General features: G+C 44.0%; 1 protein-coding gene and 1 non-coding gene across 3 annotated transcripts; both read left to right on the forward strand.

The window, feature by feature from the left end:
• The first annotated feature begins 13,587 nt into the window (after window positions 1–13,587).
• Window positions 13,588–13,694, forward strand: LOC133250172 (U6 spliceosomal RNA). The gene has a single exon (XR_009737276.1). It is a non-coding gene; the product is annotated as a U6 spliceosomal RNA (small nuclear RNA).
• Window positions 13,695–16,663: 2,969 nt separating this feature from the next.
• SLC34A2 (solute carrier family 34 member 2) lies at window positions 16,664–43,841 on the forward strand. 2 transcript variants are annotated; one of them, XM_061419835.1, is made up of 14 exons: window positions 16,664–16,876; window positions 16,965–17,026; window positions 27,928–28,042; window positions 28,146–28,280; window positions 29,216–29,344; window positions 30,777–30,920; window positions 32,071–32,182; window positions 34,378–34,573; window positions 35,685–35,780; window positions 36,192–36,312; window positions 37,494–37,661; window positions 39,226–39,342; window positions 39,439–39,563; window positions 41,389–43,841. In XM_061419835.1, the coding sequence occupies exons 3-14, from the start codon at window positions 27,931–27,933 to the stop codon at window positions 42,013–42,015; spliced, it is 2,082 nt and encodes a 693-aa protein (XP_061275819.1). In that variant the 5' UTR covers window positions 16,664–16,876; window positions 16,965–17,026; window positions 27,928–27,930; the 3' UTR covers window positions 42,016–43,841. The 2 variants fall into 2 exon arrangements, with proteins under 2 accessions (XP_061275819.1, XP_061275820.1); XM_061419836.1 differs by lacking the exon at window positions 16,965–17,026.
• The last annotated feature ends 28,248 nt before the right edge of the window (window positions 43,842–72,089 follow it).

Consider the following 72,089-nt stretch of genomic DNA (forward strand, 5'->3'; position numbering starts at 1 on the left):
CTGAAATTTTATTCTTTTAACTTAGTATTATTTTTTTTTCTTTGAAATCTTATTTATTTATTTGGCTGCGCTGGGTCTTAGTTGTGGCATGTGGGATCTAGTTCCCTGACCAGGGACTAGGCCCCCTGCATTGGGTGCATGGAGTCTTAGCCACTGGACCCTCAGGGAAGTCCCCAAATTCTGAAATTTTCACTAAAGGCCTTAATTTTTTGAGCTGTGAGAGACGTAGCAACACAGGTCCTTGTGCTAAATAGCAACAATCAACTGAAGGTGAGTATTGGCCGCTGCTGCTTTTTCTTTTTTGGTTACTCAGCTGGCGGGATCTTAGCTTCCTCACCAGGAGTGGAACCTGTGCCCCCTGCAGTAGAAGCACAGAGTCCTAACCACCGGACAGTCAAGGAGTTCTGGGACCTTCTATTACACTGGCCTTTTTCACTGAAGACTCGCCTGACTGTGGCACTGGCCATTGGCCAGAGTTCCAGCTCAGGAAGGTGTTGCACTTCTGTGGGAACTACCCTGAGCCCCACTTTCTCATGTCTGCTTTGATTTTATTACTATTCAACAAATATTCACTGAGAACCAGATTCTGTGCTGGGCTCCAAGGACACAAAGATTAAGAAGGTACAGTGTCGGCTTTTCCTTGGGAGAGCTTCCTGGGGGAGGTGACACAGGGGAAGAAAAGAGAAGAGGTTGGATATATAGGCAGAGCCATGGATAGACTGCCAGAGCAGACTTTGGATTCTGTCTTAGCAGCTAGTAGTTCTTAAAAATGTGACTGCTGGGCCACATCTCCAGGCTTCCCCATCAGAAAATCTGGGGTGGAGACAAGAAACTGCATTGCCGAAAAGGTCCCAGTACTGCTGGTCTGGGAACCACACTTGAAGAACTAGTGTTTAGAGGATGAGGAGCTGTTGTGAGTTCTCTGGTCTCTCCTGCCAGTTGGCTGACTCTTGTTTAATGCCTTGAAGACTATAAAACATCCTTGGCCTTTGGAGTTGCGTCTGTTCCTGCTGTTAGGCCGCCACCCTGTAATTCAGATTTAAGTGAGCCCAGTGCATGGAGCAGCCTTTCTCCTTAGAAACCACTGGTCCTGAGATTTGTGCTTCTGGCAAACCAAGGATGGAGAGGCCTGCTTGTTTTGGTTTTAGAGCAGAACACAGGCCAACTCTGAGTTGGGTCAGACAAAAGAAAAGGGTGGAGGGATGGAGGGAATAAAGAAGGAGGAAAGGAAGAAAGGAAAGAATGAAGGAAAGAGAAGGGAAAAGGAGGGGAGGAAGAGAAAGGGAGGGAAGAAGTCTATATGCAGAGAAAGAACATGTTAATTTCACTGTGATTCAAATCACAGAGATTTGAATCTCACCAAGTGTGAGGTGACGCAAACATTAGTAAACTTTTGGGGTCTTGGAGGGAATGGAAATGTCTGCAATTGAACCTGAGCGTGAGTCCGTCCTTGAGTTCTGTGCTTTAAGTGCCTCTTGCCTCTCGTGTGCCAGGCCCTGGACGGACGTATAAACTTTGGAGTTAGGCAGACGTGAGTGAATCTCAACAGGTGGGAAAGTAATGAACGTCTTGGTCTGGATTTCTCATCTCTAGCATGTAAATAATTAATAATTCAGTCACTCAATGGGCTTCCCTGGTGGCTCAGTGACAAAGAATCTGCCTCCAGTGTGAGAGACCTGGGTTTGATCCCTAGGTCAGGAAGATCTCCTGGAGAAGGGCATGGCAACCCACTCCAGTATTCTTGCCTGGAGAATCCCGTGGACAGAGGAGCCTGGTGGGCTATAGTCCATGGGGTCGCAAAGAGTTGGACACGACTGAGCGACTAACACACAACAACTGAGGATGAAATGAGATAATGCATGAGGAGCTAGATTTGGGGTTTGGAACATAGAGGCTCCCCACACAGAATTAAGACAAAAACAACAGTGGAGTCCTACTGTGTGCCAAGCTGTAGATTTGGTATCGTACATGCCTCTGTTAAACTAGTCTGGATGACAACCTGCTGCTGTAGGCACTGTAAGCGCAGGGACCAGGCCTCCACATAGAGCCTGACACATAGTAGGTGTCCATAAAGGCTTCCTGACCAACTGCTGTGGAAGGGTCCCAGTCTCTCAGCTGGCCAGAGGGAAGGGACGGGGGAGACCTCAGATTCCAGAGGAAAATAAATGTAAGAATGATTTATCCCCATAGGAGAGATGGGAGAAGAAACTGGTTATGATAAATTAAGTAGCAGTGAAACAAAAGAGGGTATCAGGGGACTTTAAGGAACTATTTATAAATAATAATAATAAGATTCAAGGTAAAAAAAGCTCAAGGTACTGAAGCCTTCTCATTAAATTGATAATTATACATCATACCTTCTGCATGTTCAAAATGTGTGATAAGAAGGATTTGAGAACCAGAGAGGCCAACTTTGCTAACTTTGCTTCTAGTTGTTACAGACCTTTAGCAAGAAATAAATGGAATAATAGCTTTTTTCCTGAGTCCCTGTTGTGTACTAGGCATTATAATAATACTTGATATTCATTAATTTACTAAACAACTTATGAAATATGCAAAGTTCTATAAACTTTTAGGACCTATTAGTTATGACTCAAACAGAACATTCATATCTCTTAGAAGTACCAACAGTCATTACTGTGGTTGGATCTCCTGTGTGTCAGACATCATGCAAGGCACTTTACTGATAAACATTTACATTCATCAGTTCCATAGGTGTGAGTCTCTTACATCTGTGACTATAACTCTGTAGGACTTATTTGTTACTAGATACCAGCACAGTACCTGACTATAGCAAGCACTTAATAAATGGTGCCGTTACTATTCTCTGCAAGGCTTCTAGATGAATTTTACACCTTATTGAACATCATCTTATTTGAATACTCAAAACCACCTTTGGAGTGAGTTGAGTAGATACTATCTTATTGAGAAATGGAGTGACACTACTTCAAATCTGAAAACTCAGGGATGGAGGGCTCAGGTCCAGCATCAATTTCTTTAAAAAGCATTTACCTTAAGAATTTCTGGTTAAGAAAGGGAAATATAGTCTTGAAAAATATTTTAGTAGAAGGAAAGTCTCAAGCATCTAGTTTTTTTTTTTTTTTTAATCTAATGGACACCATAGATTTTTAGCTAGCGTTATTTCCCCCTTCCAGTTGGTGACTAGAAAACTGAGAGCCAAAGTTGCCTGAGCTCCAGCGAGTCTAGATCTGCATTTTATATTAAGTTGGGCCACATGAGATTGGGGAAAATTTTTGATCTACAAAAAATGGCAATTTCATTTGGTTCCACTTAATATATAGCACCTGCCTCTTTCCTACCTCAATCTTACTTCCCCATCTTTCTCTTTGCCTCTTGTTTCTCACTTATTTTTGAATCAATTTCTTTTGTGTCTTTGAAGATTTCCTAAAATCTTCTTTGGTGGTTTAGTTGCTAAGTCATGTCTGACTCTTGTGACCATGTGGACTGTAGGCTTCCAGGTTCCTCTGTCCATGGGATTCTCTAGGCAAGAATACTGGAGTGGGTTTCCATTTCCTTCTCCAAGGTATCTTCCCGACCCAGGAATCAAACCCAAGTATGCTGCACTGCAGGCAGATTTTTTACCAACTGAGCTACAAGGGAAGTTCAGCTCAGTTCAGTCACTCAGTCGTGTCCAACTCTTTGGGACCCCATGAATCGCAGCATGCCAGGCCTCCCTGTCCATCACCAACTCCTGGAGTTCACTCAGACTCATCCATCGAATCGGTGATGCCATCCTGCCATCTCATCCTCTGTCGTCCCCTTCTCCTCCTGCCCCCAATCCCTCCCAGCATCAGAGTCTTTTCCAATGAGTCAACTCTTCGCATGAGGTGGCCAAAGTACTGGAGTTTCAGCTTTAGCATCATTCCTTCCAAAGAACACCCAGGGCTGATCTCCTTTAGAATGGACTGGTTGGATCTCCTTGCAGTCCAAGGGACTCTCAAGAGTCTTCTCCAACACCACAGTTCAAAAGCATCAATTCTTCTGCGCTCAGCTTTCTTCACAGTTCAACACTCACATCCATACATGACCACTAGAAAAACCATAGTCTTGACTAGATGGACCTTTGTTGGCAAAGTAATGTCTCTGCTTTTCAATATGCTATCTAGGTTGGTCATAACTTTCCTTCCAAGGAGTAAGTGTCTTTTAATTTCATGGCTGCAATCACCATCTGCAGTGATTTTGGAGCCCCAAAAAATAAAGTCTGACACTATTTTCACTGTTTCTCCATCTATTTCCCATGAAGTGGTGGGACCGGATGCCATGATCTTAGTTTTCTGAATGTTGAGCTTTAAGCCAACTTTTTCACTCTCCTCTTTCACTTTCATTAAGAGGCTTTTTAGTTCCTCTTCAGAGAAGGCAATGACACCCCACTCCAGTCCTCTTGCCTGGAAAATCCCATGGACGGAGGAGCCTGGTGGGCTGCAGTCCATGGGGTCATGAAGAGTCGGACACGACTGAGCGACTTCCCTTTCCCTTTCCCTTAGTTCCTCTTCACTTTCTGCTATAAGGGTGGTGTCCTCTGCATATCTGAGGTTATTGATATTTCCCCCAGCAATCTTGATTCCAGCTTGTGCTTCTTCCAGCCCAGCATTTCTCATGATGTACTCTGCATATAAGTTAAATTAGCAGGGTGACAATATACAGCCTTGACATACTCCTTTTCCTATTTGGAACCAGTCTGTTGTGGCAGTATGGAAATAGGAAAAAAAAAAACAAACTCACACATTTCCAGATATAGCCACTGTGAACCTTTCTGTGCATTGCTTTCCAGAATTTTTCTCTGCATATTTATACACATATTTAAGCAAAGTTGAAAACAGCCTATAGTTATGTCAGTCTGTCTTCCATTTCTTTAACCTTTTCCCATTTAAACCTGATCCTTTGAAGTCTAGTGCTGTCTCACAACTATGCAGCATATTCTTTGACATTTCCTGAATTCTGGCTGCATTGAAGAGTGGGCCTGGCTGAACAGTCTAAAATTATCAACGCTGCCACAGGCCCTGAAGAAGTTCCTAATGGATGCAAAAGGTTCTAAGCGGTTTTGTTCAGGTGATATTTTTGGAGCCACTTTTTCGGGCTTTTATGGTACAATCTACGTTATGCCTTTGTATTGCAGGGGCTGTGGGCAGGACAGCACCAAGCTGCTTGCCCACTGCCCTCCAGACCTGAGTAGACAAGTTCTCTGGGCCCAGTTCTCACAGATGAGACCCAAACAGGAATATGTGCCATTCCCTTCTTTTCTTGTTTCAGTCACTGGCAGTTTCCCACTGCTGAGGAATTGGGGATGAACTGGGCAAGGCCAGGGGTTGGTTCTCCTGTCTGTCTGAGTGCCTTGGTTTTCTCAGGCCTGGTGACTTGGAGGGCAGGGCATTGAGCTGAGGATGAGAAATGAAAGAGTCTGGCTCCCGGGTGCCCATCTCTCAGGACACAGCCATCTCCCAGGCAAGAGAGCCATTGTCTCCTCTTGAGAGCTTCTCTCTACCACCTTAAAGAATGCCAGCCCCACCAAGTGGATTAGGAGACCAGCAGGAAGAAGCACTCAGCCCTAGAGGACAAGCCATATATTAATACACAGCTGGTGGAAAGGGTCAGGGTCTGAACATCTGAGGATAGATTCTGGCATCGCATGAACACTGAATTGGCGGTCCGCAGAACTGCTTTGGGGCTTTCTCCGTGTTCCAGTGGTAAAGAATCCACCTGCAATGCAGGAGACATACCTGCAATGCAGGGATCAGACACGGGTTTGATCCCTGGATTGGGAAGATCCCCTGGAGGAGGAAATGGCCACCCAATCCAGTATTCTTGCCTGGAGAATCCCATGGACAATAGGAGCCTGGTGGGCTACGGGGGTCTCAAAGAGTCAGACACCAGTGAGCACGCATACAGACCTGCTTTGTTTGGCCTGCCTTTTTTTTTTTTTTCCCTAGTGGTAAATTTCACATGAAAAACTGACTTCTTCAGAAAAGTCCAAATATCTGGCAGCATCCCGTCCCTGTCTGTCCTGCAACATCTGGAGCTAAGCCCTGGCCTGGGCATTGCCTGTTCAGATTAGCACAGAACACACCTGTCTTCTCTTGCCTGGGGCCTGCCCCTGAGGGAGTAATTCCTGCCTCAATCTGTGCTCAGGCACTTTATCTGTGTCCTTAACGGCTAAGGCTGATGAATTTAAAGATAAGATATCTAACTCCTGCCTTCTCCAAAGGCAGGAACATTGGGGTGGGAGGGGTTTGCTGGAAAGCAGGGACATTTGGGGAGTCAGCCTGCTGGATTTCCCCAGGTGGCACTAGTGATAAAGATCCCGCCTGCCAATTCAGGAGACAAAAGAGACATGGGTTCAATCCCTGGGTTAGGAAGAGCCTCTGGAGGAGGAAATGGCAGCCCATTCCAGTATTCTTGCCCATGGACAGAGAAGCCTGATGGCCTTTGGACCATAGGGTTGCAAAGAGACGGAAGCAACTTAGCGGCAGTAGCAGCAAAGCTTTCAAGAAGGAACAGTGGGAGAGGATGCTATGTATGGACAGAAGTCTGAAAGCCTTCCTCTGTTGACTGGTAAAGTGTAAAACAGATAACAGGGTGGGTGAAAGCAGGATGCGTTTCAGGAGGAAGAGATAGGACAGGAGTGTCCTGACACAGGCCAGGCCTCCCCTTCACCTAATCCTGGGCTGGGTTGTTACATGCATGAGAGTAGGTGTCCCCAAAGAGCTAGAGTTTGTGTTATAATTTATTATGCATTTCAGCAGCTTTTCAGGTAAAACCAAGGACAAATAAGTGATATAAATATTCTAAATGGAATTCCCATCCTTGTCAATGCACAAGTACACATTTGGTAGAGGTTACTGGGGATGCGGAAGGACTACCCTGTTTCTCCCTACTGAACACAACAATACTTGTGTATGTGTATATAGATTGTTGAAACAATCCAACTATCAGACATTTGTGTAAGTCTTTAGAGTTACAAAGCTCTTTTCTTGTGCTGTCTTACTAAATTTTCATCATCTGTGAGATTGTTGTTTTTCAGTCACTAAGTCATTTCTGAGCGTTTGTGATCCCAGGGACTGCAGTGCATCAGGCTTCCCTGTCCTTTACCATCTCCCAGAGTTTCCTCAAACTCATGTCCATGGAGTTAGTCGGTGATGCCATCCAACCATTTCATCCTCCCAGTTGCCCTCTTCTTCTCCTGCTCTCAATCTTTCCCAGCATCAAGGTCTTTTATAATGAATTGGCTCTTCCTGCTTGACCACCTCCAATTTGCCTTGATTCATGGACCTAATATTCCAGGTTCCTATGCAATATTGTTCTTTACAGGACTTTACTTTCTCCACCAGATACATCCACAACTGAGTGTCATTTCTGCTCTGGCCCAGACTCTTCATTCTCTTTGGAGCTATTTCTCTACACTTCTCCAATAGCATATTGGACACCTTCTGACCTAGGGGATTCATCTTCCATATATTTTTGCATTTTCATACTGTTTATGGGGTTCTCAAGGAAAGAATACTGGAGTCGTTTGCCATTCCTTGCTCCAGGGAACCATGTTTTGCCAGAACTCTTCACTATGACCTGTCCATCTTGGGTGGTCTTGCACAGCACGGCTCACAGCTTCACTGAGTTATGCAAACCCCTTCCTCACACCAAGGCTGTGATCCACGAAGGGGATGAGTTAGGTAAAGCAGATCAAAACATTGCCCCCATATAACAAGTAAGAAAACCATGTCAGTCAGTGACAGAATAAATCATTATTCTTTTCAGATCCACTGTCCACCCTTCTTTCCAAGCTCTCTGCTCCATGAGACCTGTATGAACTCTATCAAAGGGCTCGCATTTTGCTGGCCTCTAGGTTGGGAATTCAGAAATGCTTGGTCAGTCGTGTCTGACTCTTAGTGACCCCATGGACCATAACCAACATGGACTGTAGCCCAACAGGTTCCTCTGTCCGTGAAATTGTCCAGGCAAGAATACCGGAATGGGTTGCCATTGCCTCCTCCAGAGGACCCTCCCAACCCAGGATGGAAACCGTGCCTCTTGCATCCCTTGCATTGGCAGGCAGAGTCTTTACCTCTATGCCACCTGGGCTTTTAGCAATAAATGGATGGATAATGGATAAAATTTAAATTTTTATTTCTTGGGAATTTCCTGGCAGTCCAGTAGTTAGGACAGGGTGCTTTCACTGCCGAGGATCTGGGTTTGATCCCTGGTCAGGGAACTAAGATCCCACAGCTGTGTGACATGACCAATAAATAAATAAATAAATTTCTCTTTCTAATTTCAAAATAAGTATGTATAGATACACACACATATATATAAGAATAAATTGTTAAATCCTTAGATTATCCCTGTTAAGACTAGTATATACCTTCTAATCTTTTTCTCTCTGTATCTATTTTTCAGTGGTACCCCATTGGCTCAATGGTTGTCTGGATATAAGGATTTTGTTATGTATATATGAAACAGTAAACATTGTGTCTAGCCTATACTATAGCATTACGTATAATAGATGTCAATGTGGGAAAGATTGTGAGGTTTGAAGTTGTTATACACTCGTTTAAGTGATTTCCAATTGTTTGGCACCATAAGTATTACCTTTAGGAACATCTAAATACATAATGCTTTGGAGGGGAGAGTAGAAGCTGAAGCTGAAGCAGAGTAGGTGCTAAAGCAAAGTAGAAGACTTTTTATTTGGGGATGGGGGGTGGCGGGTTGTGGGATTTTAGTTTCCTTACCAGGGATTGAACCTAGACCCTTGGCAGTGAGAGCCCTGAGTCCTAACCACTAGACTGCCAGGGAGGTCCCAAGAAGATCATGGTTAAGCACTGCTCTCACACTGTCAGCAATGCCTCCTGAGAGAATACACACACCCTCTTCCCCCCCCCCCCGCCCCGTCCCCCCCTCCCCCCCGCCGTAACTCCACCCACATTGGGTTCTAAACCTTCCATTTGGGGGGGAGGTGTGATTGCACATGATGAGATGCCTAAAGGGCTGTTAGGAGATCTTTCTGTGTGGGTGTGGTGCTTGGGAATCACTCATATCTCTTTCTCTGATGTCCTCAACCAGGCCTGTTGGACCCAGAGGCACCAGAGAGTAGAAGGGCGATGCAGCTCTCCCGGATGGCCTTCACACTGAAGTTCAGAGCTGTGAGTGCCTCTTGAACTTCCAATTATTATTAAAATCTTTTGATTTTAATTAATTAAGAATTAATTTAAAATAATGTGATAAAAAATTGTATGTTCTAAACTCTAAATCCCCTTGGTTAAGAAATGCTAAAGTCAATTAGAAAACAAACTTCTGGGTGCCAGGGGTAAGTTTGGGATGGTCATGTACACACTGCTATATTTTAAATGGATAATCAACAAGGACCCACTGTATAGCACAGGAAACTATGCTCCACGTTATATGGCAACCTGGATGAGGTGGGTGTTGTAGGGGAGAATGGATACATGTATATATGGCTCAGTCCCTTCACTGTTCACCTGAAACTGTCATAACATTGTTAATTAGCTAGAGTAGTAGTAGTAGAAGTAAAGTCACTGAGTTGTGTCTGACTCTTTGCAAGCCCATGAATTGTAGCCTACCAGGCTCCTCCTCTGTCTATGGGATTTTCCAGGCAAGAGCACTGGAGCGGGTTGCCATTTCCTTATCCAAGGGATCTTCCTGACCCAGGGATTGAACCTGGGTCTCCAGCACTGCAGACAGACACTTTACCGTTGGAGCCAGCAGGGAAGCCCCCATGGGGGCTATACCCTAATACAAAAAATTAGCTATACCCTAATACAAAATTAAAAGTTCAAAAAAAAAGTCTTGAGTTGAAAGTGAAATATTTATGGCGCAATCGGGGCCTCAAACCCCAATCCCTCAGCCCAGGAAGAAGTCATCTCTTTGGAGGTCTATTATTGAAAAATACAAAACAAAAAAAGCCATACAACAATCTGTGAAGGAGATAAAAATAGGGTGACAATGGTGGGCCAGGAAAATGCAGAGCGAAGGTCTCTGAGACCTGAATGATAAGGAGGCGTAGCCTTGTGAACGCCCAAGCGAATGTTTCCCTCAGAGAACGGCAAGAGCAAAGGCCCTGGCGTGGGAATGAGTGACAGAAGGAGAAAGCAGACCAGACGGCAGGGAAGCCACCTTTTCTCCACGCTGGACCCCTGGCTACCACCCAGACTGTGTATCTGAGGCTCAGATACACACATATACACATATATACATATACACACATACATACTGGTCCACATTGAAGCCAGCTTGTTAGGCTTATTCCTATTATGGTATGTCCTTTTAAAATAGGAGTTTAGTGGCAATGGCCTCAAATATTTAGAATCTAGCCCAGTAAGTAAGGAAACATTTTCTGATTATCCTGAGTAAATGTTTTTAAGTCTAGGTAGCACAAGATGCATATAAACAGATTCAGGCTTACTTACTCTTGCTTGACGCACAGTTTCAATGACTGTTAATTGAACAGATAAATGAATGAGATGGGCAATTTTCTTAATCCACAACTGGTTAGAAATAACAATATAATAATAATAATGAATGATGATGATAAAGCATATACAAATAGGGAAAATTTAAAGGTATGTTAGTAATCTGGACCTATTTAGGTTATTAAAAACAGCTCTGCAGTGCTTAAGGAACTTTGGGATTGTCTTTGGATTTTGTAAAATGATCATAAGTAATAAGCCATCAGGAGGTGGTTATATTCAGTTTACTCCCACTAAGAAAGTCTGTGTGTTCTATTTTAAAAATTTATCACATAATTGGTGTTGGAGGGGGTAATAGAGAGGATGTGACCACTGGCTGACCCTGGAGCTAGACCTAGGCAATTGTAGGCTCCTCACTCCCTCCCCTGTTCTTGGAATGCACAGTCTCCCAGCTGTTTCAAGGACATAGCCTTGGGAGAGTACGGTGTAGTTAAGACCATCTGGGTGATATGTGTGACTGAGCCCAGTTAAGGCTTCCATAGAAGCTTTTAAAATTCTGGCAGGCAGGTGCACAAATCTACTTGTTTTGCAGCTGCCCAAGACAAGCCTCAGACAAGTTTCCCGGCTTGCTAACCCTGCCACCTTCCAATCTAAAGTGGTTGCCTCTTTCTAGGGTTCTGCCTGCCTTCTATGTGTGGGGCCAATTAATGAACCAACAATTGATTAAGCATCCTAGACAGAGCAAGACATATAGAAGGACTAGCTCTGCTACTGATGGAACATTCATGTGACAAGGCTAGTAAGTGGCTCAAACTTACTGGCTTTAAAAGAATTCCAACTCAGTGAAATAAACCCAGAACCTATCTTCTTCCTTGAATTCCTACCTAATACTAATGAAGTTTAAAAAAATTTTTTTAATTGTGAGACATTCATAGGAAAAAAAAATACATAGGATTAGTGTAACTCAAAGATTTATCACAAATCAATCACAACCAAGAAGGAGACTGCCACCACCTCAGAAATCTCCTCGTGTTCCCTCAGTCTTACTCCCTCCTTCCCACCAAAGTGACCTGCACAGACTTTTCCTTTTTTTTGGCCACAATGCATGGCTTGTGGGACCAGGAATGGAACCCAGGCCCTCTGAGTGGAAGCACGGAGTCCTAACACCGAACCGCCAGGAAGTCAGACTTCACTTTTCTTCAGTTACCACTTAAGCATACATTCCTGATCACTAAAATTTCATTTTGTCTGGCTTGGGACTTTTCTACAAGTATTAGAATCAAACAGTATGAAAGTTTGGTCTGGCTTCTTTAACTTAAATTATGTTTGTGAGATGAGACTTATCCATTTTGTTCCATGAGATAATAAATAAATTGTTCATTATCATTGATGCATACTATTTGACAAATTTTTACTACAAAAATGGCAATTGTATAGTAGTATTTCATTGTAGGAGTGTTTCACAGTTAATGTTCCATTCTATGAATCCAAATGGACATACAAGCCATCTTGTGGGCATTTTTGTGTATGCTTTTTGGTGAACATATGGGTGCATTTCTCTTGGGCGGTGGCGTGGGAGTGGACATGCATACACTGGGTTTAAATCTCACTGTGGTTTAAACTGCATTCCCCTCAACTGTGATAAATAAACCTTTTACTGTGTTTATTAACTACTTCCATTTGTGAAGCCCCTATTCTAGTCTCAACCATCTTTGTTTTTTTTTGACTGTGCCCCATGACAGGTGGGATCCTAGTTCTCCAACCAGGGATTGAACCGGGCCACCTGCAGTGGAAGCGTAGAGTCCTAACCATTGGCCTGCAAGGGAATAACCAAACATTTTTCAATTGGATTCTTTTTCCTTTATGTACAGACATTCTTTACAAATTCTGGAATAAGCTCCTAGTCAATTATACGTGCTCCAGATCTTTCCCTTGATTCTGGTTGTCCTTTTCTCCCTGTCAAAAGCATCTTTTTCTTTATGGTTAATGTATCTTGTATCCTATTGAAGAAGTCTTTCCTACCTTGAGTTCATGAATATTTGTCTATTTTGTCTTCTAGAAGTCCTATTGTTTTGCCCTTTGCCTCTAGATAAATTCTCAGGGCGGGGAGGGAATAGGTAGAGAGTAAAGTTTCATTTGTTTCCATCTGGATACCGTTTATCGCAGATTTTCTGTACCTACTGTCTGCAGTGATATTGTTGTAAAGTGAGTATCCATATGTGTTTCTGGGTTGTCCATTTCATTTCATCCTCCTCATCATACAAGTCCTCTGGGCAACAATTATCCCCATAAGGAAAAGAAGGTAAGAAAGTAGCAGAAAACTTTGCTGATTGTGTGGTTGAAATTGGTAACTGGGTTAAGATCTTAATTCTGCCACCTACTAGTCTTGTAACATTGGGGGACATTGTTTGACTTCTCTGGGGCCCCATTTCCCAATCTTTATATTTAGCTCATTTTGTTACAAGGATTAATAAATGTTTACAACAGTACTTGTACACAGTAAGCACTCAATAAAGGACCTTAAAAGTCTTCATTACAAGAAAAACATTTTTGTAACTATGTATGGGGACAGGTGTTAACTAGACATACTGTAGTGATCCTTTTAACTGTATATGCAAATAGTGAACAGTTATGTTGTACACCTGAAACATATAGTATTATATGTCAACGATACCTCAATTAAAAAAGTAAAAATGCTACTGATACAAAACAATTGTGTAAAAGTCATGCCTTTGAGGGAAGGTGAGTTTAGAATTATTGGGAAGAGGTATAAAGGAATTTCATAGGGTGATAGAAATATTCTGTATCATGATAAACAGTTTGAGTTTCACAAGCTTACATATTTGTCAAAATGTGTCAAAAGATACATTTACAATTTGCATTCACTTTTGTAAATATTACTTAGAAAATAAACCAGAAGGAAATATTGAACTCTGGTTACTAATATGCATGCTGAAGAATTTATAGCTGAAGTGAACTGACTTTTAAAAATTAAGCAAAATAGTGGATTAACAAGAAAACTGGTAGGATAGATACATAATAAAAGCAAGTAGTATAGTAAAATGTTTATTACAAAATCTAGGTAGAATGTATACACATATGTAGTGTAAAAATATTTCCACTTTTCTGCATGTTTAAAAATGTTTATAGGGTGCTTGTTTCGGCAGCACACATACTAAAACTGGAACGATACAGAGAAGATTAACATGGTCCCTGTGCAAGGATGACATGCAAATTCATGAAGCATTTAAAAAATGTTTATAGGGAATTCTCTGGTGGTCCAAGGACTCCAAGCTGAAGGGGGCATGGGTTTGACCCCTGGTTTACTGAGTGTGCACACGCGCACACACACAAAGAACTAAGAGCCTGCACAGCCAAAAACAAACAAAAAAATAATAAAAACAAAAATGTTTATAGTAAAAGTATAGACAAATGGAAAACATGTATATATAATGTAAAATACCCTACACACGTAAAATATTATAAATAAATATAAAATACTTGGCCATGGCCAAAAAAAAAAAAGCAGTCATGATCTCTAATCTGCCATTTAAAAACTCATTCCATGCCCTAGCCTGATGTATAAAATAAAATTTATTCCACTTAATACCAATATGTATACATTTTTACAGTAAAAATATCAATGAGTTTGATCACAGGGTACTGCCCAAGTCCCATTGGAGTATCTGCATCTTACTTTCTAAAAATATAAATTTTTATATTCTGAACTACATCTGGCCCCAGGGACTCAATAAGGAATGTGGACATGTATTAGCACAGAGATTGTAACTTTGGACAAGATACTGTGTGGCCTCTAGGTGGGCCCATCTAAATCAGTCAGTTCTACCTTGTAGGACAACAGTATGCCGATCAAGTTTGCTGAAGGAAAGCAGTTTAGAAGTTTATGGGTAAGCACAGGCTGTGCTTTATAGTGCTGAGTTATGATAGCCTTCTGTATTAGGATTGGAATGAAGATAGGAAAGTATGCTCCCCTAAAGGGACAAATTATAGACTTTATATGCCCACACCCTATCCACCCTTTTGCTAGTGGTGAAGAACTCACCTGCCAATGCAGGGGACATAAGAGATTCAGGTTCGATCCCTGGATCAGGAAGATACCCTGGAGGAGGGCATGGTGCCTGGAGAATCCCCAAGGACAGAAGAGCCTGGCGGGCTACAGTTCACAGGGTTCCAAAGAGTTGGATACGACTAAAGTGACTTAGCACACACAAAGTAATATAAAACCCTACAATCCAAAACCAGAATCAAACAGATATCATCTCTGACCTGTAAATGGAATCCATTAAAAAAAAAAAACCTCCTGACTGAACCGGTATTTTGCCTTTTTCATTGGACCATAAAAGGGAGACCTGAGACCTTCTCCAGGTTTTCTGAAATTTCCATTTGTCAGATCCTTGTTGGGAGTGATAGGAAGGCATTGTGGATAGAGTTAGATCCATATCCCATACAGAGTCCATACCTACTGGGGGAGACTCAGCAGGACCAATGAGCAACTAAGGCCTGCCCTGGGAGTCCCTGAGATGACTCTGCCTCCTGCCCAGGGCCAGAGATAGAGCTGAGCTCAGTGAACGCATGCCAGCAGATCCCTATCACTGGTGGACTCTGCTGTAGAAGTCGCTCCCAGGAGAGGTGCTGCTTGCTCACTGTCTCCAAGGGCTGGATTTTAAGACCAGCACCCACTGGCAAAATCGTTCTCTCTCCAATAATAAGAACAGGCCCACTAGATTTGATTTCTAGTGCCCACTCTCAAGCAATATGTGTCAGCCCTTGGACTAAAATGACCAGCATTTGAGACTGTGGAGTAATGACCTCAGACTTCCAAGGTTCCAGATGAGTCCAATCAAAGCTTCCCACTCATCTCCCAACACCAGAGGCTTCCAGTGAAGCTCTCATGGTTAACATGCACTCCTCATGTGCCAGGTACTGTTCTATGTGTTATATATATTTTAGCTCACTTTAACAGAGACCATTATTCCCATTTTACACACAGCAGACAAAGGCAGGGAAAAAGCAAGGGGCAAAACAAGACACTGGTCTCAGGCAGTTGGACGCAGGAGTTAGTATAAGTGACCAACTAACTTTTCAGCCCCAGAGAGCCTGGCTCTGGTTTCCTGGAAGCAGTACTCCTGAGTTTTTCCCCCTTATGGCCAGAAAAGGAAACCACCCTAGTTTCAGTGGGGCACTTCCACTATTTGCTGGCAGCTGAGCAACAAATTAACTTGTTAAGCCTTTTCCTCGGCTGTAAAACCAGGGCCATTTGACAGAGGGAAAGGGCCTGGGTATTGGAATAAAACCCAAGTTTGATCCCAGCTCAGCAACTCTAAGGAATCCTATGTCCGCTAACCTCTCTAATCTCCACTGGAAAGGGAGCCTGCTCTTTCCCCAAGGAAGTGAAAGTGTTAGTCGCTCAGTTGTGACCAACTTTTTGCAGCCCCAATGCACTGTAGCCTGCCAGGCTCCTCTGGCCATGGCATTCTCCAGGGAAGAATACTGGAATGGGTTGCCATTTCCTCCTCCAGGGGATCTTCCCCACCAAGATGGAACCCAGGTCCCCTGCATTGCGGTCAGATTCTCTATGGTCTGAGCCACCAGGGATGCCCTTCTGGGGGAAACGTTTGCTCCACACATAATTGGGCTGTTACTTCCATCAGCTTCATGATGGGGTCTCCCTGGGACAGGTCTTCTCAAAGCCAGGATGGAAAAACATGTGGCCACACCTGGAATACAGGGCAGAGCAAAAGAAATAAGGGTCAAGTTTTGCTCAAGCCCGGACAGGCAGCCCTGCGTTTTTCTCGGCCTGTCGCAGATCCAAGGCTCCAGCTGGCCAAGTGTCTGTCCAAGCTACCAGGACAGAAGGCATCTCCGAGCCTGATAAGACCAAACAATCCTGGCTTTGTTTTGGAAGGATTTGTCCCTGAGTTTCCAGTTGGCTTCTACTTAAGTCTCAACGTCACTGACCTTTTCGGTCTCAGAGTAGCTAAACTAGACGATTCAGGTTCTTGGGTAGGAGAAACCTGGGGAAAACGAGGAGCCCCGCTAGGCCGCCCTGGCTGGGATCCTGGGGCCGGTGATAAGGCGGGGCGGGCGCGCGGCAGCACAGCCGGGGCTCAGGGCGCAAGGGCCGCCTGCCTACCGGGCGCGGGGGCATTCGCCGCGGATCCGGCGCGGGGGGGCGCTGTCTGAGATCTCGCCCCCAAGCCCGGCCGCCTCTTTCCTCGGCATAGCCGGCTAGGTCACGATGGGCTCATTAAGCCGGCAGGTAGGCAGTGCCCCGGCGGCGGCAGCAGGCGGTCCTGGAATGTGCGAGGGGCGTGATGACCGCCGCCGGCCTTTTTGCGCAACACCTTCCCTATATATACCAGAGCGCCGGGCTCCACCTGGGTGCCTGCTCCGGTTCATTACCTGCGTAGAGAGCTCCAGTGAGTACCGCCGCTGGGGTCTGGGCGCTTCTTCCTCTCTCCTGCCTCTTGAAAGAAACTTAATTCATTTTTAATTTACTTCTTTTAGATCTCCCTCGATCCTGATTTCAAGGAACTTGGCTGTCTTTGGGCTACAGAAGAAGGGGAAAAGTAACTTTCTCCACATTTTCAGATTTTTCTTTTTCTTTTTAATGTCATAACTGTTGCTGTTATTTCAACTCCAGTGACTACACTATTAGTAGTGGCATACTTGGGGATTCTAAAATTAAAGATGGGGGGGGATTCCTACCACATAGGAATCAGGACAGCTAGGCTATCTTTTTGGTTACTAACTAGCTGTGTGATCTGAGGCAGGTCCCTGTGAGCCCCAAGGCCTCAGTTCCCACCCCCCCACCCCCTTCCCAAGAAGGGAAACAAAACGGTCTGTCTTTTCTGCTGTCTTTACTGCGAAAATTCCAGGTCTGGGTGGCTGTCCAGTGATGCAGTGCCTCCTGCAGTGTGACTTCCACATGCTGCTGTTTAGTCTGCAGTGTTATTTATCCAAAGTGACTGCAAGACACAGCCCTGGTCTGCTAGTCCCATCAGCGCAGGCAGCATCAGCAAAGGGCCCAGCCTTCCACTCGTCTTGGGAGAATGGAGCCCCCAGTTTTCCAGTGTTTTTGGAGATAGAGGTACTGGGGTGGGGGGCTAGGGAGATGTGGGCAAGGTGCAGTTGTGTTGGGGAGATCAAACATCTCCAGATCAGGAAGAGGGAGGCATGTGGAGTGGAGTGAATTCAGTCTTCAGATTCTCTGGGTAGCTGGTACTGAGGTTGAGTGTCTCTCCTATTCCCTTAGTGAAGAGGCAGCTTTCTCAAACTTGATTTCATGGAGGCAGCTTGTGGATTTCATCACTTAGAATCCTCTCTTCCTCCCTATTTGGGTTCATCATGAGATCTGGGTTAACTCTGCTTGCTCCAGCCCTGTTGGACTTTTTCTTCTCCACACCACTCTCCTCCTGGGCTGGAACCCTCTAATCTGTTCCTCGTTGGGTATTCTTAAAAAAAGTTGTACCTCATGGCAGTGACCATTGTTTCAGATTGTTGAGCATGTTTGAATCTCTAGCCCCTGCCAGCCAGTTAGCTGATAATGATCTCTATTTTTGTAACTTTGGGAACTGGTGGCCAGAAGTGCATGCTTTGTAAAGGCTCGATGTTAAACTGCCACCACCAAAATCCACCTTAAGTCAACTCAACTATTTCATTAAAACAAGTTCCCGGTTTTGGGAAGATGGACGGTTTTGGGAGGATGGACGTCTGGTGTATTGCTGTTAGACACTAAGTGGGCATATGTACTGCTTGAATTCACTTTAATGAAGACAGTAGCTTCTCAGGATCAGTGATTTGGAATAAACTTAATTCTTAGCCACCTTCCACCCCGCCTTTGTCCTGCCCTCCCCGCAGCTCCACCCTGGGAACAGAAAGGCAGTATCAGCAGGGAGTAATCAGGACATCCTAGTGGAATTAATTCTAGTGAATTTAAAGGTGCAAAAGTGTGTGGAAAGAAGGTGGCAAAAAGATGACAATGCATTTTAAAATGTTTATCTTTTATAAATTAGCTCTTTTAACGCCCCCCCATACAATGCAAAAATAATATGGTTATAAGGTAATTATAGGATTTATTTTAAAATAAATGCAAATTGGAAGTGCAGATGAGGGCAAGTGTGGTTTGGTTAAAAGGGTCTTAGTTTAAAGTGATAGTGTAAAAGTCTTTTAAAAATCCTATTAGTTCATACCTTCAGAAGTCTAAAAGCCATTCATCGAGGTAAAACTGAGCTGCTTTGTCTCTCCCACCTTCCTCCACCATTCTGTCCTCCAGGAATTATTTTTGCGATGTTTAGTGGAAGTTGAAGGAAAGTAACCACCATTCTCGGGAATTTTTGAATTCTTGGTCATTCTTTCAAAGTATGAGAAAATGTACCTCAAGCATATTGAGACCACGGGAGTCAAAATACTCAAGTTTGAATTGTCTCTACAGGCTTGGTGTGACTTAAAGTGATTATTTCTTTGAGCCTCAGTTTCCTTTCCTGTAGAATGGGGGATAGTATTGATACTAAGGTCAAAAGTGTTAGTCACTCAGTTGTGTCTGACTCTTTGCTATCCCATGGACTATAGCCCACCAGGCTCCTCTGTCCATTAAATTCTCCAGGCAAGAATACTGGAGTGGGTTGCCATTTCTTTTCCAGGGGATCTTCCTGACCCAGGGATCAAGCCTGGGTCTCCTACATTGCAGGCAGATTCTTTACTGTCTGAGCCACCTCAAGCAAATTGACAGGAATACATCAAGTGCTTGTGAGACTAAACAGATTAATTTGTTAACAGGGCTTACTGCAGGGCCTGGCACAAACTCTCTGGAAGTATTTGGCTGGCAGACACTGTCCGCCATGCTGGGGATTGGGGTCATCCCCCGTGTGCTTGTGGAGGTCACAGCCTGGTGGGAAAACGCCTCTGTGTCTCGGTCTCTCAGCAGGACGATGCCCCTTGCCTCCTTCCTCCTCTCCCCACTTCTTCAGATGGCCTTGAGCTACTGCTGTTCTGAGCGGAGGTGGCCCCAGAACAGGTCCTGGTTGGAGAGGCTCAAACAATGCCAAGCATAGGAGTTGGGTGACTGCCAGGTGACTTACATTTCCCCACTGCCCAGGTCTGAGAAGGGCTGAGCAGTTTTTGTTTGTTTTTTGTTTTTTTTTTTTCCCCTTGGCCCTCAAGAGTTCCTCTTGGCATCATATACACAAGTGGATGCAGGAAGTTGAGCCAAAAGGGTTATCAATACAGCCAGCTCAATTGTAGGGAGGAGCCCAGGGTTGGGGCAAGGGAGCAGATGTGTGGTCGGAGTCACTAATCTTGTGCCTGGGCAATAAAAAACATTTTTCTGGGTATTAGCACCAAATTGCCAAAAGGGATGACTTAATCCTTCTCTGCTTCTGGCAGGTAGTAGGAGAGCACAGCCTTGGGGGAAGGTGGGGAGAGGGAACAGCTGAATCAGAGGGAGGGGGATGGGAGAAAGCCTTTGGAGGGGACCACAAGCTCTAAGGGCCCCTCTGACTGCCAAAGCACTTCCCAGGGGAATCGGGCACTAGTGTCTGCCACACCCCCGGGAGCAGTGGCCTCAGATTCAGTCTACATCTTCTGTCAGGCACTTCAGTGCCTACTGTCCTGCTTAGCTGAGCCTCCTAAAATTTAGACATACGCCAAATCCAGGCCCTTAGTATGCCTGAGCCTTTGTGGGGAGTCAGCAGCCAGCCCTTGGAGTATCTTGACTGACATTTCCAGCTGTCTGAATGACTAGGTAAGACTGACCCCTGCAGAGATGTCAGTCAGCTAGCTATCCCAGACTCCTTCAGAGCCCCACTAGGCCTGGGCCCGAGGTAGGTGCCTTACTGCTCTGATGGGGCCTGGAGGATATCTAACTCCTTCCTCTACCTTGACACTTGGTGGGGTTCTGTGGAAAGGCCATCTAGCTTTGGAACCAGCAGTCCTGGCTTCAAATTAGACTCTATCCTTGGGCTTCCCAGGTGGCGCTAGTGGTAAAGTACCTGCCTGCCAAGGCAGGAGACATAATGCAGGTTTGATCCCTGGGTCAGGAGGATCCTCTGGAGGAGGGCACAGCAACCCACTCTACTATTCATGCCTGGAGAATCCCAAGGACAAAAGAGCCTGGCGTGCTACAGTCCATGGGGTCGCAAAGGGTTGGACACGACTGAAGCAACTTAGCATGATCCTTGGGTAACTGTGAGACTTTCTCAATTTCTCTGTGCCTCAGTTTCTTTGTAAACTGGAAAGAAGACCTCCTTATCCTAAGATTTAATGAGGTCACAAATCATCTAGAACATTCCTGCATCACAAAACAAACATTAGATCCTTTTTCCTTACGTCCTTTGAATTCAGTGGCCACACAAATAGTCACTCAGCTGTGCAGGGAGATGAAGAACTTATGGGCTGGGGCAAAGTGGAGTTGAGTCTATTTGTTGTTTGTGATGCAGTTCATTTCACAAAGTGCTGAGTCTTTACTCTGCCAGGCACGCTGTTCGGGCCCTCAACTACATTCATTAATCAGTTAGTCTAATAACAGCTATTTAGGGAGGGAGACACATTGTCCCTAATTTTCGAAAAGATGAAACTGAGGCTCAGTCCCTGCCGCATGGTTCTCTTTCCGGGTGGTGTGCCAGGCACTATGATAGCAGCAGACTGAACAGCTCTCTAGTCTCAGGGCTAACCATGGTGTGTTTGTTCCAAGTCCCCCTTTACTTGGAATCTGCAGGGTCAGCCTGCTCAAGCGCTGAGGCTTTGGTGACTGGGAAGGCCGTGGATGTAGGGACTCTGCAGCCACACTGCCAAGTGCAATGGTTGGGTACCTGGTGACCTGCATTTCCCCACTTTCCAGGTGCCAAGAAGAACATCTTGAGCTGTGGGGTGGGGAGGGCAGGAGGGGCTGTTCAGCAGCTTCAGAATGCTCTGGGCTGGGTCAGATGACTCCTGGCTGCCTGCCCCTCCGGGGGCAGTGCTTCAGTATGTGGACCTGCGCATTCTCTTCTTTCCTGCAAGTGACTAGCAGCGTGAACACCCAGTGAGTGATGGTGGAGTAGATGAATGTACCGGACAGTGAAGTACAGCGGTTCCCAGGTGTCTGCGGGTTTGGTTCCAGGACTTACCACAGATCTTGAGATCTGCAGAGTCTCGTGTATAAAATAGTGTAATTGTACATAGCCAATGCGATCCTCCCATATACTTTAAATCATCTCTAGATAGATTTTTATAATACCTAACAGTGTAAATGCTATGTTAATAGTTGTAAATACAATGTAAACGCTATGGAAATAGCTGCCTGTGTGCTGCAAATTCAGCTTTTGCTTTTTGAAACTTCCTGGAATAATTTTTTCCCCTGAATGTTTTCCATCCGTGGTTGGTTGAAACTTCAGAAGCCAAAGACAAGGAGGACTACTGAACTGGATGTAGGAAAATGATTGCTTCATCAGGAATGTGTCTGGAAAGGGGATTTGGGTGTGGGACAGATGTCTGAACTTAGAGTAGGGGAAGCAAGATTTCTAGGAAGGAAGAGTAGAGACTTCCATTAGAATGTTGCCTTTGCTTCTTGGTGATGCTGATTAATAGGAAAAGAGGACCCAGAGAGGAATGAAGCCAGCACAGGCCTCACGAAGAGGAAGTATTCAAGACACTCTAGTTTGTTGAATCCCTTGCGGCCATATGCTACTCTCCCTTCTGTCCAGTTCAGTGGAAATGAGTGTCTGCCCATTCCATTGCTTTTATTATTGTGAATTACTTGTATTTCGGACCATGGAAAGTGTCTGGTTCTGAATTTGCTAGATACCTTGTACATCCCTTAAAAGAAAATGATTCTGACTAGTCAGAAATCCAGTCACTGGGAATAGTTTAAATAATACCTTACTGCTGATGAGAATTTCCCAAGCTGGGCTGCTATGACATCCACATTGTAGCTTCTTGAGACAGCTGCTCCACCCAACAGATCTTGGCCAAATGGGCTTGCATATGGTGATGAGGAGCAAGCACTCATAAGATTCAGGCATGATTTGTTTCCTAGTCATGATCAGTGTGGATCTAGGGTATTCCTTCAGTAAACCCTGGATGTTGATGTCTCCATTCACAGATGTACAGTACCTACTATGTGTGGTCTGCTGAGCTCTGGGGGAAAACGTGTAATAGGATTCCAGCTCTCCAAAGCTTAAATTCCAGTTGGGAAGGCAGTGTAAATGTGCATAAGAGAAGAACAGCTCTAGGGTGAATTCAGATTATAAGAGAAGGAGAGGTGATAGAATTACCAAATTTTCCCTTCAAAATGCCCCTATATACATTTTGCATTCTATACTATAATATGTCCATGCTTGTTTTAGCATGATCATTGATAATCACACAAGTTTACAATATGTTGGCACCATTCTGGGGGCTTTTTAACTATCACACACTTGATCATCACATTAATCCTTCATAGGGTTAATCAAATATACATCATTTAGCAGTAATAATGTAAGTCATTTAACATTCCCTTGCCTCTTTATGTGTGTAAAAGTAGTGCTCTGTGAAGATATGTCTATGTCCCAACCAAGGATATGTTTGATCAGGGCCCACCCTCCCTGACAGGTAGAGCTGTGTTTAAAAACTGGCTCCATCACTCACCTACTAGGTGACTTTGAGCAAGTTGCTTGGATGTCTTGGAATCACAGATTTGTCCCATTTGCAAATGACAATGTTCATGATGAAATGTGAACCTTGGCTCAGTGGTAAAGAATCCGCCTGCAAAGCAGGTGACCCAGTCGATCCCTGGATCAGGAAAATCCCCTGGAGGAGGGCATTGGCAACCCGTTCTGGTATTCTTGCCTGGAGAATCCCATGGACAGAGGAGACTGGCGGGCTACAATCCATAGGATCGCACAGAGTCAGACATGACTGAAGCAAGTGAGCACAGCACAACATTCATGACGCCTTTTTTGCCTAAAGATTTGAGTGACACATGTGTCAAGCACCAGCATAGCACCTGGCACCTCCTTGTCACTCTTTAAAATGGGAGTTGTTATTATCAGAAATCAAGTAAAGATAGCACAGTGGTGTGTGATGGAGTGCCAGATGAGTCACATGGGTAGGACACACGCTTAGAGAAGGGCAAGACTAGAGAGGCCTAAGGAACTCAGGCAGAGAAGGGAGAGAGGGCTTGGGTTGAGCCTAAAGAGGTGGAGAGAAAGATAGGGGGAGGGTCTTCTATTTGGCAGGGGGATGCCTGGGCAGAAGCAGAGGAGAGGGTTCAGGGTCCCAGTTTTAGGCTGGTGTGACCAAGGCCAGGGATCATTTGGAGAGCAGCAAGCCATAAAGAGATGAGTGCACACGATCACAGCTGTGTGTTGGGAAAGAAGCTGTAGAGAGAGGCTGGGGCCCAAATCAGCTCAACAGGCTGCTGTGTTCCTCTAGGCAGGAGATACAGAGGCTCAGCATGAGGAGGTGGCCCCAAGGAACCAGACGCCAGGAACCAAGTTGCTCCCAGGTAAAATGCACCGTCCTGGTGCTGGCTGGATTTGGGAGCTGTCAGAGATGACTTGGAGATTCTCGGCTGATGATGGCAGGAGTCACATAAACAGCAAAGTTCCACGAAGGGGAACTTTGGGAATGATGGGGAAATGAGTTGGATTTAAGTTAAGGTGATGTCTAAGTGCTGACACACGTAAATGGTCCATGAACAGTGGAGATAGGTGGTTCGGATGCAGGCTACGTGCTTTTGTGCAGATATATGGGGTGGGAGATGCTTGGAGGCTGTGGGAGACTCACTTCCTCCCTGGAATCTTTTTTTTTTTTTTCATTTATTTTTGGCTATGTGGGGTCTCTGTTGCTGCATGGGCTTTTCTCTAGTTGCGGCGAGCTGGTGTTACTCTCTAGCTGTGGTGTGCAGGCTTCTCATTGCAGTGGCTTCTCTTTGTGGAGCATGGGTTCTAGGTGCCCAGACTTCAGTAGTTGTGGGTCCCAGGCTCTAGAGCACAGGCTCAGCAGTTGTGGTACACAGGCTTCATTGCTCTAAGGCATGTGGGATCTCCCTGGACCAGGGATTGAACTCAGTCTCTCACACTGGCAGGTGGATTCTTTACCTCTGAGCCACCAGAGAAGTCCCCCTCCCTGGATTCTGTGTGCAGTAAGTGGGATGCTGACTTCCACTACAGCGTGGAAGCATCTTTTCCATTTGTCTAGATTTGGGCTTTTAATCAGATAGATATCACTTCTGATGCTATTAATGCATGACTCACTCCTTCCAGGAGAGTTCCAGGTCATATAGTCATTGAGAGGCAAGCAAGTGGACTCTAGAGTCAGAGAAACTCTCAAATCATGCCTGTGACCTTGGGCCAAGTGACTTCATCTGTCTGGGTGCTTTGGTTTTCTCATCTGTAAAATGGGAACAACACAAACCCCTTGCAGAGCTGATAAGAGGAGTTAAGAGGATCAATTTATTGAACAGATTACTGTACAGAAATTAACTCATTGAAGCTGCCTAGTAACCCAGTGGTTTATAAACATAAACCACATTCCTATGTATGGGAAACAGAGGCACAGGACAGTCGAGTGACTTGCCCAAAGTCGCAGTGTATCTGGGGCAGAGCTGGGGTTTGGTTCTAAACCTCTGTGCTGTATAATACCTAGCCTAGAGCCAGCCCTGTATTTTCTTTTTAACCTCAGAGCCATTTCAAACCCACATTTCAGATGTGGCAGCCTTGAGCTGAGGTTGAAGTTCTCCCAGATCAGCCTTGGTCTCTCCTCCCCAGCCACCCAGCTTCACCCCACTTCCCCTGCCCAGGTCCAGCCTTGTAGCTGCCTCTCAGCATACCCCAGAAGGTGCCCCATCAGCAGGCCTGGAGAGAAGTGGGCTTTGCCCCACCTAGGGTGGTCAGCTGTACTGCAGGAGACTGGATGGAAACTCACCTGGGTTCAAGGCTCTGCCATGTAGGACCTTAGGCAAGTCATAGGTCTCCGTGTACCTGAGTTTTTCTTTTTCTTTTTTTTAATTGGGTATAATTGCTTTTGGGGCTTCTCTGATGGCTTAGTAGTAAAGAATCTGCCTGCCAATGCAAGAGATTCAGGAGATATGAGTTCGATCCCTGGGTTGAGAAGATCTCCTGGAGGAGGAAATGGCAGCTGACTCCAGTGTTCTTGCCTGGAAAATTCCATCGACAGAGGAGCCTTGAAGGCTACAATCCATGGGGTCACAAGGAGTCAGACACGACTGAGCAGAAATGCACATGCGATTGTTTCACCATGTTGTGTTAGTTTCTGCTGTACAACAAGTGAATCAACTATTTGTACACATATGTCCCCTCCGTCTTGGACCTCCTTCCCCACCCCATCCCACCTCTCTAGGTCACCACAGAGCACTGAGCTGAGCTCCCTGTGCTATAAAGCAGGTTTTTCATCTTGGGATGCCATATGATGGCAGAATAATAACAACACTTCTCCGAATGGGCAGTGGTGAGGTTGAGCACAGCTATTGGCTCTTGCTGGCTAGGCAGGTCCCAGCATCCTGTTCAGAAAGCACACGAAGCCTGGGTGCTTATGAAGCTGAAATGAGAGACCTGGTCTGTGCCTTCGTGGAAGCCAGTGACTGCAGGATGTTGGCTTTGATCACAGGAGTATGTGCCATGCTCTACAGTCACACAGGGAAAGTTCCTTGGGCCAAACAAATGCATGAAATCCTCTCATGATGGGAATTCACAGAATCAGCTTCTTTTAACTCCTGGCTTTATCAGTATGAGTGACAGGAACCATACAAGTGCTCCTGAATCACCTAACTTCTGTGAGTTTGGGGATGGGGCTGCATCTCTTGAAGAAAATAAAGATCGCAGACAATCCTGCCACCCCTTGTGTACCCCATGGAACATTTCAGGGTCCTTATCGCGATCATGCTGTAAATAGAAGACATAAATATGCCTTCTATTCACAATTTATCTAGAACATTTTCCTGAGGTTGTATTTACTTTGTTTTGCTCGTTCTTTATAATGGCATGCTCTTTGCTGCGTGCATGTCCCATAGTTAATACAATAGTTTCCCGGTTTTTATTTTTGACCCTGTAAATAAGAGTGCATTTTGGTTTGCATCACATTCATCCATCAGTCAATGTTTACTGGGCCTCGTCAACGTCCCAGGCAGAGCTGTAGACCTTGAGGATGCAGTTATGAGCAAGACAAAGGCCCCCTTTTTGGTAGAGCTTCCATTCTGACAGGCAGGAATGATTTCCACTGAAGAAAAATGGGAAAGGAAACAGACCCAGGTTCTGGGATACCCTCTCCAAAGAGGTGATCAGAGCAAGGCAGTACTTTTGATTTTCTGAGGAAAAAAAAAAAAAAAACTGTCCCTAGATTTTAATTCCTACAGGTGAAATTACTGGGTCAGAGATGTATGAAATATGTATGGGGTTTAGACATTTGCCAACTTCTTTCCAGAACTTTGGCAGTGCTCTTTTCACTGGATCGTCTCCAGAATGGTACATTATACTTAAATTTTTATTTTTTGCTAATTTGATAGTTGAAACTTACCTCACTGTTTTGCATATCTTGGGTCATTAATGAGGCCGAACTCTTACTTTGTAATAAGTGTTTGAGCCACTTGTACTTCCTCTTCTGTGAATTGTTTATTCCAGTCCTTTGGGTTGCGTTGTCTGACGTGTGTCAGGACAAGAACTGCAAGTAGAGGATGTCCTGGTACGTAGGGAGTCAGGTTTCCTCTCCACGGAGTTGAGAAAGGCTTTGTTGAGAAAATGGGTTGTGAGGAAGGCTCTATCAGAGGATGGGAAGAATGTGGTTCCGACAAAGGGTTGTTAAAGGCAGCATAGCCTAGTAATCATTGTTACTATTTACCAGGCACTTTCTGGACACAACCATTAATCTCATAACCCTACAAAGCAGGAAGCATTGTCCCCATTTTATAGATGGCTCAGAGGCCTAAAGGGACTCTCCTAAACATACGCCCATTGATAAGTGGCACCTGTGGGCTTTGAACCAGGTCTAATATATCATGCTTCTCATAGAGGACCCAGCGGCAGGTAAAGCAGGTAGAGTGTATATGAGCATTAACACAGACCACAAGTCCACTAGGTGAGGTCTGTTGCAGATCTGCAGGTTGAGCTTGTCCTTTCATGAGAAGCAGATGGGAAGTCCATTGGATGATCACGAGGGCTTAGTGGTACCACGTGTTGATGAAGATGAATGGGTTTGTGTTCCCTTTCTGACTAAAGGAGAGAGTCATGACAGACCAAGACAGACAGAGCAACCAAAGGAGGTTCGGCTGGTGTACAGATTTGAGGCTAGGATGGAAACATAGAAAACAGTGGTTTGGTTTAGTGACAGCCTGGGTGAGTGAGGGAGGGAGGCCTCCAGAGGCATGAAATACGGTGCTTAAGGGTCTACACTTAGGACTTATAAGCACGAGTCTTTGCAACCACTGTCTCTTCTTGTGGAAACTAAGTGGGCTTCCTTTCAGTGGCTGCTTCTTTAAGCTGTTTTTCTATCACAGACCATGGCTCCTTGGCCTGAGTTGGAAAATAGCCAGCCTACCTCAGAGAAATACACTGTAAAGGCCGATGGTGAGCAGTCTGCCAAGCCTGAGAAAGCTAAGGAGACTGAAAAAGGTAAGTGCCCCACCTCCAGCCCTGGGCTGGCCCCCTTGGGAAGGCCCCAGGAGACCCAGGCCTGGTTCCTCATTCCTCACGGCCTCTCTGCTTGTTTGGGCAGATGACACCGGCACCGCTATCACCAAGATAGAACTTGTGCCGTCTCATTCCACTGCGACACTGATTGAGGAGCCCACCGAAGTGGAAGACCCCTGGGACCTGCCCGAGCTTAAGGACACGGGGCTCAAGTGGTCAGGTAAATGAGGGCAGCTGAGGCAGGTCTTTACACTGTCACCTTGGTGTCATCGTTTCCCTTCGATTGTTCAAGCAAAGGTCCTGGCTTTAAGAGTCAAGCCTCCTGTGATGACTGGGGGATCTTTCATCCTTTCGTTCATTCATTCAACAAATGAACCAAGGTTATAACCAGACCAGACCCTGTGCAGCTCCACTGTGTGCCGAACCAGGTCCCAGGCACTGCCCAGTGCCGCAGATGCAGCAGGAAATAGACGAGGCCCCATCTCTGAGACCCTGGTGGGCTGGGGAAGAGGGGTCCCCAGACCTCAACGTGGGCATCAGAGAGAGATTATAGAAGGCAGTCTACATAGACAAAACAGGAGGAATGCAAGCAGATGCCGCACTTCTGGTCCAGGCAGTAAGGTCAGTCTGCAGGTCAGGTAGAAGGGGAGGAGAGCTGGGAGGGAGGACGTGAGAACCACTTTAAAAGTGAGTGGAGAAAGCGACAGCCCAGGATGTAGCCTTCCAGGACATACGAGGGCCCAGACCCTCCCCAGATGGAGGCTGTGATTGCTACCTTGCAGCCACTTTGTTGAAAATATTCTGTGTGGTTCTGAAGGTGCTTAGAAAAGCCTTTATCTCTGACCTCGCACTTAGCAGGGGCAAGTGCTCTTAAGTGGCTCATCAGTGACACTTGCTGTTGCCTGTGTGTGCCCCAGACCTCACCAACCCCCTCCTCCCAAGAGCCCAGTCCTTTAGACATTTCACCACAGGTTTCAACTGAATAGACTCCAGTGGTAATTACTTTGAAAACTACAGCCAGCCATGAATGCATCCCATTGCTAGGTCTTGCTAGATTTAAGACTATAGCTGCCTGGCTAGGAGGGGAGTTGGGGGAGTTCTGAGCTCATCGTCAAACTTCTCAGTGTTTCAGCCATGCCTTTTCCCCTCTTCCAGAGAGAGACACCAAAGGGAAGATTCTCTGCGTCTTCCAAGGGATTGCGAAACTTATTTTACTTCTGGTGTTTCTCTACTTCTTCGTGTGCTCCTTGGATGTCCTGAGTAGTGCCTTCCAGCTGGTTGGAGGTATGGATGGAAGAGGTCAAAGGTCTGGGGTGGGGGTGGTGTTTTCGGTGAATTTATTTCAGAAAGTCACAACTCAGCAAGCCCCATGCAGTTGCAGTCTACCCGAGTGTTCTAGAAATGGAAGTTACCTGAGATCATCTGAAGTCATTCCCCCATTTTATAGAAGAGAAAACCGATACCCATGAGAGGGTTCTGATAGGCTGGCTGAAGTGGCTTAGGCCAGGCCAGAGCCAATGCCAAGGGCAAGCCGTCAGCTCCTCGTGTTTGTCTGTGATCCCCGGACAGGAAGCTGTTTGACCTAAAGGCTTACGTGAGGGTTTCTGGCTGTCTTGGGGCCTCCCCACTGGAGAGGACTATTGACTAAGAGTGTTCTTAGGCTAAAGAAACTACTAAAAATCAAAATTGGTCCTTTGCTGGAGAAGGACAGGGGTCCCTTGTTGGGGGATCTGCTTTCACTGCAGTTGCCTAAACACATCCCAGGACTGAGCATGGAAATGAGGGGTGAGGGGACCCAGAAGTGAAATTACTGTATGCTTGGTCACCTGCCTGTCCCCAGTGGGCAACAGTAGTAAGAGCCAGCCCTTTAAGTGCCTACTGACGTAGGGGCATTGTCTTAAACATTACCTCCCAAAGTCTTTCCTACCTACAGAGGAATGGGCCAAGGCTCTAGAAGGTTGTCACCCAGCACTGAGTTTCACAGCCCGTAATTGGCATAGTGGGATTCAAACTGAGATCTGGTGACATGGAAGACCGTAGGTTTCTGTATCCCTTGGTTCTGTCCTTGAGAACTCATCTTTGTGGTCTAGCAGAACTGTGGGAGTTTGAGGGGCAGACTGACTTGCTGAATGCCACTCTGGTCTGCCTCTATCCCACACAGCATCAGCAAGGGGCCTTGCTGTCTCTCAGACAAGGCATTCCACTCCCCACTCTCAGTCTTCTTTTAAACATTAATTGGGGGGATGGATTGATGGTCTCAGAGCACACTCTCAAGTGATGCTCCTAGTGTTCGGTTATGGGCTGGGGCTAGGGGCTTGAATCGAAGGGGTTGGATAGAGAAGAATGAGAAGATCTACGTGGATAAATCTTGTAAGTTGGGAATACATCCCTGACCAGAACAAGGCCATCAGGAGATGCACTGGCATTCATCAAACGAAGTACAGAGCTGAGGCCAGATTCACGATCATAGAGGACTAGAGGAGGGCTTGCTGATGAAAGTGGTTGAAGTAGATAGGAAGGTGCAGGGTGAAGGGACAAGAGGAACAGGGGTGGGTGAGATTAGCGCAGCACTGGGGAGAAGCCTGAAGAAGCAAGATGCCTGAGATACCACCAGCAAGTCTGCTGGCTGGCACCTACAGCCACTGGCCAGTAACTTGAGGCTGGTCACTCAGCGCCCACCTAACATCCATCATATGGTTATGGGTTTGTTTTTCAGGAAAGGTAGCTGGGAAATTCTTCAACAACAACTCCATCATGTCTAATCCCTTGGCGGGGATGGTGATTGGGGTGCTGGTGACGGTCCTGGTGCAGAGTTCCAGCACCTCCACGTCCATCGTCGTCAGCATGGTGGCCTCCTCACGTGAGTCCAGGCACCTGTGAGCCCAGATACATTTCAGGCATTTCCCTGTTCAGCTGGGGAGGCTGGGATTTACTCTGAGTATGTCCAGGCTTCTTGCCATTACCTTCCTAACTTGTCCAATTATGATGTGCTCTGCTTAGATTGTGGGCAGCCTCCTGTTTCCCTTCCTAGGGCTGAGCCCCAGTGCTTGAAGACTCAGTTCCGAATTCTCTTGAACTGTGTTGTCTAGTCTAGTAGCCACTAGCTACATGTGGCTGTTTCATTTAACCTTAAATTCAGCTGCTCAGTGGCAAGGTGTATTTCAAGGGATCACATGTGGTTAATGGCTGTCATATTGAACCACATAAATTTAGAACGTGTCCATCATTGCTCTCAGGGCTTCATGTAATCACATCACGTGTTGGCCTTGAGGCATCTGAGCTTGGGGACCTGACGTTACAAACTTGAACCCACTCAACGTTTGCCCTGGCTATGTTGAGACAGACCCTCTGAGGGGAGCCAGTTTGAACTGATTAATTTTCAACCCAAACCAGTATTTTTATCTAAAATTTAGTAGAACAACTTTTCAAGGACCAAATTAGAAGAATATTTTTTACCTCTGCAAAGTATTTTTATACTTTTATAACTTATATTTTTTATACTTCTTAATACTTTTATAACATATACTTTTATATGTACTTTTATACTTTTATACATTAGAATGTATGGCAATGTATTAATTTTGTGAGAAAAAGATATTGCCATAAACTTTCCATAATAAATACATAAGTCCTTATACATTGTTTCCTGGTCTCCTTTATGCTACCCTGCCATCTGGAATGGGGGGACAGAGGGATTTAGAATGGAACTTTTAAACTTTTAAACTGAAACTTTTAAACAGGAGGGTTTTGTGGAGTCTCTAAATTCCCTGCAATTAAGTGCTGAAATTTTTTATTTCCTTCTTTGGCATACGTGCCTATTTCTATAGTGAGATGCCCAAGTTTTGTTCAGATTCACAGTGGGGTGCAGACCCTAAAGAGATTAAGACCTGGTGCTTTAGGGGATTACCAGCCTGCATGAGGTCAGTTTGCCTTGGGCCACATCAGGAACACGGCCAAGATGCCTTCCTCAACTTTACTAACTTGCTAACTTACTCTTTTCCACCCTCCAGTGCTGCCCGTGCATGCTGCCATCCCCATTATCATGGGAGCCAACATTGGGACTTCAATTACCAACACCATCGTGGCGCTCATGCAGGCAGGAGATCGGAAAGAGTTCAGAAGGTAGGAGGCTTGGAGTCAGCCTTGGCCACCACCAGGCCCATATGGGGGTTGGCCAAGTTTTCCTAACTGTCGTTGACAAGAGAGCATGTTTGTTATCCCTGGACCTCTTAGAAGTAGCTACAGTGAAGTAGGGCTGGAGGCTGGGATCACATACTTATCAGTTGGTAACTCAGCTCCCTGACTTGCAGAGCTTGGATAACAGAATCTATCAACCTCCATGTTGCCTAAAGACATTAACACATTCATATAGATAAATACTTAGCAAGGTGCCTGGCACCTAGTCAGGGCTGCCTGAATACAAGTGTTAGCCAGAAGCTTGACCTGTGGCATAGTTAAAACAAGGCCAGGTAGAATAGCATTTACTATCTCACTTGGAAATAATTATAACTTCCTAAAGCTTCCATTAAACACAATTCCCAGCCTCTCTTCTGACTGGTTATGGGTTTTTCTGGAGCTTGTTACAATAGTGAAATAGTCCCCATCCAACAAAGCCAAAAACACCAATTTGAAAAGGTACAATGCACCCCCAGTGATCATAGCAGCATTATTTAGAATTGCCAGGATATGGAAGCAACCTAAGTGTCCATCAACAGACGAATGAAAGACGTGATCCATCTACACGCACACACACACATACACATACAATGGAATACTACTCCTCAGCCACAAAAAAGAACAGATTTTTGTCATTTGAAGCAATATGGATGAACTTGGAGGGCATTATGCTAAGTGAAATAAGTCATACAGGGAAAGACAAAAATTGCATGATATCACTGATATGTATAATCTAAAAAATACAAGAAACTAATGAATAAAACAAGAAAGAAGCAGACTCACAGATATGAGAACAAACTAGTGGTTACCATTCGAGAGACGAGAGGGGGATGAGCAAGATAGGAGTAGGGAAATAAGAGGTACAAACTATTAGGTATAAAATACGCTGTAGGACATAGAGCCAATATTTTCTAATAACTATAAATGGAATAAAACCTTTTAAAATTGTGAGTCACTGTATTGAACACCTGCGGCTTATATAATATTGTACACCAGCTATACTGCAACTGTCACATCAGAAAGGTGACATTAAACAGGCTGGTGGGGGTGGTCAGTAAACACCATCCCTCGTCCGCGGGTGCACTGGCGGGCACGGGATGTCCTCAGCCGTTCAGTTTCTGTCAACCATAGCTGAACTCCTGGTCCATGATAAAATGTTCTGAGGTCTAAATTATAATACGTATCACCCAGGGTGTTTGCTAATTTGATCTTAAGAAACTGAGTAGACTTTTCTATGCACTATTTTATTAAATATAGAAGCACAAAGAGGTTAAGTAACTTCGCTGAGGGGCATAGCTGGGACTCAATCCAGGTTTTCTTATTAGAAATTCTGGGTTTCTTTCACTGTTACACTAATTTTTACCTCTGGATATATAAAGATGAAAGTGCGTACACATAGAATATAATTGATCTAGCTCACCCCCTTCTGAGATATTTAAATAGATTGCTTTCAATAACATCTTTGGAGATGTGTATTATTCTTTTCTGGTCATTTTTTCCTGGATAGATTCCTGAAACAACAACAACAACTATATCAAACACCTATAAAGCTTTTTTAACAGTTTTCCAAACTACAAAGAAATATTTGTAACACTTGAGTCAGCAGTGTATGAAAATGTCTTAAATCACCCTCTCCAGGAAGCATAAGTAAAAATTTGTACTTGCAAACAAATAGCAAATTTCTAAAGGAAGATTGTGTTCAGTATGCATGATTCAGAAGTAGTCTTGATGACGTTTTTTCAAACAGCCCCTTGCTGAATTAATAATTGCAGCCAAAATAACCTCTATTGATAGTTCCCTTTCCCCCACACAGAGCAAACTGTCTACTGTCTAATCTGGTGGGAAATGTTCTGTCAGGCAGTAGGAGATGAGATTCCTGGACCCAGTACTGCTGCAGTGATCTTCAGTTCCTCTGTTTGCTGGTCCTCAATTTCTTCATCTGATGATTGGTGGTGGGGCGGGGGGAGGGTAGTATTAATACCACTCACTTTGGGGATTGCTATAAGAAGAAAAGTGAGATTGTATACCTATATGCATATAGGTAGGTGACACCTGGCAGATAATACAAGTGATGACCTGCCTAGATGGTACCCAGCCACTTGATGACCGGTCTGACTCGGGGTGGGGTTCTCCTCCTGCAGGGCCTTTGCGGGGGCCACCGTCCATGACTTCTTCAACTGGCTCTCCGTGCTGGTGCTCTTGCCTCTGGAGGCCGCCACCGGTTACCTGGAGCGCCTGACCAACTTAGTAGTGGAGAGCTTCCACTTCAAGAATGGAGAGGAAGCCCCAGAACTTCTGAAAGTTATCACAGATCCCTTCACAAAGCTCATTATCCAGGTAACCTGGCTTCCTGCAGAGAGGTAAATGGGATGGAAGAGATGGATAAGGGTCTGTAATTACTGTCCTTTAGCTGCCTCTGAAAAAAACCAAGGGAGGCAGAACTTCAGGAACACCAGATGGGATGGAGTTCTTGTTGTTCAGTTGCTCAGTCGTGTCAGACTTTTTGTGACCCCATGGACTGCAGCACACCAGGCTCCCCTGTCCTTCACTATCTCCTGGAGTTTGCTCAAATTCATGTTTGTTGAGTTGGTGATATTATCTAACTATCTCATCCTCTGCCATCCCCTTCTCTGGGAGTGAAGTGAAGTGATAGCTCAGTCGTGTGTGACTCTTTGCAACCCTGTGGACTGTAGCCCACTAGGCTCCTCCGTCCATGGGATTCTCCAGGCAAGAATACTGGAGTGGGTTGCCATTTCCTTCTCCAGGGGATCTTCCCAACCCAGGGATCGAATCCGGGTCTCCCACATTGCAGGCAGATGGTTTAACCTCTGAGCCACCAGGGAAGCTGAGTAATTGTCATTTATTATCTCCATGACTTCAGCACACATGTATCATCTTTATTAGTGTGGGAGTGGTGGGTGGTAGTGAGTGCTTCTTGAGACTCAAGAACTCTCCATTGGACACTTCGTTCCTACCTCTGACCTTGGCACCCCTGGGCTCACTGATTAAAGTCACATCCTACTCACAGCCAGAGAGGAAGAGTTTACTGCCTTTCCTCCCATCTTATCCCTCTGCTCACTAGAGTCTGTCCATATTGTTGAAATAAATGAAAGAAGGCTTTGTAGATGTTGTCTTGGGGAGAAGGGGCCAGCTTGGACCCTGCTCATTCACTTTTACCTTCATTTTTTTTCCTCTTATTTGATTATCCAATGAATATTCTACTGCACGCTTCCTAGATACAGGTCTGTTGTTCATACCAGTCCTTCATTTATTGAGCACCCACTGACATGGAGGTGCTATGCTCTGCCCTGAGAGTGCAGATAGGGTGAGTCCCAGCTCACCAATGCAATCTGGTTCATGTCCTCAAAGCCCCTGTTAACAGCTTAACATCTGTCCCACATCAGTTTTGACAATGGGCTGACTCTGTTCTGTCTATTGCTTTCCTCAGCTGGATAAAAGTATTCTCAACCAAATTGCAATGAATGATGAGTCGGTCCAAAACAAAAGTATGATCAAGATTTGGTGCAAAACTTTTACCAACGTGGTAAGTTTCTAAGAATATTGCTGGCTGGGTTAGCTCTTTTGTCTGTACTGGATAAAGCAAGATCTTGCCTTCAGATTGGGCATATAAAAGGTTGGGAGAAAGAAAAATCGAGGATTCCTGAAAAGTCAAAACTAGCCAGTGAGAATCCTTAAGTCGTTGATTTCTAGATGGACAAACATGCTATAGGACAGACAGGACCAGCCCACATCATGGACATGTTATTCCTGGCTAATTATGTTCATGTCTCCTGGCTTATCTCTGGCTGCCACCTTGCTTCCATTTATAGAGGGACTTGTGAAAGCAGTGCCCCACACCTATGGAGTCTCCCGTGATGCCCCGAATTTCCCTCCATTCCCCACCAGAAGTGAGGGTTGTAGACAATGCATAGTATTTCTCATGTTTGCCACCCAGACTGAGAGAAATGTCACCGTCCCCTCGCCTGAGAACTGCACCTCCCCTTCTCTCTGTTGGACGGATGGTTTGTACACCTGGACCATCAAGAACGTGACCTACAAGGAGAACATTGCCAAGTGTGAGTGGAACTCACAGAGCATCAGCCATTGCGACAGGCTGTCTGGGGTGATGATGGTTATTTCCTATCTGTGTGGAGCCCCAGTAAATGAAGGAAAGAAGGGCAGTGAGATTCACTGAACACCAATCCTACATGGGACAATGAGCTGTGAGCTTTCACGTCAGAAGAAACTAAGGCTTGGGGACAGGGGGGCAGGCTCAAGGTCCCCCTGTAAGGGGAAGAGCTAGGACCTGAAACTCAGTTCTTCTGGTCATTCCAGACCAACTCAGAACTCATCAACAGATTCCAGAGCACTCCCTCCATGGGCTTTGGTATCTCTTTGGCAGTAACTGTAGGGAGATGACAGCCTGATTTGAAGGTTAGGGGGCATATACAGAACAGATACCATCGCCCTTGAGTCAGGAGTCCCTATTGTACAGTAGGCCCCATTTGAGGCACTGGGGCTATAGCACTGAACAAAGCAGTGAGCTTACTACTCCAGTTGGAGCACTGATGCTTCAATTCTTTAAGAAGCTATACTGTTGCCTCTGGATTCTTTTATGGCCCTGATGCTAGTTCTTCTAATTATTTATTCCTTATGTGCCTATTTGCATATCTCTGCCTCTCCTCCTCTCCAGGCATCCCCACATTAATTCTGAGCCGTATACCTTACTACTCCAGTTGTGGTTTACCTCACAGAATCATGTGAATGTATCACCTCTTGTATTGTAGCTGTTGTACATCCATTAAAATAACCATGTTTTTTCTGGAATCATCACAGAAACACACAGGGATTTTAAAAAAGAAAAAAACACAAGCAGTTTTATAATTAACAATTGCTCCCACTCTGACTTGCTCTTCCTGCCCCAACTTGGCTCCTTGAATACTTGTAGGTATCCTCATTATCATGAGTAAAACACGGAATGGGATTTAGAGGCAGAAGAATGGAGTTGGAGGCCTGCCCCTGGATTTTACTACATCTTCACCCTCATGAGATCCCATTGGCCTAAACATAACTTCAGGGTTATACTTAGCTGCAAGGGAGGCTTGAAAGAGTGGTCTTTATTCTGGGCTGCCCTGCATCAAGCTGACAACCAAGATTCTGTTACTTTGAGACAGAAGGATGTTGGGGAATAAATAACAATCTGTGGCCTCCAGGGGCTCCATGCCCTCCTAACAAGGGCTGTCTATGGTCTTTCCAGGCCAGCACATCTTCGTGAATTTCAACCTCTCAGATGCTATTGTTGGCACCATCCTGCTGATCACCTCCCTGCTGATCCTCTGTACCTGCCTGATCCTAATTGTCAAGCTCCTGGGCTCTGTGCTCAGGGGGCAGGTGGCTGCTGTCATCAAGAAGACAATCAACACTGGTAAGCTTGCTGCCTCTCATTCTGGACCTTTTAGGGGTGGCATCACTGTGCCCCTCCCCCATAGGGAAGCTCCTGTTGATTCTCTTCTAGCAACAGCTTCTACATGGAGTTTCTGTCTTGGCTCTGAGAAGCTGTGAAAGTTACAATGCCACTTGCCTTCGAAATCCTCCTTAGTGTTTTGAGTGGAGCCTGGGGAGCACTTGTTTGCAAGGTCTTGAGAAAGAGCCAGCTTAAGTTCAAATTGCTATGAGTTAGACCTTCCTTCCTACCAGGTTCCCTGTTTGCCCAGGACTTTACTGAGTCTGTCAGGATCCCTTAGGTAATAAAGGGTTGCAGAAGTCCACTGCGACCCTTATTTCCCTTCAGCTCTTGGGAAGAAAATGTGGTTCTGGATAAATACATCAGCATTTTGAAACAGCCAGGGAGACTCTATTGCTGAGAATGGCATCCTGGCCAATGAAAACACACCCCATGAACTCTGCCTGTGAAATGGGGCTGAGGATGTCTACCTCCCGAGGTTGTCATGAGGGTGAGCTGAGCGACTCTTCTCTTGGTGCTTGCTGGCTATGCGGGGCATGGTCCTGGACTGGTGGTGCCAAGAACAGGATCTCTGGGGCTTCCAAGCTGCTTCACATACTCAGTGCTCTTTTAAGTGGAAACAAAAGTGGAGGGTATGAAGCACTGGGAGACCAAGACAGGAGGAAAGCTAGAGCCTGAATGCTCAGAGTGCTTTGTTGGTATTTGGGTGGCATCTTAGTGTGGCTCAGAGGGTAAAGTGTCCGCCTGCAATGCGGAGACCTGGGTTTGATCCCTGGGTTGGGAAGATCCCCTGGAGAAGGAAATGGCAACCCACTCCAGTACTCTTGCCTGGAGAATCACACGGACAGAGGAGCCTGGTAGGCTAAAGTCCATGGGGTCACAAAGAGTCGGACACAACTGAGCAATTTCACTTAGTCTAACCACTGTAACAAATTCTCATAGACTGGATGGTTTAAACAACAGCAATTTATTTCACACTGTCTTGGAGACTGGGAGGTCCAAGGTCAGGGCGCCAGCACAGTCGGGTTCTGGTGAGGACCCACTTCCTGGTTTATAGATGGCTGCCTTTTCACCAAAACCTCACGTGGACAAGCTCTCCCTTCTATAAGGGCACTAATCCACTCTTGAGGACTCCAACCTCATGACCTAGTCATCTCTCAAAGGCCTCACTTCCTAATACAATTACATTAGGGGTTAGGGTTTCAACACTTGGATTTGGGGTGGGGGAAATGACACAAACATTCCATGCATAACAGATGGGTTCAGCATTCAGAACTCCAGTGAATATGTGTTTTTGTCTTGGCAACACATCCTTGCTTCCACCATTTGAATATGCAAGGTGAAAGAATGCTAAAAAATCCAATTTGCAGCTTCAGACTTCTGTGTGGGTGTGCAGAGGAGTTTACACAACCCAAACCTCTGGCCCAGTTGTGCTGCCTGGATCCTAGGGAGATGCCAGCTGGGCCTCCCAATCCATGCCTCTTCCAGAAAGATTGTGATGCATCTCTTATCCTCTGTCTTCCAGATTTCCCTTACCCCTTTAGCTGGGTGACTGGCTACCTGGCCATCCTTGTGGGGGCAGGCATGACCTTCATTGTTCAGAGCAGCTCTGTGTTCACGTCTGCTATGACCCCACTGATCGGTGAGTTTCTCGCCTGGGTCTCCCTCTGTGTTCTGTTACCATCTCCTGCCATGCCCTGGGGCTGATGCCACGGGCTTTGTATTTTCATCCCCCCAGGTATCGGTGTGATATCCATTCAAAGAGCATATCCACTAACGCTAGGTGCCAACATTGGCACCACCACCACCGCCATCTTGGCCGCCTTAGCCAGCCCAGGCAGTACTTTGAAAAGCTCACTCCAGGTAAGGAAATGCTTCATGGGACAGGGGCTCTGGGAGGGATCCAAACCTACCCATGGTCTTGTAAGCACATGGTTTCTAAACAAGAAGCCAAGTTAAGCTTTTCTCTGTTATGTCCAAAACCGTGATGTGGAGATGCCTCAGGGAGACAGATTTGAGAACAACCAAAGGCCACTCCCTAGAGTGGTGGAACAACCACTCCCTAGAGTGGTAGTCAGACTCCCATCACCAGAGGTTGTTTAAACAAAGGTGAGGTGGCTGTTTTGCTGGAGGAGGAAAGGGTATTCCGGAAACATAGATACCGCTTTCTGTCTCCTTGCCCTCGTCTTGGACAATGGGAGGTCACTTGTGTCCTAAGCCTGGCATTGAGAAGAATCAGGGGTATCTGCCTTGCCTGGATCAGCTAGGTGACCTTGGGCAAGATGACCTTTGATGTCTGAATCACTGTCCCCCATTTACACACCCAGTGCCCTTGGACAGGTGACCTAACCTTTGAGCATCAATTCCCTCATCTGAAGAACAGGAACCATAATCTCTAGCTCAGTGGGATTATTTTAAAGATCTGATGAGGCTCTGTCTAAAGCCATGCTGTCGATAAAAGTATAGAATGAATATAGAATATGTGAATCACTCATGAAATCTGAAACTTTTAGTACTGAAGTTTTAAAAGTCAAAAAGGAACAGGGAGATTAATTTTAATAATGTGTTTGATTGAACCATTATCATTTCAATGTGTAATTGATATTTAAAGTGATGAGATTTTATATTTCTTTATAAAAAATTAATTTATTAACCCATTTATTAATTTGCTTTTGGCTGCACTGGGTCTTGTTACTGCACATGGGCTTTATCTCGTTGCAGTGAGTGAGAGCTATCGTTGTTGCCTTGAGTGGGCTTCTCATTGTCGTAGCTTCCCTTGTTGTGGAGCGCAGCCTCAGGAATTGTTGTGCACAGGCTTGCTTAGTCACTCCATAGCATGTGGAATCTTCCTGGACCAGGGATCGAAACCGTGTCCCCTGTATTGGCCGGTGGACTCTTAACCACTGGACTACCAGCAAAGTCATTTACAATTGTTTTGGGCTAAGTCTTAGAAATCCAGCAGGAATTTTACACTTATGCCACATCTCAGTGGATAGTGACTAACGCATCGGATAGGGCTGGTCCAAAGCCCCTAACATCATGCTCCGTGCCTGGTGGGAACATATCAGTTCAGTTTAGTTCAGTCGCTCAGTCGTGTCTGACTCTTTGCGACCCCATGAATCGCAGCAGGCCAGGCCTCCCTGTCCATCACCAACTCCCGGAGTTCACTCAGACTCACGTCCATCGAGTCAGTGATGCCACCCAGCCATCTCGTCTTCGGTTGTCCCCTTCTCCTCCTGCCCCCAATCCCTCCCAGCATCAGAGTCCAACAGGAAAGTACAAAGTGTGTGGCCTCTGGGGCCAGGCTGTCTGGGTTTGAATCCCATCTCCCATCTGTGTGACTTGAGGATAATAGCTTAACCTCATAGTGCCTCAATTTCTCGAAGTTCATTGTTAGATTTTGCCTAATGGAAACTTCAGGCCCTGAAAACTAAACTGTGATTCAGGTGGTCACTTCCCTTGCCTTCCCCCCTCCCCCCCTCCCCCCGCCCCCGCACCGCGCCCCCACCCCCACCCCACCCCCCCGACACACAAATGTATTAGGCCCTCAGCTAATGTAGTCCCTCCCACTCTGGGCTGAGCTACGAAGGTGAGGAAGACCCATGACTCCACTTCTAGATGACGCCCTCTTCTCTCCGACCCCGCCGTGCGGCAGGCCCGTTCACCTCTCCAACCCCTTGCTTTTCAGATTGCCTTGTGCCACTTTTTCTTCAACATCTCAGGCATCATCCTGTGGTACCCAATCCCGTTCACTCGCCTGCCCATCCGCCTGGCCAAAGGGCTGGGCAACATCTCATCTAAGTACCGCTGGTTCGCCATCGTCTACTTGATCGTCTTCTTCTTCCTGATCCCTCTGGCGGTGTTTGGCCTCTCCCTGATTGGCTGGCCAGTGCTGGTGGGCGTGGCGTCGCCCATCGTCCTTGTGATCTTACTGGTGGTGGTCCTCAAGATTCTGCAGTCCTTCTGCCCGGGCTCCTTGCCGCAGAAGCTCCGAAGCTGGGACTTCCTGCCCTTTTGGATGCGCTCCCTGGAGCCCTGGGACAAGCTCATCACCTCCCTCACCAGCTGCTTCCAGATGCGCTGCTGCTGCTGCTGCCGGGTCTGCTGCCGCCTCTGCTGTGGGCTGTGTGGCTGCTCCAAGTGCTGCCGTTGCAGCAAGTGCTGCGAAGACCTGGAGGAGGGGAAGGACGAGCCGGTCAAGTCCCCTGAGGCATTCAATAACTTGGCCATGGACAAAGAGGCCCAGGATGGGGTCACTAAGTCTGAAGTGGATGCCTCAGGCACCAAAATCGTTTCCAGCGTCACAGCCTTGTAGGTAGGGGCTGCCCGGAGCGGGGAGGAGGGCCCTATAGTCCACACGCTCTTGCTCCCTCCTGGTTCTTCCTGCATTTCAGGGGAATTCCTTCCCCACTGAGAAATGACATCCATCCCAGCTCTCATTCCCTTGGCCCAGTGTATCAAGCCCATACAGTAGTTCTATCTCAGCCCACGCTCCCTGGGCCTTCGAGGCTTGGGAAGGCACAAAACAACACTGAAAGAGAATTAGTGAAACCTGGCCAGAGAGATGATCACAATTGCCCCAGCACACAGCTGGGTTGGTCAATAGGACTACCCTTCCCCCTCTCCACCCCACCCCCACCCCGCCCCCTCGCCCCCACCATCCTCTTCCAAAGGAAAAGCCCCAAGGGAGGAATTTAAGGAAGGTTCTCAGAGGTGCATATTCACGTACACTTTTCTTTATTATGATCCAGCTCAGGCTTATCTTTTTTACAAAAGACCTGCTTCAACCAAGAGCAGCTGCTCCCATACAGTACAACGGCAGCCCAATTCAGGGGAAATGGTGTAATTGTCTGGGATTTGGAGAAGATTTGGTGTGGCCTTTTTCCCTTCTCGGTGCTCCTCATATCCCCTGGCAGGGTTTTCGTAAGAGAGCAGTTCTGTCCCTGAGCTGGCAGGTGGAGGATGAGTGTGGGAATTGGGGAACATTTGAGGGAGATGGTTCATCTCTGCCACAAGAGCCTTGGGTGCTTCTTAACCCAGTTAATTTAAAAACCAAATCGGCATATGTTCTGGCTAAAGCCTAGTGCTGATAAAAATCACCCCTGCTGAGTCTTCTGAAGTAAGATACGCCGGTTCTGAGTCCCCTCCACTCTGCCCCCTGAATCATAAAGCACCTGAGCGCAGGACAGCTCTACACCTCTCTCTGCCCCTTGGCTCCTTGTACAAAATGACTATAAGGGTCAGTTTCAGTGGTCAGCTTCCGCCATACTTGCACCCACCTGTCCGTCCCTCAAAGCCAGAACCTCTTTCCAGACATTGTCCCCAGACATTGTCCCATAGCCCCATCATAAATGAACTTTGGTTCATCTGCCCTCTCTCCACGTCTGCAAAGCTTCAAACTTTTCAGAGGGTAGAAACCAGGGCATGGCTGGACTGCCCACAGAAGCATGATCATCAAGTGGCAGTGGAGTGCGTGCATGTCTGTGGATCCAAGAAGTGTGCTCCTTCTTGGCCCAGATGCCTTCTCTGTGCCTTTGAGAGCCCCCGTTGTATTATTATTTACACCTCTTCTTGCCATTGCTTCTTACCCTCAACAAACCTAGTTCTCCCTGGAGAGTAAGTGAGCTTCAACTAAGCCTGGAAAAGGGGATCGATGCAGCCGTGCTCCCAGACCCTGTCCTTCCCCATTCTAGCTTCTCAATCACTTTAGCAGGTTGGGATACCAAACTGAGCCTTCCCCTGACCTTCCCTGTGTAGATACAGATTCCCAAACAGAGCCATTTATACTCTATATTTATACTCCTGCAACTGTACAGCATTTTTTGTAAGTTATATAGTAAGTAGTACTGTGATTTGTGTTACGTAGCGCTCTCGTTTGGAAACCAGGCCAGGTTCTACTAAGAAAGACCACCTTTGTATATTTTGTAATACTGCCTTTTAAACGTGCTTCCGCAGCCACACCCACACCACACACCTCTCCAAATATGTAAATATGTACGTTAAACTTGGGCAGGGCCGTGGTCCTCTTTGTACTCTGATTTTTAAAAATTGGATCCTTGTACCTGCGTTGATGGTATCTTTTTTTTTTTTTTTTACTGGTTGTGGGAAGTGAGAGAAATAAAAAATAATCAAAACCCCAAAGGAGTGAGTTGTTTTCAATCATAGGGAAATAAGGACCTCCTAGATCTATTTCCTAAAAATTTGAGGTCGTTCCCTCATTTAATGTCACTATTCACCAACAGCACCAGCTAGGTAATTTGTGGAGTCCTTCATTTGAAATGCAGGGAAAAATGCCATAAGAGGTACTAAAAATATCAAGTTTTCCTCTCGACCATGGTCCCTCTTTTTGACTTTTTAAAAATGACTAATGCTAAGTTGAAATTTTAAAATTATTAATGTGAATTTTATGGTTCCTCTTTATATTGTGATGCCAGCTTTAAATGCAAGCAGGGCTTCCTTGGTGGCTCAGAGGGTAAAGAATCCATCTGCAGTGCAGGAGACCCAGGTTCGATTCTTGGGTTGAGAAGATCCCCTGGAGAAGGGAATGGCAACCCACTCCAGGATTCTTGCCTGGAAAATTCCATGCACAGACCAAAGAGTCGGACATGGCTGAGTGACTTTCACTTCACTTCACTTCAAATACAAGCAAGAACTTTTTAACTCAAATGCAGTATTCCTAGAAGTACACAATTCATGTCTGTTAGCTTGGGCACGTATTTTGTGTCCACCAGAACAGCAGGGACACCACACAGAATTCACTCAATTGTTTTAATTTCTCTTCTTGTTTGTGCACATTCTGCTGATGTTCCCTACCTTACTGATGAGTAAGGAGGCAATGAAAGGGAGAACTCGAGGCTACCCTTTCCTTCTGTGTCAGCATTTTCAGCCTTGAGTGGATTGCTAACACAGGAAAGTAACAGTGATGAGGAAAGAGATGATATGGCTTCTTAGTTATTTCTTGTGTTGTATTTGGACAAAGCTCTGGTCTGAATGGGAAGCATGGCCTCTTGGGGGCCCTTGCTTGATCAGTTATAGATGTAGCACACCTATACTTTGAGTCTTGCTGTACTCCCACTTGTGTGTGATCTGCTGGAGTTTTGTAGTCGTGTGTGTGTGCTAAGTTGATTTAGTCCTGACCGATTCTTTGTGGGACCCTATGGACTTAGGCCACCAGGCTTCTCTGTCCGTGGGATTCTCCATTGCATTGCAGGTGGATTCTTTACTATCTGGCCCACCAGGGCATTGCACATGCTCTGTGTGAATCGGGGTGGCAGAGAACAGCACACGTGCACACTGCGCATCTACTTCTGCTACATTGTACCATTGCACTTACAAAGCTAAGTTAAAATAAAAAACTGTTAAGAATTTCAGGACCCTGAAAACAGAGCATTTCAGCTAAAGAATGAGGCCCAAGAATGGGGGTTGGGATCATTTGAAGAGTTGGGTTCCATCCCTGACTCTGTCATTTACTAACAAGCCTAGTAACTTTCTCAGTGTCAATTTTCTCATCTGGAATATGAGACAGAAACACTTGGCTTCCTATGGTTATTAAAACTAAGTAATGTATGTAAGTTTCCCAGGTTTGGGAAAACCTGGGAAAGAATCTGCCTGAGAAACAGGAGACATAAGAGATGCAGGTTTGATCCCTGGGTCAGGAAGATCGCCTGGAGAAGGAAATGGCCACTTACTCCAGTATTCTTGCCTGAAAAAAACCATGGACAGAGGAGCCTGGCAGGCTACAGTCTATTGGGTCACAGAGTCCAACACGACTTAGCGACTAAACAACAACAATGTATGTAAGCATTTAGCCCCAGAACTGGTTTACTCCAAGTGCCTGGCATACAGTTATGCCTCAAATACCACACTTCTTTGCATTTTTGTTTCCTTGAGTATTTCTAAAGTGAAATACCAAGTCAAGAAAGCTACTATCAAAACTCAAGCACAGAGGTCAGAACTAGCCTTGGACTAGTTATTAGGATGAGCTGGTCTAGTGTCACGTGGTACAGCTCCAAGTGGATCTGGAGTCAGCTGAGGGACAGGGTGAGGAGCAAGTGGGGAACAGCATGCAAAGAATCCCGAGGAAACAGACTGGTGTTGTCCTCTAACAAGTGACTTACTTTCTAGCCCCAGTCTAGGATGTGGCATTGTTTTACAGGATTTTTACATTATTTGTGTCAAGGTTAAAAATCCAATAGTTGGAGAGAGTTTGCAACTGTCAGCATCATCATTTGCCTCATCCAGTGTTAAGGACCTGGTGCTCCCACTGCCAGGGCCCAAGTTGGACCCAGGTTGGACCCAGGTTCAATCCCTGGTGGAGAAACTAAGATTCTGCAATTTTGGCAAAAACATAAATAGAATAGAACAGTGCTTCCTCACTTGGCCCAAGTTCATTACAAAGGCTGCAGAGGGGTTCTCGGGTCTGCCTGTTAGTGCTGAGTATTTACATTTTCCACTGGAATCTTAGAAGTCCAAAAATAATGTCACTTTTTTGCCTTATAGGATTTGGAATCAAGTGAAAAATAAGCAGAATATAGACTTATGGAGATGAAAATATCCATTGTATTACGAAGGAAGCTGATAAGACATGGCTTTCTTTTAGCTCTGCAGAGAGGGGAAACACTTGCTAACATTCCACCTTGAAATGAAACCAGCTTACTAACCCAGCTACAGGCAGATGTGAATGCCACAGGCGTCCCCCATGGGGCATTATCAACCCCCCAAGGCCAGCTCCCTTGCCCTCACAAGCGCCCTGGTCCTCAAGTGAAGTACGTGTTGGGCATGTCTTGAGTCAAGGCAAGTCACTTCCCAAACACCCACGGTTGAGGTGAGAAAGGGGGAGTTTTTCTTCCCCCTGGAGTTTTAGTCCCAAGTAAGACAACAGGCAAACTTTGCTCAGGGAAGTGAACATCCCTTGACCTTATCCTGCTCCTAGCTCTCCTCATTCTTTCTGAAAATAATCAAGGAGTCATATTCCTTCTTTGTTCCTCCTAACAGTCATTTCTGCTCCTCAAGAAAACTTCCTCAAGGAAGGAAGGCATTAAGAATTTAAGTGTGGTAGTGAAAAGATATTATATAATAATAAGGAGACATCTTAAATAAGGAGACTTATTTTAGATAGAGCAAGAAGTTAGGGTAGAAACAGGTCTGGTAGTTGGTAGCTGTGATTATTAACTCTTGCTCCCGACTCCCTCACATGTTTCTGTATGAATGCCAGTCCAGACAGGCATGCTGCCTTGCACTCAGATCTGGTGAGATGACTTCAGCAGAACCCTCAGAGAGTGAGGTAGGAGTGTCCCACAACTGGGGACCCATCTTATGTCATAAAAAAGGGCTGTGTCTGAGAAATAGCTGCAGTCCTATCTGACAGACAGTTGAATGATGTCCAGTGTGGCTCACTCACACCAATACACATAAAAGTTAGAGAATGTAATGAGACAAAAAATAATCTCTCTACACAGTGCCTACTTTTAGGGCTGTGGATATTCAAGGAATGAAGAAATGAATAAAGGCTGCCACATTTGGATAAACACTACAATGGAAATCAGAGAAGGCAATGGCACCCCACTCCAGTACTCTTGCCTGGAAAATCCCATGGATGGAGGAGCCTGGTGAGCTGCAATCCATGGGGTCGCTAAGAGTCAGACATGATGGAGCAACTTCACTTTCACTTTTCACTTTCATGCATTGGAGAAGGAAATGGCAACCCACTCCACTGTTCTTGCCTGGAGAATCCCAGGGACGGGGGAGCCTGGTGGGCTGCCATCTATGGGGTCACACAGAGTCGGACACGACTGAAGTGACTTAGCAGCAGCAGCAACATAACTAGAAATAAAATATATAATAAATAAACAGTCTTAGGATCACTTAAGTCACAAATTCAAGCTGGCTGGGAGCCCAACTGAGGCTGTCAACCAGAGTGCATGGGTCTCTTTCATGTGATCTCTCTTTGTGGCTTGGGCTTCACAAAGTGTGGTGACTGGCAATTGGACCAAGACTGGGGAAGAAGCAGCTCTGGACCTCTTACATATGGACTTTCCTCAGAAGTTATATAGCATCACTCTTACCACATTTTATTGTTCAAAGCAATGACAGTCTCAGATAAAGGGGAAGAGACTCCACCATTCCATAGGAAGAATGGCAAAGAATTTGCAGCCATTTTTAACCCACCCCCATTAGATCTGTGAGTTAAGTGATCCTAAGGCTATTTACTTAGTATTTTATTTCTAGTTATGCAGATATCTTCATTGTATCATTTATCAAATCTGGAAGCCTTTATTCATTTCTTCACTCTTTGAATAACTACAGCACTAAAAATGGACACTGCGTAGAGAGTGCCCACTTTTACTTTTTGTCCACTACATTCTCTAATTTTTATGTGTATTTAGACTTTTCATCTTCATGATAAACATCTAGAGACCTTCTGGGACTCACAGAAATGCTCATTGGTAGATCAGTTACATATTGAAATTGCTCTGAAGGGAATCTTTTGTTTGGAGTTTTTCTGTTTTCCTGCACTGTGTGACATATAGAATCTGAATTTCCTGACCAGGAATCAAACCCATGCCCTCTGCCCTCTTGGAAGTGTAGAGTCTTAACCATTGAGCCATTAGGGAAGTCCCTGATTTTTCTAATCTCAATATTCAAACACTGCAAGCAATTTTTTGGATATAATTTAGGCAGCAGTGAAGTTCACCTTTGTTAGAAAGTCCCTCCTTCCTAATGCAGGTTAATCATTTCAACAGTATCGCAGGGGAGAACGTTCAGTACCTGAGAACAATGAAGTTTGCTCAAGGATGCCCCGAGTTCTCCTTTGTTTCACGGTTGACAAGTCTGCACAGCTCACTTAATAGGGAGGAAAAAATCAGGAGTGTTTTTTCTTACAAAAATTTTTGGAACACTTTGAAATCTTCCTCTTTTGCATGCTTTTGATAAGAAATATCTTACTGAATTTTCTATTTATCTACAAAAACAGCATAGAGTCAGTACGCCCAAGCAAATAACATAGAGACATTAAAGGAGAAACTGAAGATAAGAACTCATGCTTGCCCCCTCCAAGACAATTGCTACCAATATTTTGAAGTATTCTTTCAGTTTTTTTTCTTTTCTGATGCCCAAACCTATCAAAAACATGTTTATTCACATATAGTTTTGCTTTCTGCTTTGTTTTCTTTTAACATTTAGTGATTAATTTAAACTTCTTCTGTTTTTAATTAATTTTTTCTTTTACACGAGGTCCTTGCTGTTTATCTATTTTAAATACAGCAGTGTGTACATGTCAATCCCAAATTCCCAATCTATCCCTCCCTCTCACTTGTCCCTCCTGATAACCATAAGTTAATTTTCAAAGCTAAGATTTTTTTTAAAAATTGAAGTATTGTTGATTTATAATTCTGTGTTAGTTTCTGGTGTACAGCAAAGCAATTCAGTTATATGTGTCCTTTTTCATATTATTTTCTGTTATCATTTATATCATAGAACGTTGAATATAGCTCTCTGTGCTATACAGTAGGACCTTGCTGTTTATTCACTCTATATGTAATAGTTTGCATCTCCTGGTCCCAGATCTTCAATCTATCCCTGCCCCAGAGCCCTCCCTCCTTGACAACCATAAGTCTGCTTTCTTTATCTGTGAGTCTGTTTCTGTTTCATAGATAAGTTCGTTTGTGTCATATTTAATTTTATTACTTTTTGGTCACGCCCCATGGCATGTGGGATCTTGGTTCCCCAACCAGGGATTGAACTCGTGCCCCCTGCACTGGAAGTGCAGAGTCTCAGCCAGGGAAGTCCTTCATTTGTGTTATATTTTAGATTCCAAACTAAGTAATATCATACAGCTTTTGTCTTTTCTTTCTGACTTACTTCACTTAGTATGATAATCTCTAGATCCATCCATGTTGCTGCAAATGGCATTGTTTCATCCTTTTTTATGGCTAATGTTCATTGTGTGTGTATGTGTGTATATATATATATATATATATATATATATATTATGTCTTCTTTATCCATTCATCCATCGATGAACATCAGGTTGTTTCCAAGTTAAGACTTTCTCTTAACCTAACAAGGACTAGAAAAATTGTAGTGATTTATGAGGAAGCAAAGAAAGAACTTTCTATTAAACAACTTTTAAAGATCAAAAATACAGCACTGAAATACATGAAATGCAGGGAACATTTAATAGAAAATGATTCATAAAGGAAAAATGTTTGGTTTACTCCAAAATGCTTTTTTAACACTTTCTTTTTTCAGTCACATAAAAAACTAAACAGAAATGTATAATGATTTCCTACACGCCTTTCACTAAGCTTCAGTAATTATCAACTCAGAGCCAGTACTTTTAAACCTATCAGTTCAGTTTAGTTCAGTCGCTCAGTTGTGTCTGACTCTTTGCGACCTATACCCCAACCCATTTTCTCCCTTCCCACGTTGTTTCAGAACCAAGCTCAAAGACCATATAATTTCATTCATAAACATTTCAACATGCATTTCTAAAAGATAAGAATGCTTTAAACAAAATTATCACACAATGATGGATGTTAACTAGACGTTGTGGTGATTGTTTTATAATATATAAATACAATGAATCATTGTGTTGTGTACCTGAAACTAATAGAATGTTATTTGTCAATTATAGCTCAATAAAAATCTTAAAAAATACAATACCATTAGCATATCTTCAAAATTAACAATAATTTCTTTAAAGTAGTTGGACATTTTAATATACATCTATTTAGTGGATCTTGCAGTAAAAAATAAGTGAAATAAAGGATATAGTTCTTCACTGTCCAAGACAATATGTTGTAGTCACAAGTGTTGAGTACTTGTGCTTACTGTAACTGGGAAATTAAATTTTTATTTTAATTAATTTTAATATAATTTTAAAAACAATAGTTGATTCAGTATTGATTTTTAAAGAATGTTTAGAACAATTTGGATATGTGAATCTACTTTTGAAACTGTAAATTTTATGGAATCTAAATATTGAGCAATAATTGATGACAATTTAGCATCTGAATTGAGATACACTGTAAAGGTAAAACACATCTTGGAATTTATGAAAGAACTTTGAGGAATAAATAATTCCCATAATAAAGAAATTGTTGCAGGACAAGGGATAGAAGAAACTATGGTTTGTGTCACAACTCAGTTTTAAAGCTAATGCAGACACAAAGTTTAAAAAAAAAGATAAATGATGTACATGTTGTTTACTTATACAGAGACAGAATTTTAAACAAAACTCCAGTAAATAAGTCAACCAGCACATAAAATAACAAATTGTGTTATGGCAGAAATTTAAAGAAGGTTTATTATAAAACTTCTACTCATAAAAATCACATCAATTCTCTGCCAAAAAGTTTGAAAAAATTAATAAACTCCAATATCCACTTCCAATTTATCTAAAAAGTAAACTTTGATTAAAAAAAAATGCTTTCTCTCCATGATATAGAACATCCATCTCAACATCCAATCTCTAACATGTATAAATAAGAATTAATATCAGGGCTTCCCTAGTGGTCCAATGGTTAAGAATCTGCCTTGCAATGCAAGAGACACCATTCGATTCCTAGCCTGAGAGATCCTTCATGCCATGGAGCAACTAAGCCCAGGCACCACCACTACTGAAGCTGGGGCACCTAGACCCCATGCTCTGCAACAAGAGAAGCTACTGCAGTGAGAAGCCCGAGCACTACAATAGAGAGTAGCCCCTACTTGCCACAACTAGAGAAAGCCCTCGTGCAGTACAGACCCACCATAGCCAAAAAATAAAATAGCATCACGCTTAAAAGGTAAACACCAAAAGGATTCTCATTAAAATTAGGAACAATACAAAGATTCATATTACCATCACAACTAAATACTATGATTCCAAAAGTCTTATCATTTCTAAAATAAAGTACAAAGAAATATCACTCACAATAGTAATAATGCCATTAGCTACCCAGAAATAAGCCTAGAAAGAAATGTGGAAAAAGGAGGAATCAAAATTACATATGCAATGTAATATTTATTAAAGAAAAAAGTGCATAATTAATAGGCAATTTTTTATTATACCTTCCTAAACTTTCCATTAACATAAGCATAAATTGTATGTCATTAAAAGATAAACAGCAACAACAAAATAAAAAAATCCAGAGAAAGAGAGTTGGAGTTGACAAAGTGATGAGTTTGAAGCATCAGGAGAGGGAAGGTGGGAAAGGATCACCTGGGAAGCCAGGTGCTTGCCCTCCTTTCCCCAGGACACCTTAGGAGATACCACTTCCTGGAATATGTCTCTGTTCTTCCAAAGCTGAGTGTGACATTCAGGGATGAACCACTGGGGTTCAAATTCCTCAGTGAGTCAAAGCTGAAACTTGCCAATAATTAGATGGCTGTAAAAGTCACAAGAGGGCAAGCAGGCCGTGTGATAAAATTTTTCCATCTGGCTAAAGTCCTCTAATCCCAGATAGTGTGCAGACTGGGCCCCTGGGGCAGTTGGCCTCCTGAGGGCCCACCTCTTCCCAAATGAGTAAAAGGCCCCAGCCTGGGGCAGGATTGAGTCTTTGGAAGCCAACTTTATTTTTCACTTCCAGGCTCCAAGGGCCCACCTGGAGAGAGGCAGAAGTAAGGGATGTGTGTGTGGATGTCACCCTCAGTCTAGCCACTATATTCTCGACATTTCCTTTAAAAATCACCCTCAGTCTAGGATAACAGGAATTCTGGTTCATTGCTGGTAGCTTCTGAGGCTTGTGAGGAGTGCTCACACCTTTGGTTTTGACTGTCACCTTTGGTTCCAAGCTGCACTGTATCTCCTGCTCCTAGCTGGACTCATTGGTTGCTACTTACTCACTTGGTGTTTCTTCGCCCTTTCCACTCCACTCCCAAAGCACCAAAACTGTGTTAAAGTCACAGGCTTTCCTAAAACCTTGAAAATGTCATGGGGCAGACAAGGCAAGAAGCAAAGTTTCCATCTCAACTCCATCTGTCAGCTTCCTGTGCTCACCTGGCGGGTCTGTTCCCTGGCCTAGCTCCCTGTGCTCCGCAAGCTCCTTCCTCTCAAATCACAGCCGCCTTTCAATTTTTCCTTGGCCCACGCCCAGGGTCTTCCAAACTCCCTCCCTGTATCCCAGGTGTCCACAGAGGAATCCCCAAGTCAGTGAGCATTCTGGTAAGCGAGGCAGGCACCCTGATCCTGGGCTCTGTGGAATGGTGGGGCTCTTCCTTCTAAACCGCAAGTGTCCTGGTTAGGCCCTGGGATGAGCCACTGGAGTGGTTTTCCTCCACCTAAAGCAGTTCCTCCATCACCTGTCTCCAGGATGACTTCTGCGGGTCCCTTGTTACTGGAGTGTTGCAACTTCACAGAACCTGTTAAAATGCAGAACCCCAAGCCCCATCTCAGACTCAGTAGGTGGAGGGCCAGGAATGTTCATTTCTCAAGTAATCCTGATGCTGCTAATCTTCAAATCATACCTGGCGAGACTCTGTCCTCAGCAAAGGGCAAAAATGATAATGCTTTTTCATATAGTTTGCCAAAGCCTTTTCTTTTTCTCTCCTTTTCTCCCTCTGTCTCTCCATTCTTCCTTCCTTCTTCCTCCTCCATTTCTCCTATACTTGCAAAAATGTTCACAGTTATTCCTGGGTAGAATGGAGATATATATATATATATATATATATATATATATATGTCCATATCCATTGGACTTCTCTGGTGGTTCAGTGATGAAGAATCCACCTGTCAATGCAGGAGACTCAGGTTCAATCCCTGGGTTAGGAAGATCCCCTGGAGAAGGAAATGGCAACCCACTCCAGTATTCTTACCTGGAGAATCCCACGAACAGAGGAGTCTGATGGGCTACAGTCCCTAGAGTCGCAAAACAGTCAGACACAACTTAGTGACTAAACAACAGCAACAATATATCCATTATATATGGATATATAAAAAGATAGAAATGCTTGTATTTATGTCTTTTGGCCCTCTTTCCAATTTTTTGAATTTATTTTGTCACTAGGAAAAGAAATAAAATAAAGAAAATAAAAACTTGAACAACTTTTAGCAAGTATGTCAACTGGGAAACTAGATTTGACCGGAATGTCACCTTGCTCCAGAACAAGTCTTCGTCTCCTAATATCAGTGAGAGACTATTTTTTTGGACTCCAAAATCACTGCAGATGATGACTGCAGCCATAAAATTAAAAGATGCTTGCTCCTTGGAAGAAAAGCTATGACCAACCTAGATAGCATATTAAAAAGCAGAGACATTACTTTGCCAACAAAGGTCTGTCTAGTCAAAACTATGGTTTTCCAGTAGTCATGTATGTATGTGAGAGTTGGACTATAAAGAAAGCTGAGTGCAGAAGAATTGATGCTTTTGAACTGTGGTGTTGGAGAAGACTCTTGAGAGTGAGTCCCTTGGACTGCAAGGAGATCCAACCAGTCCATCCTAAAGGAAATCAGTCCTGAAAATTCATTGGAAGGACTGATGCTGAAGCTGAAATTCCAATATCTGATGCGAAGAACCTACTCACTGAAAAAGACCCTGATGCTGGGAAAGATTGAAGGTGGGAGGAGACGGGGACGACAGGATGAGATAGTTGAATGGCATCACTGACTCGATGGACATGAGTTTGAGTGAACTCCGGGAGTTGGCAATGGACAAAAAAGCCTGGCATGCTGCCGTCCATGGGGTCACAAAGAGTCGGACACGACTGAGCAACTGAGCTGAGCTGAACTGAACTGAACTGAGGGAACCAGGGGGTTGTTCCTGTGACTGCAAATGTGTGCTTCCCAGCAGGAAGTTCCTTTGGCCTGGGCCTGCTTCGCTCCTGCAGGGTGCCTCTCCTCTCCCCACCCCATCCTCTCCTCTGCCTCACACCACAAGAGGCTTGGGAGAATCAAGTGCAGATGATTGTGAAAGTGCTTTGCAAACTGAGTCCAGCAGTCACTCCTGCAGCCTTCAGTGCTTTCCACAAAACCTTAGGAAGTTCTACTGTGCTTCAGGGTGCAGTAGGCATGGGCTATACCCTAAGTGAAGGCATTTTCCTGCTTTCAAGGCACTTCAGCCATCCAGAGAAAGAAACTGACACTTAGACAAAGCCAGTGTTGAGTTTTGCTAGGGCAGGAGGAATCAAGCCAATCTGGAGTAAATTCTAGTCCTTCAGTGACCTGAGGCAAGTTACGTTTGGGGGCTGTTATCTCAGAAATGTGAAGATAGCTATTTCACAGGTGGTTGTAAGGACTGAAAAGAGATTGCCCCAAACCTCAGGAATTATTATCATCTCTCCTTTAAAATGTTTTCTCCACCTCCCTGTAACCTCTACAATTATTTCATTAATACCATCCCCCACTTTTGCTTCTTGAGTAAGAAAGCTAAGCTGCTTCAGTTTGCAACCCCATGGTCTGTAGCCTGCCAGGCTTCTCTGTCTATAGAATTCTCCAGGCAAGAAAACTGGAGTGGGTTGCCATTTACTTCTCCAGGGAGTCTCCCCAGGGGTCTTTCCTTCCTAAGCAGCAATATTCGTGAAATCCTGGTTTTGATGCATGAATCCTATCTTTTCTTCTAATGAACATTAAAACAAATGCATAGCTGTAAACATTCAAGTTCCCCTAGAAACACTTCATGTACCCCCCACCCGCCCAGGACATAAATACCAGACTTAAGCAGGGAAATACAGACTTTTTTTAATATTCTTAATTATATTGTTTCAGATGAGACTCAAATACACACAATTTTGTTGATTCTGAGAAATAAGCACAGAGTAAGTAAGAGGACCCGATGCCTTAGGGCTGGGGTGGCGGGCGGAAGTTACCCAGAGGGGGTGACATATGAACCCAACACTGAAGCTTGACATATGGTGGGTCATCAGACAGGTGTGAAAAAACTTGGGGGGGGTGTGGCGTGGCTAAGGGAGGCACTTTCCAAGAAAAGGGGGACAAAGGCTAGGAGAAGAATGGGACATTCGAACATTTTCGAGGAATTGCCTACAGGGTAGGGAGGTTGGGCTGTAAATGGAAGCTTGTGAGAGATGAGCTTGGAAGGGTGGATAAGCCAACTCAGATACAGATAAAGAAGGGAGTGCATGCTCTTTGAGGAATTTGGACTTGATCCTGGCAATCCGAGTGAAGCCCTGAGGAGTCATATGTTTCCATTTACAGCCTAAGAAAATGTCAGAATTATTTAGAGTAGTTCAAGATGGGAGGTGCACAAGGCTGCCTGACACATCTGTAAAAGCAGCTCCTATACTTCCCGGTTCTCACCCCTTCGTTCACTAACTGGGGCTTCCACATAAATCACATAGAACTATTTATTTCAGCAGAAATGAGCCTTTTTTGTGATGTCAGCTTCTACTGTCCCAAAAAGCCATGACTGTTGGAATTGTCAGAGCTATCTTTGTTTCCTTCCTCTGCTTCGCCCACCACAATCAGGCTGAGCAGCTTGTCAATTTCCACTTTCTGATAACTGATCAAATCCTGTGCCCTGTCTGCCTCCCACTGTCCCTGCAGTTTATACCCTCTTCATCTCTCACTTCTGTGCTTTGTCATGGTCTCCAAACCATCTCAATCCTGGTTGTAAGATCCTAAGCAAATCCCTTCATCTTCAGGGTCCCAGTTTCTTCATCTATCAAATGGGGATGATGTGTTTATATATTTCTCTGTCTCATAGGATTGCTTTGGGGATTATGCGAGCTACTGAGTATTAAGCATTTCCTATATTGCTTGGTACAAAGTAGAAGTTCAGTGAGGATTTGGCATTAGTGTTATATCCCCCTTCCATTCTGTAGGGTTCCCTTGGTGGCTCAGATGGTAAAGTGAAACATGAACGTGTTAGTCACTCAGTCATGTCTCACTCTTTGTGACCCCATGGACTATAGCCCACCAAGCTCTTCTGTCTGTGGAATTCTCCAGGCAAGAATACTGGAGTGGATTGCCATTCCCTTCTCCAGGGGATCTTCCCAACCCAGGAATTGAAGACAGGTCTCTTGCACTGTAGGCAAATTTTTTACCAACTGAGCTACCAAAGAATACCTCAGATGGTAAAGTATTTGCCTGCAACGTGGGAGACCTGGGTTCAATCTCTGGGATGAGAAATCAACCAGGACGAGGCTGGGATGCGGTGAGAGAGGCACCAGGGGCGCAAAATTGAAGGAGGCGCTGCCTCTCAGTGTCATGCAAGTGCTCCCTCAAATCCTGTGCCCTAGTTCCAAATGTGGATTTACACCCTACTGTGTTTTCTTCTAGTTGAGTGATCCTCTATGCAGAGGACCAAACTCTCCAGCTGTGGGTAAAATGCGAGCAAGCTCCAGTGCAGCCTTCCAGGTACCCTGCAACGGAAGGGAGTAAAAGGAAGAGGGGAAGCCCAGGGGAGGTCTAGGGTTACCGTGACCCAGGGGAGGGGACTACCAAGGATGAGATGAGTGTCAGTGTCCCAGGCATCCAGACCGCCCACGGTAGGGGTCTGCCGCCACCAACCCTGAGTCATCACAGGCTGCCTAGTATGTTTCAATATCAAAATGTAGATCTGTAGTTTCTCCCACCCCCAGCTCAGTCTTCCATCAAGGGAGCAATGCCCCTGCCTCCCTTTTGGTTGACACTGGTCCCAAGCAACTAAAGTGTGTGCTGATTAGCTGAGGTCATTCTTCCATGCCCTGACCAGCTTTATATTGCTGATTGATTGGGCAACTCTGGATCCATTGGGGTTTTGGCGGGTGGCTGAGGTCAGGGATCAGGTATCATCCTATGAAGAGGTGACCCGGGCAGACATGTCAGTCTTGACCCCTCACACCCTGGGTGAGGTGATGGGCGTGGGGCAGGGGTGAAGTGGAAGCAGAGGACAGGGAGAGGTCTCAAATTTTCTGCGCATCTGTCCTGCCCAATATTTTAGAACTCCTTTCAAATCAGCAAGTTAATGTAGCGAGGTGAGACCACATCAGGCTGGTTCCAGTCTGGAGCTTGTGATTAACGTATCATGAAAGAAACTGAGGATGTTGCTGAGGCCAATTAGAAAGTCAGTGGTGTTGGGAATACCAGTCGGCAGGGTGTGCACCCCCGACCCCAGGAAGGCTTTCCCTTTGCCCCAAGGTTCATTCTTCCTCTCATCTCTTCCTTCACCTCTCATCCAGAAGACTGTATATTTAGGTCAATGCCAGGTGGCTTTGAACTCTGCATCTCCAACTGACCATCGCTGAGGTATTGGCCAAGTTTCCCAATCTCTTTGAGTCCCACTTTCCCCCGCTGCAGGATGGAAACTGTGTATCTGCCCAGAAGGTGGAAGAACAAATGTAGTGTTTGCCGAGCACCTGCCCAGAGTTTCCACTGATGCTAGTTACCCAGGTTACTCAGGTTAGTTCTGTCCCACCTTTTTTTCAAATGCAGAACGGTTGATTTTTTTACAACTTTAACATAAATGAGGGAAGGAATAGTTGAGTTAAGACTTTCGAGGAAGCTTTCTAGTGGGTCCCTTGAGCAAGAATTATTAATAATAGTGATTAAAAAAATGTATGGGGTATTTTCCATGAGCCCAGCTCTGTTCTCTGTACTTTACAAGGACTAGCTCATTTATTCCCCCATCAGATCTGTGAAGCAGGAACTACTGTCATCCTTATTTTACAAATGAAGAGAAATACTGTCATCCCCTGGAGAGCAGGCTCCCCTATCTACTCCTGCTGAATTGTTTGTTAAAGAATGGCTTTGGACCTCTCACGATTTAAAATAATAATTTGTTGAGGACAAATTCCTATAACACAAAATTAAGCATTTTAAAATGAACAATTCAGTTGCATTTAGTACATTCCAAAATATTTTCATTCTCCCGTAGACCCTGGCTACCGCCTAGCTGTGTTCTCTCTCTATGGATTTATCTATTCTGAATATTTATATAAATAGATCCTATAATATGAGACTTTGTTGTTTCTGGCTTTTTTCATAAAGCATCATGTTTTCAAGGTTCATGGATATCGTAGCATGGATCAGTGACTTTTTATGGCTTAACAATTCTTCATTTTGGGTACCATGATTTGCTTATTCATTCAATCCTTAATGGACATTTGGACTGGTTCCACCTCTTGGTTATTGTAAGTCCTGTTGTTATGAACATGCTTGTACATTTATTCATTTGAATCCCTGCTTTTAATTTTTTAGTTATATGCTAAGGAGTGGAATTGTGGGATCATGTGGTGATTCTACATTTAAATTTGGAGAAACTATCAAACTGTTATCTACAGCACTATGCTATCTTACATTCCCATAAACAGTGTATGAGGGTTCCAATTCTTCCACATACTTGCTGTCTCTTTTTGCTACTTTCCATTTTTAAAAATACTTCCAGTGAGTGTAAGTAAAGTGGTAACTCATTGTGGCTTTGACTTGCATTTCCCTTATGAAGAAGGATGTTGATGCCTTTTCATGTGCTTTGTAGGCTCTTTGTATATCTTCTTTGGGCAAAAGAAAGTCTGTTCAAGTACTTTGCACATCTTTTAAATTGAGTTGTTTGTCTTTTTATTGAGTTATTATTTATATAAAATGAATACCAAACCCTTATTAGATGTATGAGTTGCAAATACTTTCTCCCATTCATAAGATGTCTTTTCACACATCACTAACACTGATGATGTTAGACACACAAAAGTTTTTAATTTTGATGAAGTCCAATTTATCTACTTTCATTGTTGTTGTTCTTGGCTTGTCATCACACCTAAAAATCAATTGCCAAATTTATATTTATGAAAATTTACTCCAGATCTCTACTCAGAGTTTTACAGTTTTAGCTGTTACATTTAGATCATTATCCATTTTGAGTTAGTTTGTCCATATAATGTGAGGTAGGTGTTGAAATTAATTCTTTTGCATGTGGAAATTCAGTTGTCCCAGTACCAATTGTTGAAGAGATGTTTCTTTCCCCCATTGAATTATTTTTTTCCCCTTGTGATTTGAATCTCTGTGGAACAGGCATGAAGATAGTTAAGAAGAGTAGGATCTCAAGCCCTGGTGGGGGAATGAGACCAGAGGAGCTATCGGGACAGGTTGCTTAACATGTCAAAATAGGACTGGGAAAGACATTTCTAGAGCAGCAGCTCTGCGTGTCAGTAAGGGGCTGCTCGACATTTATGAATTCATCAAGTATGAGTTGAGTTACCTTTCCAAACTGATTTGATTTCTCCAATGCAATGGAAAGAATGAATGATGCAAACCATCCAAATGGTTATATCCAGATCCCCAATTTAGAAATCAGTACAACTGACATACCAACAGGCCAGGCTCACCTTTGTACAAGGGAGGCTACGTGATTTCCATCCCTTGAGTCATTTATTTCCCCTACTTGTTTCTCTAATATTCCCAACATTATTCAAACTGGTAATTATAATACAGTATTTTACAGTTTTCAAGAAGTATTCACATTCTATTGCAGTGAATTATTAACTGAAATAAGATCTCATGCTAATCTGAGAGAGTCAGTGAGCTTGAAATTGTAAATAAAACACTTAGGAAGGACTCCACATTTATAGTATAGAAACTACAATGGACTTGCTTTGAACTAAGAGAACAGGAAAAGAAGATTACTGTTTTCTAAGTATTTACCACACACTAGGCACACAAATGTACAACCTTTATTTTCTCATTTAATGTTTGACATAGGCTGAGAAGCAGATATTCTGAGTCTCATTTTACAGATGTGAAAACTGAGGCACAAAGAAGTTAAGTCTCTTGACCCAGGCAGATCCCTAAGAAGTGTTAAAGCCAGGATTTTAGCTCAGATCACATGATCTCAAAGTCCACACACTCTCTTTTAAAGACTGAAATATTGAAAACAAAGGTCAATTGTAATTTTAAAGAGTGAAAAAATAAAAAGCCCCCCCCAAAAAAACCAAACCCAATTAATCTAATCTAATCTAGCTTCTCTTATCTATGTACATTTGAACTGCTCAAGGGTTTCTCTGGTGGTGCAGTGGTAAAGAATCCGCCTTGCCAGTCAATACTGGCAACCCACTCCAGAATTGTGTGTGTTAGTCACTCAGTTCAGTTCAGTTCAGTTCAGTCACTCAGTTGTGTCTGACTCTTTGCGACCCCATGAATCGCAGCACACCAGGCTTCCCTGTCCATCACCAACTCCTGGAGTTCACTCAGACTCACGTCCATCGAGTCAGTGATGCCATCCAGCCATCTCATCCTCTGTCGTCCCCTTCTCCTCCTGCCCCTAATCCCTCCCAGCATCAGAGTCTTTTTCAATGAGTCAACTCTTCGCATGAGGTGGCCAAAGTACTGGAGTTTCAGCTTTAGCATCATTCCTTCCAAAGAAATCCCAGGGCTGATCTCCTTCAGAATGGACTGGTTGGATCTCCTTGCAGTCCAAGGGATTCTCAGGAGTCTTCTCCAACACCACAGTTCAAAAGCATCAATTCTTCGGCGCTCAGCCTCCTTCACAGTCCAACTCTCACATCCATACATGACCACTGGAAAAACCATAGCCTTGACTAGATGGACCTTTGTTGGCAAACTAATGTCTCTGCTTTTCAATATGCTATCTAGGTTGGTCATAACTTTCCTTCCAAGGAGTAAGTATCTTTTAATTTCATGGCTGCAATAACCATCTGCAGTGATTTTGGAGCCCAGAAAAATAAAGTCTGACACTGTTTCCACTGTTTCCCCATCTATTTCCCATGAAGTGATGGGACCGGATGCCATGACCTTAGTTTTCTGAATGTTGAGCTTTAAGCCAACTTTTTCACTCTCCACTTTCACTTTCATCAAGAGGCTCTTTAGTTCCTCTTCACTTTCTGCCATAAGGGTGGTGTCATCTGCATATCTGAGGTTGTTGATATTTCTCCTGGCGATCTTGATTCCAGCTTGTGCTTCTTCCAGTCCAGCGTTTCTCATGATGTACTCTGCATATAAGTTAAATAAGCAGGGTGACAATATACAGCCTTGACGTACTCCTTTTCCTATTTGGAACCAGTCTGTTGTTCCATGTCCAGTTCTAACTGTTGCTTCTTGACCTGCATACAAATTTCTCAGAAGGCAGGTCAGGTGGTCTGGTGTCCAACTCTTTGTGACCCTTAAGACTGTAGCCTGCCAGGCTCCTCTGTCCGTGGGATTCTCCAGGTGAGAATACTGGAGTGGTTAGCCATTTCCTTCTCCACAGGGTCTTCCTGACACAGGGACTGATCCTGAGTGTCCTGCGTTGCAGGCAGAATCTTTACCATCTGAGCCACCAAGGAAGCCGCCAGTATTCTCACTTGGAAAATTCTATGGACAGAAGTGCCTGGTGGGCTACGGTCCATGGAATCAGAAACAGTTGGACATGACTGAGCACAATAAAGCTGATCAAACAAAGCACCTGTATGAGAATCATTTGATTCCTTTATCTAAAGTTGACAACTTCAAGAGACAGTTTCATCTTCCTTTTTCCCTCACAGAGGTCCCCAAGAGATCTTCAGAGCTGGTGCTATCCTGAACCTATCAGTTCCTCCTGAAGGTTAGCCAGGTTCTAGATTCTAGCTAGTTCTAGGTTCTGAATCTCTAGAATTTACAGGGCAAGAGCAACATGTGCAGGAGTGTGCAAGGGTTGCAGAGCGGCAGGCCAGCTGGGCAAGCCAGCAGCTGAGCCCTCAAATATACTTTCACCCCCAGAGGCCAACTAATTTTTTGACATAGAAAGTTGTTAAGTGAAAACAAGAGCTAAAAGATTACAAGATTACAAGCTATAAGTCAAAAAGATTACAAAGCAGTACTGTCAATCTATTATATCTAGGTCCAAAACCTGAAAATGTAAACCCTACTAGCAACAGGAGACCTTGCTGTAGGAATTGTGAAGATATGGGGGCTTTTCCATATTCTCCAGATTTTTCTATAATTTACTTGTAACTTTTGTAATTGGTAAAAAATATTATTTAGACAAAAATTAAAATAGCACCAGAATCTCAGCTGTGTTTGGAGAAGAACATAAAATTTGAGTGCTTCAATAGAATTTGCTTTCCAGAAAATGAGATTTGCAATTTTAAACATATATTTAGTCCCTCTCACTGACCAACCTGAGTAGTTGAGAGCAGAGTGTGTCATGGTTGTGATCTTTTGGGGATTCTCTTTCCTCTTTATCTCGGACCCCTGGCTCCTCTGTGATCAGGCAGACCCCTGTGATTGGCAGATCCCTGAGGAGCTACAGAGCAGGTACTGACTAGCCTAAGAAGGGTGGGAAGGACTTACTGCCTTGCACACAATTCCAATTCATTACATGTTTGTTAGTTAATTGACAGAGCTCCTTGACTCCTTCAGAGGTCTTCCCAAGAGTCAGGAGGGAGGTCTAACTATAACCTCCCCACTTCTCATTCATTTATTCAAACAATGCATTGTAATAGATGCAGGATAAGCATTTGACAAAATTCAACATCTATTTATGAAAAAAAATTGACAAAGTTGGTATAGTGGGAATATAGCTCAATGTAATAAAGGTAATATATGACAAGCCCAGAGCTAGCATTCATACCGAATGGTGAAAAGCTGAAACCTTTTCCTCTAAGGTCAGAAACAAGACAAGGATGCCCACTGTCACCAATTTTATTCAACATAGTGTTGAAAGACGTAGCCACAACAGTCAGACAAGAATAAGTGGGGGTGGGGAAAGCATGCACATTGGAAAGGAAGATGTAAAACTGTCACTATTTGCAGGTGGCATGGTATTACATATAGAAAACTCTAATAACTTCATCAAAAAACACTTAGAACTAGCAAATGTTCAATAACATTGTAGGAAAAAAATCCATTTTGTTTCTATACACTAATAATTAGAAAGAAAAATTAAGGAAATATGTTTTACAGTTGTTTCAAAAAGAACAAAATACCAAAGAATACATTTATCCAAGGAGGTGAAAGATCTGTACTCCTCAAAAACTATAAGACGTCGGTGAAAGGAATTGAAGACAGCCCAAATAAATGGAAAGATATTCCACACTGATATTAAAATGTTTATATTACCCAAAGCAATCTACAGATTGAGTATAATCCCTATCAAAATATCTAGGACATTTACACAGAAATAAACAGTCTCTTCAATAAATGGTACTATGAAAACTAGACAACCATATGTAAAAGAATGAAACTAGACCAATTTCTTATACTATCTATAATACAAAAACAAGCTTAAAATGGACTAAAGACTTAAATTAAGGCCTGAAACCATAAAACGCTTAATAGGAAACAAGGCAATGGCACCCCACTCCAGTACTCTTGCCTGGAGAATCCCACAGACAGAGGAGCCTGGTAGGTTGTGAAGTCCATGGGGTCGCTGGGAGTCCGACACGACTGAGCGACTTCACTTTCACTTTTCACTTTCATGCATTGGAGAAGGAAATGGCAACCCACTCCAGTGTTCTTGCCTGGAGAATCCCAGGGACGGGGGAGCCTGGTGGGCTGCCGTCTATGGGGTCGCACAGAGTTGGACACGACTGAAGCGACTTAGCGGCAGTAGGAAACACAAGCAGTGAGATCTTTGACATTAGTGTTAGCAATGTTTGTTGGATCTGTCTCCTCAGGCAAATGTTTCTTCTCGTGAAAACTATAACTCATTGATGAAAGAAATTGAAGAAGACACAAGTAAATGGAAAGATATTCCATGCTCTGCAATTGGAAGAATTAATACTGTTAAAATGTCCATACTATTCAAAGCAATCTGCAGAGTCGATGCAATTACTATCAAGATTCCCATGGCATTTTTCACAGGGCTAGAGCAAATAGTCCTAAAATGTGTACAGAACTATAATAGACCCTGAATAGTCAAAGCCATCTTGAGAATAAAGAACAAAGCTGGAGACACCACAAACCTTGATTTTAATGGATGAAGAGAAGAAATTGTGGTATATATATGGAATGTTATTCACCCAGAAAAAAGACTGAAATCTGGTCATTTATAACAACATGGATTGACCTTGAGGGCACTATGCTGAAATAAGTGAAATTAGCCAGACAGAGAAAGACAAAATACCATGTGGTCTCACTTAATCTGTGGAACTTCAGAAACAAACAAAAACCAAGTTCGTAGATAAAGAGAACAGACTGACGGTTTCAGAATCAGGAAATGGGAGTACCGTGAAATGCATTAAGGAGGTTGAAAGGTACAAAATTACAGTGATAAATAAGTTAAAGGAATATACTGTAGCGGTGACGACAGTAATATCGTATTGTATTTTTGAAAACTGCTGAGTAAATCTTAAAAGTCCTTGTCACAAGGAAAAACGTTTTTGTGATTATGTATGGAGATGATTGTTAATTATACTCATTATGGTGATCATTTTGCCATACACACTAATACCAAATCATGAAAAAAAATTGGAAGACAAGTACAACAGCAATAAAAAATAAAGATGAGACATTTTCTCATTTATGCTATTAGTACTCATACTTGGCAGTATAGGACTGGCGTTGATAGGGGGTTACTAAGCCTGGCACTCCTGAAAAGTCATGCAAGAGAGTGACTCTACTGGCTCTGGAATACAAGAGCACAGCAACCACACAACACGGGGTCTAGAGGTGGGCAGGCGCACACTGACATCACAGGCCGCATCCAGCCTGCAAGGTCATCGTGGGCAAACTACTCATCTATCTGAGTCTCAGATTCTGCATTTTGAAAACAAAAATAATAATTCCCGCTGTGCAGGATTGCTGTGAGCCCTGAGTAAGATCGAAAACATGTGACGCAATCTGTGTCACAAAGCATGTGTTCTGTAGATGGCTCCTTCCCTCCTGGCCTTTCTTAGAGGTTTCAGAGTATCTAAAATAAACTACCATTGACTATCATGTGATTGGAAAATATTAAAAATTTTGACCATTCCAAATGTTGGTAAGGATACAAGATATGCAGAACTCTCAGGTCTGCTGGTGGGAAGTGTAAATGGGTATTAACACATTAGCCAGCTACATAGCTATAAAGTAGAAAATATGCATATCTTTTGACATAGTAATTGAACTTTTTGTTATGTATTATCAAAAACTTCTAGCACATGTGCATGAAGAAATATGTTCAGAAAACAGCCATTGACATATTGTTAGTATTAAAAAAAAAAAAAACCAGGAAAATGGGTAACTAATAGTATAGTTGCAAAATGAAATATTACATACCAGTAGTCCTGTTTTAATGTTCCTGTATATATCAACATATATATCAAACACACAGGGTGGAATGAAAAGCAAATTTTGGAAGGATACTATTCAAATACAATTTTAAAACATTCAAAATGATTCTATATAATGTTTGTCCTTATTTACGTACACAGCAGAAGTCTTAAAAGTACACTGAAATTAGAAATTCTAAATTCAAATAGTGAATTTAGAATTCACTGGGCATAGAGGGCTTCCCAGGAGGCACTAGTGGTCAAGAATTCACCTGCCAATACAGAAGATGCAGATTCCATCCCTGGGTCAGGAAGATCCCCTGGAGGAGGGCATGACAACCCACTCCAGTATTTTTGCCTGGAGAATCCCATGGACAGAGGAGCCTGGCGGGCTACAGTCTATGGGGTAGCAAAGAGTCAGACATGACTGAAGCAATTTAATACTAGGCATACAGGGAGGGCACAGGTGGAAGGAGGGATACCTGTGGGAAGGTTTCTGCATCTGCATATTGTTTTATTTATTCAAAAACTTTTTATCCCTGCATGCAGCATCTTCGGTTGGGCCTTAGCTCCCTAGCCAGGGATGGAACCTGGGCCCTCTGCAGTAGGAGTACAGAGTCTTCACCAAGCATTTTATAAAACTGGTTGGTGAGTACCTGACCATTATTTTCTATAATGTTTGAGATAGTTCATTAAAATAAAATATAAAAAAGAACACAGTAGAGATTTAGAGCACTAAAGAGCACAGATTTTTCTTTGGTTAGGGTTGATATCCCATCTCAATCATTCCTAAACACGATGACCCCAGGAAAGTCTCATAATCTCTTTAACTCTCATTTTCCCCAGCTGCAAAATGGGAATAATTTTAACAGTTATAAGATGGGGTAAGATAAAGATTGAATAAGGTTATGAATGCATAATCCTGGTACGTAATCCTGCTTAGTAAATGTTAACCAGTATTATCATCATCTCTGATTGACTGGGGGAAGGGCACTCTTGAATCACTCTGAATCTTCATTTCTTAACTCTAGAAAGTGAGATTTTGCGCACTGTATCTCCAGAACTTATTCCTCTTCTAACTGCCAGTTTGCATTCTTTGACCCATATCTCCCAGTTCCCCCACCTGCATCCTGGGTAACCACCACTCTTCTTTCTATTTGTTTGGTTCTTTCAGATTCCACATAGAAGTGAGATCATACAGTATTGGTTTCTGTCTCTCTGACTTGTTTAGCATAATGCCCTCAAGTTCCATCCAAATTGGCATGGACAGATTTCCTTCTTTCTCATGGCTGAATAATATTCCATTATATATTTATGCTATGTCTTCTTTATTCATCCATCAATGGACACGGGTTATTTCCATACCTTGGCTATTGTGAATAATGCAACAATAAACATAGGAGTTGCAGACATCTTTTCAAGCCCCTATTTTCATTTCCTTTTGCTGTATAAGCAGAAGTGGGATTTCTGGATCACGTGGTAGTTCTATTTTTAATTTTTAACAATATTGTATGTGAAAGTTAGTAAGAAAGTAGAGCTTCAATGTTTTCACCAGAAAAAAGGAGATAAAAATTACATGGTGTGATGGAAGTGTTAGCTACGCTCTGCTAGTAATAATATAGCAATACATAATTGTATCAAGTCAACATATTGCACACCTTAGACTTCACAATGTTATATGTCCATTATAGCTCAACTTTAAAAAAGAAAGTGAGATTTTGGTGTCTTGTCTGGATGAAATGTAACTGAAAATAAGGAGATAAGCTTGGAATAGTTCTTTTAAGTCTGTTTTTAAGAGGAAGCTAAGTTTTGACAAGAGCTGCTAATTAAGTCTGCAAGGAGGACACGGTGCTGATTAAATCAGCTGTACTTGCCGTGGAAGATCCTCTGAAATAATGAAGAGCTGTCGAATTCTTTCAGCACTGTGCAGCCGTAGTTTATATGTTCAGTTCAGGGCTTGTTCTCATGTAATCTGGCAGGATACCCACAGTGGCACTTATTTCAGGCTTCTTGGTAGGAAAATAGGAAAAACAAACCCAACTTGTCCTTCAACAATTCTTTACCATTCTCCTTCTCTATACCATCATTGTACAGGTGCCTAGAGTGACCCTGAAGCCCCTGCTTTAATTAAATGATCCCACAGGGGAAACAGAGCAAATACCAAAGAACAAAGGCCTGAGCAATGTGACAAAAGTGTGTAATTGAGCGGTAAAAACAAGCTTCATTGAGTGGTAAAGACAAGCTTCATTGAGTGGTAAAGACAACAAGCCTGGGGGAACCTATAGAAGGGAGCAGTCAATGAAGGCTGCAAAAAAGAAGCTCCAGTTTTGTATCAGACAAATGAAAGTTGAAAGCAAGCCCCCTCCCACGTCTACAGGAGGCACACTCTTCTGATCCACGTGGTTACCCATATGACTTGCTTTAGCCAACAGGACCTTAGTGGAGCTGAAATGAATGAAGGCATTAAGATGGTTGCCTGATTGGGTTTTGAACTTTTTGTCATGAAATTTTTGGTGAAGATAAACTTCACCTATACCCTCTTCAGTTCTTTCAATGGGGACCTGCAGATTAAAACAATAAATGACAACTTTTTAAATTAATATTTTATGCACGTGAGAATTTACAGAAAAAGAGAAACACAAAGAAATGGCTAGACCCAGGAGTTTATATACCATTTTAACAAAGGAAAGGGGGTTTGGGATTTGAGGGATGATGTATTGTGGGAAATAACTAGGAAATATATAGGGAAACTAATGGAACACAAGGGTTATTTTAGAAAGATTCTTTAATGCAGACTCATCTCAGCGCTGCGGAGAAGGCAATGGCACCCCACTCTAGTATTCTTGCCTGGAAAATCCCATGGATGGAGGAGCCTGGTGGGCTACAGTCCATGGGGTCGCTAAGAGTCAGACACAACTGAGAGACTTCACTTTCACTTTTCACTTTCATGCATTGGAGAAGGAAATGGCAACCCACTCCACTGTTCTTGCCTGGAGAATCCCAGGGACGGGGGAGCCTGGTGGGCTACCGTCTATGGGGTCGCACAGAGTCGGACACAACTGAAGTGACTTAGCAGCAGCAGCAGCAGCAGCATCTCAGTGCTGACTCTCCATCTCTAGTGATAAGAGTTGCTCTCTTCTTCCTGGTATGGGAGAGGAGGGGACATCACTACAAAGGGAAATTTGTGGCCTGCTTTTGGCAGAAAACAGAAGGGCAGGGGGCTTTTCCTGCATCTGCAGATTCTCAATAACCCTTATGTCAAAGCAGCATATTTTGGGGTTGCATATTCTAATCCCATTCAACATGCCCCAGCTGCCTGCTGACCCCAGAAGACAAAAAGATACACAAGGCATGCTTTGATCCCCTACAGTCTGGAATGAAGCCCAGCCTAGATGAGCTGAACTACAGCCAACCCACAGGTGCCTGAGTGAGAAATAAATGCTTATGGCCATGTGCCACTGAGAAAATCTAATGGATAGATGAGATATGTAATACAATCATATTATAATCTCGATATGATTGTAATAGTTTATTAATCAGTGAAATGGGGGAAATGTGTATGTTATTTGCAGTGGTGTGTGCTAAGTTGCTTTAGCTATGTCCAACTCTATGTGACCCTGTGTACGATATCCCACCAGGTTCCTCTGTCAATGGGATTCTCCAGGCAGGAATACTGGAGTAGGTTGCCATGCCCTCCTCCAATTGCAGTGGTATCATGAGAATTAAGTGAAATATGAACTTAAGGTCTCATCCTGAGGATACAACTGAGGTCATGTTAATTTTGATATCTGACCCGCTCATGAGGACATTTACTTCCTGAAAACAGGTCTGTAAGTAGTCCTGGTGTTCCTTAGTATTGGGGTGTGACCCTTCACTCAACAGCCTCTGACCCCCACAATTGTACAAGGGTACCACTTAAAACTCATGTTCCTCATTATTTACTCGCTCAGACTGGTCATTTGGTGAAACTGTCATGGAGACTCATCAAAAAACAGCAGAGGATCTGAGCTTCATGATGCAGGATGGCTTGGTTCGTTTACTTAACAAACAGCTATAGAGTACAGAGTGATGTGTATCAGCAGCACTTTAAGCTGGATGCATGACTTAGGGTCATGGCTCTGATAGGGAGAATGAGGATCAAAAACACTCTCTCCCTCACTTACACTCCATTAGTGAACTCCACAGCCTGCTAGGGCCCCAGAGAGTCAGAATTTGGTGAGACAGCTCTTTCAAATGTGAGATATTCCTAGAATGTCAGGGCTGAGCAGAGATTATCTGTTAACCCAGTCTAGTTTTCCCCAGCAGCCCTGAGGGCCTGTTGCCCAGTCTGGGTTATTAGAGTCAATTTCCCTTCTGACTTCTGTAAGGGCTTCCCCACCCATAGTCCTCAAGTCTATTAGGCGTGTCCAAGTCACAGGCATCAACAGCATGTCAAGATTTGTTCCCAGAAGATATTCCAGGTTCCATGCAAACACTAGTCTACAAATGGCTTCTTGAGAGAGGGAGTATCTTTTGACTATGAGATCCTACTTATAGAAATAATACATGGAAAATACCAGGTGAGTGGTAGGTAGCCAAGAAATGTTGATTCTTTTCTACTTCCTGGAAGAGAGGAAACCTGAGTTGGATTATGGAGCAGCTGGAATGAAAAAGAGAGAAGTCAGAAGTCTCTGGGCCCAATGTTTAGTTCAGTTCAGTTCAGCTGGGTCACTCAGTCGTGTCCGACTCTTTGCGACCGCATAGACTGCAGCGTGCTAGGCTTCCCTGTCCATCACCAACTCCCAGAGCTTGCTCAAACTCATGTCCGTCGAATCGGTGATGCCATCTAACCATCATTGTGTGGGCGGGGGTGGGGTGGGGAGCGCAATCATTTTACATCAGACCCTGAAGACAGCTCAGAGATGAGATGACGCTTAGACCAATAACGTGGGCCCAAATGGCCTGCTGGTTGCTCAGGGCTACATAGCAAGTAGTTCAGGCCAGGTGTCTTTGCTCTGGGCATTTGCACACCTGTGAGCACTAGGGGACATCATTTTGGGGATGAAATTATTATAAGGACTCTTGGAATTACCGTAATTTCTAAAGTCTTGTTCATGTTTATGCTAAGTCGCTTCAGTTGTGTCCAACTCTTTGTGACCCTATGGACTGTAGCCCACCAGGCTCCTCTCCAGGTAAAAATACTGGAGAGGGTTGCCATTTCTTCCTCCAGGGGATCTTCCTGACCCAGGGTTTGAACCTGAGTCTCTTCTGTCTCCTGTAGGCAGACAGGTTTTTTACCACCACTGTCACCTAGGAAGGCCCTGAAGTTGTAATGAGTACTGTTTTTCTTACATTTGTGTCTCTTCTTCAAATGTTAACATTATCCATTTAAAACAGTTACTGATCTCTGTTATCTTTAAAATAAATTATTAAGACTTTATTTTTTTAGATCAGTTTCAGGTTCACAGCAGAATTTTAGGAAAGGTACGGAAATTGCCCATATACTTCCAGAATCCCACACATTCATAGCCTTTCCTGTTATCAACATCTCCCACGAGAAGTGTACATTTGTTATAACTAACCAACCTATACTGGCACATCATAATCACCAAAAGTCCATAGTTTTCATTATGGTTTAATCCTTGTGTTGTACATCTGATGAATTCTGGCAAATGCATAATGACATGTACCCATCATTATGTTATCAGCATCATTCAGAGGGTTTTCACTACCCTAAAATCCTCTGTGCTTCCCCTATTCATCTCTCCCTACGCCTCTCTGATCTTTTTACTGTCTCCCTAGTTTTGCCTTTTCCAGAATGCCATGAGTTGGAATCATACGGTATGTAGCCTTTCCAGATGGGTTTCTTTCACTTAGTAATATGCATTCAAGTTTCTTTCATATCTGCTCATGGCTTTCTAACTTCTTTCTTTTTAGCTCTGAATAATATTCCATTATCCGGATGGACCATAGTTTATCCATTTACTTACTGAAGGGCATCTTTGTTGTTTCCAAGTTTGGGCAATTATGAAAAAAGTTGTATTAAATATTTGTATGCAAGTTTTTGTGTGGACAGAAGTTTTCAGTTCATTTGGCTAAATACGAAGGAGTGCCACGGCTGGATTACATGTTAAGACTATGTTTAATTTTGTAAGAAATTGCCACACTGTCTTCCTAACTGGTGAACCATTATGCATTCCTGCCAGCAATGGATGAGAGTGGGACCAATGCCCTTTTCTGTTCTGTGACATCTCAGCAAGGAGTCCTGTCAAGCTAAGGGACTCGGCCACAGGAGATGGCATGACATGTGAGATAGGCTGGTTCCCAAAGACCAATCCA

Source organism: Bos javanicus, chromosome 6, assembly GCF_032452875.1.
Source record: "Bos javanicus breed banteng chromosome 6, ARS-OSU_banteng_1.0, whole genome shotgun sequence".
NCBI lineage: Eukaryota > Metazoa > Chordata > Mammalia > Artiodactyla > Bovidae > Bos > Bos javanicus.

Coding starts and splice junctions, on each gene's coding strand:
- SLC34A2 (XM_061419835.1), top strand. CDS start 27,931: ATGGCTCCTTGGCCTGAGTTGGAAAATAGCCAGCCTACCTCAGAGAAA. Junction 34,574..35,684: donor TCACAAAGCTCATTATCCAG/GTAACCTGGCTT, acceptor TGCTTTCCTCAG/CTGGATAAAAGTATTCTCAA. Junction 37,662..39,225: donor CAAGAAGACAATCAACACTG/GTAAGCTTGCTG, acceptor TCTGTCTTCCAG/ATTTCCCTTACCCCTTTAGC.